Raw genomic sequence first — 72,089 nt, 5'->3', positions numbered from 1 at the left:
ACTTGAAGTGGGAGAACCTAGATATTCGAGAGGGCGGACGCGTCATCACACAGCCACCTGCGCGGCATCCGCTCCACTCCGCTCCCTCCGGGCCGTCGGGTGAAACCCTCCCCTCGCTGCCTTGAGGCCGACGTCGTCAACCAGTGACGACGCCGCCGCTGATGGGAACTCCCAGTGTATGAAGACGTGAAGACCGAGGCCGTCACGGCCGCCCCATCGACCTGCCTACAGTCGTAGGCAGCGATGATGCCATTGAAGAGGGCCAAAAGCCCTCACCAATCTATTCCGACTCCACTAAGGGAGTATGGGAAGACCAGACGACGGCAAGACAGTATTGCACAGGCGTTTCAAGTTTATTTTCATTTCTTTTTCTTTTGTAAGTTGTAGGTACATATTTCTGGTTATAATTCTATTAGAATATTTTTTTAGTTTAAATAGGCACTTAGATTTATCTATACTAATATTATAAAACTGAAGAGTTTGTTTGTTTTTTTAATGTGCTAATATCAAGATCTACTGGTTCGATTTGAAAGATTATTTTTGTATTGAATAGACCATTTATCGAGGAAGGCTTTAGGCTATATAACGTCTAGATGCAACTTTTAAACTATTAGGAGCGAAGAAATAATGGAAAATGTGAAAAAAATCGTGGAAGGAGCATCCTTGAGGGCTTCAATGATGCCCAAAATAACTATTCCACGCGGACGAAGTCGCAGGCACAGCTAGTTTAATAATATTTGTAATAAAATTTAACAATTCTTATACGAAATTAAATAATAGTCCGTGGACCGCCGTCGAAGGGCGTTAGGCTTGAAATATTTGGATTTGATTAAAAGGACCCTAATAAATTTTCTTGTGTTTTAATGGGAACTCGTATAACAGGTATATTAAAGTTACAATAAAATATTTATGAAAGGTGCTCGCAATACCGTTTTATTCATGGTAATGCTTATGCGAAAGTAACTGTACATTGAATACAGGATGTAACTTGAATCTTTCCTTCAAGAAAACAATGAAACAAGGTTTTAAAATATATCAAGGGTTAGATGATCAAACCAGTGTAAATTACTGCTCATTATAAATATAAAGGTATTTAATCTGAAATATAATTTCACGACCTGCTTTTAATCTCTTAAAATATCATGTACTTAATCAAAATAATAATAATATGAGAAAATATTTTTTCGATAATATTTGGCAGAGAGATGGCAGGAGTGGAAGTAACAAAGACTATATAAATTCCCACGGGAGCGACGCCCCAGCCAAAGGTCAAGTAAATGCCTATTTGCTAAATATATATTAAGTAATAACTCTTAATTTGCATAATAAGGCTATAGGAAATATTAATAAGGTTGCATTTGACAAGACATGGGCTTACGACAGGTGTCTGACCTCCCGTGTCCGATTAACATCTGCAGATTTAGTATTTGCATCTGTGATGTAAGCTTGCATAAATGGGAGAGCATCAAAAGATTAAGATGTCGGTTCATGGCGTTGCATCATGAAAATAGAAATAGTCTCGCAACTTCACTGTTTTATGTCTTTATATCATCGTTTATTTTATCATAGGTCATTTATGTAATTAAAATAAAAATGTAACTGGTACTTACTTAATTCAAGGCTCTCTTGTAATCCGTCCATCTTTACCATAATCACTACTACTAATTAGTTTTAAAAAAGTGTACCCTAAATATAATATTTCCATCTTTACTTGTTTTGCAGTTACTTGCGCTTGTATGTTTGGGACACAGTGGGGTCCGCATAACAACATTGCTTTTGTAACACAACTCTGTCTAGTCTTCAGCATAGGATGTTAAAATTCATTAACAAAGATTAGTTTTGCAACGTCAAGCTAAACTTTAACATACTAATAACCTTACTCTCTGTAAGTATAAGAACATGTTTACTTAGATAGATTAAATAGTATGCATTTAACGGAACGTGCCCAACAAGAAACACTTAAGATACAATTTGGATATCAACCAGGAGATCCTGCAGATAATGATCTTGTTTTAGTTCCGCGATGAACTCACTCGAATTCTACGTATCAAATAATGTGAATACAGAAATTTCGTTTCCATGCTGTTCATATAGCAAAGAAACACAACAGCTTTTCCAGCACAGATTTTAAAAACAATCTAGTAAAATTAAAAGATTCTGTGTATGGAGGTGTAGAGTTTGGGAAAGTTTAGTTATAAGGTGGAACGTGACGGTGAGTCCAACGTTATGCAGTCTTTTAAAATTATGTATTCACGAAAACCAAATTTTTACTCCGTCACTTAGCTTAAGTTTCTGTACCTACTGTATTGCGTTGTAAGAGTCCGACAAAAAAGCTGCATCGTGGATATAATAAATTAGAATTTTTGGCTGAGTAGGTTTCAATAATTGTTTCCTCTTCATTGTTTTGCTTTGATGTGGTTCTTCAACATGCTATTATTTTATCCTACTAATAAACTACATAGGTACCTACTTTTATTTTTTATTTATTTGAACGAAGTTTAAATTTCATTGCACAAGATACAAATGTATAGCACAATTGGCGGACTTAATGCTAGAAGCATTATCTACCAGTCAACCATTGGGTCTTACAGAGAACTTCATGTGGGGTTTAACTAAATAAATATATTTATACCTACACAAAATATAAAATAAAATAATTATAATATACATACATAAAAACTACAATAGATAAACATTATACATACATAAAAACTACAACAGATAAACAATATACATAAATAAATAGGTACAGCGATTACCGAAATGAGTGAAAAGGCGATATTAAATATCCTCGCGGCTCAAGAAAAACCCGTATACCCGCGATTTGAAACTAGAACGACTTGGGGATGTCCTGATGGACTCGGGAATTGAATTCCAGAGCCTAACAGCCATAACGGCGAAAGAATTGGAGGCAATACCTGTACGGTGAAAAGGGATAGCAAGAGTTAACTTATTTGAAGAACGTAGGATTTTTTCGTGAGTAGAACTTAATAGTTGGAAGTCTTTTTTAAGATAGTCTGGGGCAAGCTGATTATTGAGAATGGTATAGAGCTGACATACAATGTATAGATTTCTACGGTTACGGATGGGGAGCCATTTTAGCTGAGAACAGTATTCAGAAATATGATCGTACTTCCGAAGGCAGAATACAAACCTGATACAATTGTTTAGAAGACGTTCTAATTTGTTGAGATGCTCTTCAGTTAAATCCAGATAACACACATCAGCATAATCAATTATAGGCAGAAGAAGTGCTTGGGCAAGCATAATCTTCGTCTTTGTTGGAAGAAAATGTTTTAAGCGTTGCAGATAATGCAGAACACTGTAAACAATAATATATATATAGTATAATTTATTTTATAAAATCAAAAAGGTTTTTTGAGCAAGAGCAAATTTATATGATAAGAAACTTATAAAATATTCTTTCTATCCCATAAAAGTAAACCAATCACTCGATGCTAATTTGTGAGGAAAGTTTTTATGTACGAGTATCTCACGTGTAACATACACAGGACAAAAAAGTCAACCACACATCTCTAAATTATCAATCAACAAATCTAGTTAGTTTGTTAGCCCCATTCCTCTAGAAATCCATTGCCTATTGATAACAAGAGAATAAATTTACCATAATAAGCAACTTTCTGCGAATGTAGTAATACTTGTGGTTGCGCCTAGATGACGCCTGGTGCCGCATACGTTCAGTGACACACAAAGTGACACAGTAAACCTATGAAATTGCAACACTTCTAATGAGTTTTACTCGCAACACATGTTCGTTGTAAAACAATGCTTTAGTGTTCTGGGAATCTTAGGAATACAATTATTCTTTACCGACACAAACTTACACGTACTTATATTTAAATTAAAATTTACGAAACCGTACATATGTAAATATGTACATGACATAAACCAACTTCAATTTATAGGTACTCCTTAATATCAATTGTATTTGTTTTATTATTTGGAATAATTCTATTATTTTGTAAGTACATAATAAGCATTGATAAACAAAATGTTCATCTTTTTTTCATTATTTCAAAAAAATAAGTACCCCTTTTAGTATTTTGACTAATGTCTCTGTCTAACCGATAACTGATAAAGACATGAAATATGGGTGTGAAAAAAGTAAAAAATATATTTTGGAAAAGTAGGTAGAAGTACTCATGCTTTACGTACGTTTAGTACGTTTAGTCATATATTAAAAACTAAAAAAAGAACACAATAATAAAGTAAAAAATAGAAGCCACTATTTTGAAATAAGGTACCAAAATACAATACATCATCAGATTCGTACTTATTGCTTCAGGTCGATATGCTCCGCTCGGCAAACATGGTCTATTCTGAATTTAATAGGGTCACTACACACATTACATTTGGTGCAAACCATGGCTGCGCTTTTTAGGCACGCTACTTTTACTTAGATGAATAGATCATGATAAAGTCATCATCATCTCAGTGTTTATTCCAGTTTCGGCTACGATTTGCTTTTGGAGGTAATCTGGCTGATCACTTATAAATTATATCTTTTTGTATTATTTTGTAAGATAAAATTAAAATTCACAATATCGCCAAATAAAATACTAAAACTTAGTACTTTAATTATATGTCATCATTGCTTTAGAATTAACATTTAAACTATAAAAAGAAAGACATTGCCGCCCCGCGTAAAGTAGTTCTAAAAATAATATTAGTAAGACGAACGTATCTATTAGTAACGTCGACGTCCTGGTAAGGGGTCAGGTCAAAAGTACCCGAAACCGCCGAGCTTGCATGAAGAGAGTTATGAATGTGGATGAAGTGAAGGAAGTATGCAGAGATCGTGGCAAGTGGAAAGAGGTAGTCTCTGCCTACCCCTCCGGGAAAGAGGCGTGATTTTTATGTATGTATGTAAGATGAAAGTTTAATTTTGCACTCACACTGCAGGGAATGTATAGGCGCGCCAAAAACATTGTGACAGTGATTTGACATTTTAAGATTAACACATTTCATCTACCGATGTCATCGGGTCTTCCTCAATAATTTTTAAAACCTTGTAAGCACACTGTTAACTTCATAAATGTGAATAGTGAAATACCTACATACAAAATTATGTTCGGAATCAAGTTAGTATAGCTCCTAAAATCCCTATCACGGCAACCCTATGTCTGGGTCAAGTACCGTGAAGCGTTATTCAGTTCAGGGCCACAACAACGACGTCTATCGCAGACACATCGGCGGCGTCCCTATTCGAAAATCATTGTGATCGCATTGAACTAAGTACACCTAAATTTATTCTTTACTGCAAGATCTCATTACATGAATCGAAATAATATAAAACTATTTTAAATTGAATTTCTTTAAAAATTATTGCGGGACATTTAAAACATCACATACTAATTGTTTAGAGTCTATTTAATAATAATAATTGTCACATCTTTGTTCATCTATTCCCATTCCGATTTCTTTGATCGAAACAGTTTTAAAAGATAAGAAAAGAAACTTAATAATAACAAACCCCAGTAATCTTTAAAGATATACTTAATAGTTTTTGTTACTGTTGCTTCTTCTTCACGAATAAAAAATTTCAATATGAAAAAGAAATACATAACAGAGATCACTGCGTCTAATGAATAATAGCGTGCCGATTTACACAAACTTGAGCAAAGAACATTGAAATTTTAACCCTTGTTTTTGGAACTTGTCCATAAGTATGACTTAATTCAAATTTCCTTGGCTTGCATCGTGATCTATATGAACTATATTATTCTTAACAATGCCATGCCCAAGGTAGATTTGTATTTTGCGATTTTCAATTCACTTTAAATTTTTATTAATTGATTTTGCGCATCATCCATCATCAGTTATACTGTATTCTGACAGGTGGAGTCATTACCTCTGCTCGTTCAAGTGCACAAAGGCAAGTGTAATAATAAATTACCGGAAGAATTAGTTCATCGTTCAGCTGGAGGAAGCAATGTTTGAAGATACCGAAATCGGAGCAATTATTGTTAATGTACGCGGTGCTAATTATACAAGGTAAATTTCTTTATACCACTTTTGTTATCCGATTAATGTGAAATGACATAGAAAAGAAAATAATCATTGGTATATAGGTAGTGTTAGTGATTTTCTCTAAATAAAAACACATGGTTTTTGGCTAACCAAATCTCTACATTGAAATATGCCGCCATGTCACTAAAATTTAGTGATAAAGTCAAAAATGTATAAATCTGAAAGCGTGATGTGAAAATATTTGTCTTAATGAACTGGAAATACTTGTTTGGCATCCAAACACGTAACAGAGGATCAATATGGAAAAAACCTTGATAAATGAATCAATGTTGTGATGAAATGTGTCGTAAACTGGAGTGACATCGACCGAGAGTTATATAATACCTATAGCTTAATAAGGTTTTCTTATAACTGTGAGAAATATACGGTCACATAGGTACTAGACGGATAAAGCAAACTCTTAAGAATTATTTTGTGCCTTTGTGTGAATTAGCTATAGTATACATGCATAGTTTTAGCTTAGTTAAACTAAAACAACTGATATAGCGACAGGAATTTAGAAGGGAAGCTTAGATGGATTGATCATGACGAGAGGATGAATGAAAGCAGGCTGACTAAGCAAATATAAAAAGGGAGTGTGAATGGGACTGTTGGAGTGGGATGTCCTAGACGAACGTACTTTGTTCAAATCGCAGACGTTCTAGCAAAAGGTCAGGTCAAGGACCGACGAGCTTGCATGAAGAGAGTTATGAATGTGGATGAAGTAATCAGGGTTATGGGTAGGTAGAAAAATGTAGTCTCTGTCTACTCCTCCGGGAAAAAGGCGTGATTTATGTGTATAACGATTACTTCTACTGTTCGAAATAGTCACGCACCTTATTATTACTTTAACTTATTGGACATTTAAAAAAGAACAGAAGCAGAAATATAAAGTTATTGTAAATCAAAGAACATTATTGTGTTAATCATATATTTTTTAAATAAATATTAATTTTATTTGGAGTGTAGTCGCTTATTAGGAACAAAAAAAAATTTATATCACATAAAGCAATTCAGTTGTAATTTATGTAATAAACTACAACAATATGTCAGCTAGCAGTTCTCAGAATGTGCTGATTTCTGCGAGTAGCCGCACCCACTCATCCTAATCTTTGAAATTATTGATTTAAATTGTTTGCCTAAATTATTTGATATTATTAAAATATTACTATTTAAAGATAATAAATTACTTCGTTTTTTACTTTCTATGACAAATAATAAGGCAAAGGCAAGGGTGATTTCATGTGTAAGTAACATTCAGAGCCATCGATCACTTCAAAGGAAAATCTAATTTTATCTCATTATTTAACTTATAACCAACCCAAATCGTAAAGGCATTTATTTTTAAATAATTTTTTTTTTCAATCCCACATCCATTAATTCTGAAAAAGAGTTTTTAACACATCAAAATACTTTTGTTTTGCATTTTAGTGGCGAGTCTATACGACGAGCGGGTGCGAGATTAAAGTAGCGAGTGATGAGATGATGCTTTCATGTGACCGCATCTTGTTTTTGTGGCTTCCTGCTATTCTTCCGATGTCGTAACGACAACACTCATAATGCACTATGCTATTGTGGTTGCCGTTCCTCCTGATACCTAGTTTCCACGATCTTGTTACGTTTTTTGTACTACTTTTTATTGCGATTTTTAGAACTGATGTGATAATAGCAAAGAAGCCACTGGCTTTTTCATTATTACTCGATAATAATTTGGCTTTTAAGTTCCTGGCTTTTATAAATTATCTATCTGGATAATATTGTCTAGTGCGTTCCGGACTCTTAAGCAACACATTTATGGTTAAAGTTACCCTGGATAGGTTGAAAGGAATAATAAGGAATTACAAGGAAGATTTAGGCATGAATAAAATCAATTCACCCGAATCATTATTGCCAATCCCACTACATCGAAAGTTAGATTACGTGACGCTTCATATCAAATATGAACATTTGTGTTTATATTACAGAGGCGGTAATACAGCGGATCATTGCATAGTAAGAATTAGCATACAATACAATAGGCGGCATCGCTCAAAGTGTCATCTGTCGATCGATAGGGAAGAAGTTACAAAAATCAATAAACGTAAAGGTGACGAAATAACTCATGAAATAGTAAACTTTATTGAGATATGAAAAAAACCAAATTATCATGCATGAAATAAAATGAATATAATAATGCAAGTAGAATCATTTATCTGGAAACCTGGCACGTCTACTAGTCAGTAGGTAAAGTTTTATAGGAAGCGACTTCCTTCTGACATCAATTTTTCGCAAGTGCACCAGTAAGCAAAGAAGAACTACTTCATAAAAATACGATGCAATTCCCTGCATCTTCTTCAATCATCTTCAAACTTTTGTCGTAAAATGAAATCTTTCTGACATTTATTTTATGCGTTTTATTTTTTCATAATATGTAAACGCATAATTTGATACATAGAATGCATACAATTCCACAACAGGTGTGTGGAGGTTATCTTTTATTCCCCGATTGCCTTCTTGTTCTTGTGAACACACAAAGCGCATTGTTAGAACAATAAATGAATGGCCAGATAATCAAATTAAACATTTTTTGTGCCCATAGCACAGGTCACAATAGACTTGTTCGGTATTTGGATACAAGTTACACCACCGTACTCCGTTGCATGTACACACGTTTAAGGTAAGATTCCGAATACATACACTACACTTGTTAAGTGAAAAATAGTAAATGTAAGTAAATTTTATTTCCATGATATTCTGGCAGCGATAAGTAAATATAATATATATGCTAATTATAATTTCCTGTAGCTGTAGCCGGTGATATAGCAACCGGTCTCTATTTAAATCTCAGTTCTACCATATTAGGCTATTTAGCTGAACGTGGTAATCAATTATTTATTTTCGGGCCTATTGGGCTTGTTTACACCGAAAGGAATAAAACGTATTGTAAGGATTGTATTGCTTTAAGTAGTTTAGTTTTTCTTTTAATAAATGTGTCTAAATCCAATAACCATATCAATCAGTTGCACCCTTCTCTAAATGGCGGCCCTTTCAAATGGACAAAGAAGTTTATTTTACTCGTATACAAGTAAAAATTTTTTTTTTATAGTTTAATTTGGAACTATACCTTAATTTTCATAAACCCATGATATCAAATAGATATAATGACGTTAATTGCATTCATTCTTACAATAATGTATTTGAAGCCTCATAAATCACTACATTGATGTTAGATAAGAATTTGTTGCTATTATTGTAGTTTTAATAAGTTCTTTTAATAAGCACTATGTATAAAATTCCGTTTTATTGGTCAAGGTAAATAATAAATAACTTTGAGAATAATATGTAATTATCGACATTTGCACCTGTTTATTTCACCACAAGAACCTTACAATATTTCATTTCAGCTACTGTGAACTCTGAAGACAGACACAAACATATCACAATTTGGTTTCGAAATCTAGTAGTTAATAATAAACAGTATTTATGATTGCACAGTTTATTATATGAAAAAAATAAAATAAAAAACAATTAGGAACCTATGCTAAATAACTGGGCATTTTGCGTATAAATTCAAATTTCATGACACTTACTGGTTTTAAAACACCAACAATTTTAATTGATTCTTATACAATGCATGAAATCTCATTCGCAATGAGTACCTAAGCAATCACACAAACTGTCTATCAATTATTGTAATTATTATTGGCGTACAATAGTAAAATTTGTTAATAGCGATGTTGAATAAATGCCAATAATTATTACTGCACATATCGAACTAACAATGGAGGAGAATGGTTGAGTGCAACGCTTGAGGCCTTGCAACGGCAGCTTTGGATTAGTTTACATACAATTAATTAAATAGACTACACAAAAATAGTGTCGTCTGGTTATCGGCATATGAGAGTAGGACTACTCGATTATTTAAGGATGTGATCTCGTAAGGCGAATAACGGAAAAAATATTGTTAATCTGTATAAATATTAATAATAACATTTAAGTTTTAACAGTCACAACCATCTGGATTCAATCCACGCCGGATTAGGTGCTTCTGCTTACAGAATTACTGGTCTTAGTCAGATCCGGGTTACTATTCTCGGGCCCTCGTAGGGCGCAATTTGATCAAATAAAATATAATCATGTGCGCCAATGGTAGTCTGTTAGATAAATATTTAAGCCTATACATACTGTATTTTGTTCAATAAAATACGAATTTTTAAAAAAAGTAATGCGATTCATATTTCATTTTGTGCATAAGATCTTAGATTTATATCTCTTCGAATGTATATGTATATGTCTACAGATATAGAGACTGCAGTTATGTTATCTATTTTGATGTAGGTCTATTAGTTTATTCTTATGCGGTGAATGTTATGAATCATTAAAAAACTTTGATTTATGATTCGCTTAATTAGCAACCTGATATTAAGTGTGGGAACATCTGATTTTTGCCTGTAATTTTATTTTGGCCAAAATAAGTATAACACTTGTGTTCAGAATTAGTTAATCAAGATATCACTTGACCTAGAAAATGGATAAAGAATTTGCCATCATTCATCTGACAACCGGCAATGGACCAAGGATATTAAACTCCATTTAATTATTTTACAAAAGACGAATTTCAGTTGCTTTCAACAACCTACATCGCAATGGCACAACGGAAGAGAAAAGTTTTAAAACAGGTCAAAGTCCATACAATACTGCAAAATATTTGAAACAGGCACATAACATCTTAAGCGGAAAAGCCAAGAAACATAAATCCATAATTTGTTTTGCAACTGAATGAGTTATTTCGCAAGGCTCGTTCTGCAGGAGTGGAATCTTTAGTAGAAACTACTATTTTTGCTTAGGTACAGGCAAAACAAGTTTATATGTGGATTGATTTCCGTTTCGTTTTTACGGTAAATACTTTTGAATAAACTTTGAACATTTTTATATTGCGACATTTATATTGACTTAATTGTCAATGTTTTTGGAACAAACGATTTCTTGAGTCTGCTACTTACCAAAATAGGCAGATTGGATTGATTTTTTTATCGATGATTCGATTCAGTTCATGAAGATTGACTGACATTTTATTACTAATCAAGAGACAGCCAAAACCATGTAATGAATGAAGTTTGCTAAAATTGATACGTATCTGACAAGATTATCTAAGAAAATATGTACCTTAGTAAATACTAAGGTACATATTTTCTTAGATAATCTATGATAAGGGATGATTTTCGAAATTCTCAATTCGAATCTACAAGATGGCTAGTCTAAGTGTAAATTACGTTATCAAAGTTCGTTTAAATGTAAATTTTTTATTGTACAAAATAGCATGACTATAAAGTCAAAAGTAACAGTTATGTGACGATCATAGCTTTCTTTAAACACTACATCACCGCAATGTTAAAAAGAATAACTTCGAATAATATAGGTAGGCCCTATTATTATTACGTTAACGGATAATAATAATTGTATAGTAATCAGTATGAATGAAACAATGGTGTTGGTTTCCTCTAACTACAGTGTTGCATTGCAATCGGAATGTGGGCATCCGACGAACCGGCTTCAAAGGTCACCGCGATTATAAAATAAAGTAAGAGCAGAAACTATTTGAATCTCATACATACATACATACATAAAATCACGCCTCTTTCCCGGAGGGGTAGGCAGAGACTACCTCTTTCCACTTGCCACGATCTCTGCATACTTCTTTCGCTTCGTCCACATTCATAACTCTCTTCATACAAGCTCGGCGGTTTCGGGTACTTTTGACCTGACCCTTTACCAGGACGTCCTTAATTTGATCAAGATACGTTCGTCTAGGTCTTCCCACTCCGACCTTTCCCTCCACACTCTCCTTGTATATCTGCTTAGTCAACCTGCTTTCATTCATCCTCTCCACATGACCGAACCATCTTAACATACCCTTTTCTATTCCTGTAACTACATCTTCTTTCACATCACAACATTCCCTTATCACGCTGTTCCTTATCCTGTCACTCAATTTCACACCCATCATACTCCTTAACGCTCTCATTTCCACTGCATTTATTCTGCTTTCATGCTTCTTTTGCCATACCCAACTTTCACTCCCATACATTAATGTCGGGACCAACACGCCCCTGTGCACAGCCAGTCGAGCCTTTTTGGATAGTTTCTGACTGCTCATAAAGGCATGCAAAGCTCCATTCACCATGTTCCCCGCGTTCACTCTCCTTTCAATATCACTATCATACTTGCCATCTGATGTAAACTTTGATCCTAGATATACAAACTCTTTCACTTGCTCCACTTTTTCTCCTCCAATCAAAATATTACATGCTGTCATTTCTTTCTCCATTTCAAAAACCAGTGTTTTAGTTTTACTTACGTTCACTTTCAATCCTTTCTCTTTTAAAGCTTCATGCATACAGTTTACCATCTCCTGTAACTCCTCCGCTGATGACGCCAGTATAACCTGATCGTCGGCATAGAGCAGACATTTGACGAGTAACTCATTCATCCTTAATCCACTTTTAGACTCTTTCAAATCTGTCAAACAGCTATCCATAAATAGGTTGAACAGCCACGGTGACGCAACACATCCTTGCCTAACGCCTTTCTCAATCTTAAACCACTCAGTGTGCGCTCCGTTTATCCTGACACAAGCACTCGAATCCTCATATAAGGATTTCAGTGCTCGTATTAAGAGACTGCTCACCCCATGCATAGAAAGTGCTGACCACAATTCATTCCTCTCAACTCTGTCATAGGCCTTTTCCAGATCTACGAATGTGCAATAGACTTTTTGACTCTTGGCCAAAAACTTTTCGGCTATGCACCGCAAGGAAAAGACCTGATCAGTACATCCCATTCCCTTTCGAAATCCCGCTTGAGCATCCCATATTTTGTCATCAGTTTCATTCCTGACTGACTGATTTGAATCTCAATTCTATTAATAAGCCGAGCTTTTAGATACTGTCGGCTCTGTGTTCCCCGTAAGTATATGTTGAAATAGAAAGAAAAATAATATTCTTCTAATTTTTTAATAAAAAGCGAGTGTTATTCCTTTTCCAAATAACATACACACACATCTTTATCAGTTACGGCTGGATGGCTTAAGAAATATTTCTGGCTGATAAAAGAAAATCTTTGAGCTTATACCTAAGCCTCTCCTTTGACTGATTTTAACAATTTGCACAAGTGGAGAAATTCTATTTCGTTAATTTATCAGCAATTGATTGTAACTCAGTGCATAGTCGCATGTGCAGTAGGTATATATAGGATGATGGAAATCTTATCCTTAGTATACGTATTCGTTCTTTCATTATTTTGTTCCTCAAAGGTCGGTGCGATGATGCTTCAAAAAAAATACACAATAAGAACATTACAATTAGGCAGAAGGTAAACCGAAAACTATATAACATAACTGCTCTCGCGTGAACTATTTAAACGTTTAATAGCATTTAAATGGATCACGTTGCGTTTACAACAATTTTTATTTACTTTGACCTCGTGTTGTATTCATATTGCCCAATTAGGAAATATCGGTAGTCAAATTTTAATGCAGATGAGAACGATGAATGTGATAGAATAAATTGCGTCACTAGAGAATCACACACAACAAGTTCACTAGAGAATCTCTACTAAACATTCTAATCTTTAATCATGAAATGAATCTTTATATCACAAAGGCTCTCGTTCATTCAACTACGTCTCTGATTGGGTATTTCACTGACAAGAATTTGCTTTTCCAAAGTCACAGTCATGCTCAACGATGCAGAGAATGTGTATTGTGAAACGAGAGCCGAATAAGTTGAGTTAGTAGTTATCTAGTGTATCTGAAGTCATTTGTTAGTAGTTTTGGCCATAAAGATGACCCCGGGCCCTAGTCAGCGCACGGGTGACGTAAACCCAACCTCGCTGCATAAATGGAGGATTCCTAATACGTGTTGCGCATTTGATTCTCTGTTTAAGTGAAGTCATTGCTTTAAAGATTTTGTTTACTTACCTCTTTTGACGATATTTGGTTCAATTAAAAAGAATTATAGATTTTGGGAATGAATAAACTGAAAAATTCTATCAATTTTGATGATAAAAGGCACAAAGACTTTCAATAAGTTTTTTTTTTGGAAGAGCTAAGCCCCACGCAAAAAACGAACAAATCAAACTGAGGTATGCGATGCATCTGGACTCTTGCGCATTAAATGACTGTTCGTGTGCGTACATTCTATTCACGTTTCAAAACACCCACACTTAATAAAGCGAATCCAAATCAAAAGCGCTAACTAAGCGCTATTTAATTAATATTTTTTATTTCAATCAAATTCAATTAGAGCATTTTATTAACTTTAACCATATTAACTTAATAAACTTTAAAAATTATAATTAAAAAACTGACAAAAAACTAAACTTCTTTCCCTGCATAGTATTGACTTGCGCAAGTGTACCCGGAAGGCAAAACTGGCTGACATTGCCATATAAAAATTATTAATATTCAAAATATTATACCTAAAACCAAATTTTTAAATATCAATGCGCATTTCCTGTATCGAACCAAATTTTTTATTGTGAGTTTGAAATATAAGCTTTGTGAAATATATTTTCTTTTGCAACAAAAGTATATCAGAAAGTATATTTATTTAAAAGAAAAAAAAACTGCGGTCGAACATGTAGGTATTCCGCTCAAGTCTCTCTAATCTCTATAATCTCTCTCGTAAATTTTAACAAGTCGCACCTTTCCCATTTAACAAAGAAGTGTCTGTTTGGTTAATTTTTATATAAACGGATTTATGCAATAAATACTTATTTGCGAACACGTAAGTTAATATTTATCTATAAATATGTCCATATAAATATTATAAACATGTTAATGTTACAGAGTTTACAATGAGATTTTTCGTGAAAACAAATGGCTTTGCCACAGCTTATCCCATTATTACTTACACTTTAGCTACATTATTACAAAAATACATAGGATATAATCACGTTTTTATTTCTAATGGCGTAGGCAGAGCCAACTATCCTGAAAAGACTGGAACACCACGTTCAGCTGTTTGACTATCCCTGTTCCCAATTAAAACAAAATTGGGGCACAGATGTTTACCTTTACAAACGTAACACAAATCTTTATTATATTAGTATGGATTGGGAAATGTATGTCACTTATCACCAATGTAATTAAATGTGAGAATAGTCAAGTGCGAGTCGCACGTAATCGTTTCCACCGGTTATTTAACAGATAAGCATCATTAGTTCCTAGCATTGTACCGCGGGTCACACGTCTTACACTCTCCGTTATCTTCGGCTCAAGCCAATTAAGATGATTGAGATAATAGGTATACATGCATAAGTACTGAAAGAGTGTAAGCCTATGTGTAAACAATATAATCACGTATATATCCCTTACGGGGGAGGCATGGCCAATAGTATTGAAAAGATTGAAAGGCCGCGTTCAGCTGTATGGCTTAATGATGAACTTACCTTTTTACCTACTTTTACCTACTTCTTACATCATTTAAACCACGGACTACCTTACGGGGTATCCTTAAGTAGCCGTCAACACCAATAATACTGATACGTGTTTAGATACTGTTATATTTTTTTTAGTACCCTTTTTCATCATTCTATTAAAAATTTTATTATACCAAGTATTATTACATTGTGACAACAGTTTTGTTATGTATTTGCAGCACACTCAATGTTAGATAATACAGTAATCTGTGTTTACGTTATTGGTTTTGCATTTACACATACTTGTTATAGATGTAAACTGTACATGATAAATATAATGTAAAACTGTTTGTAAATAAATAAAGAGAAAAAAAAAAAAAACTTAGGATTCAAATAGTAGCAGGTTGCTAGCCCTATGCAATTTTAAGAATTCATTGGTAATCTGTATTACATTGAGTCTTGTATATATCTCTATCTCTGCTATTTAAATACAGTTTCCAAAAGAGGACACGTAGTTTGTGTGCTTATTCCTAAAATTGGAATTTTGAAACTCTTCCGTAACCGTACTTCACTTTTTGCTTTTTATGCGTAAAGAATGTAGTCAGGATATTATTTAATTTCACTTTGGAATTAAATACCAAAAAAACTGATATCAAACTCACATGCGGCAATAATAAAGTAATTTTCAATTTCTTAAACAAAAGACTTCAACGCGCTTTTTACATTTTAAAGGACGTAATTATCAATATGATTCAAAATTAAGCTTAAGGGACAGCAACACAATATAATTTAAACAAATAATAAAAATTTGTAAACAATAACATAAAATGTAAAATTAAAAAATCATGGTGATAAAAACAAACAATATACTTTACATTCATTCTAGTAAATGTCAGTGTTTAAATTAGTTAAAAAATATCATTTTTTATCTGAAGGTTAAATGAGTTTGTAAATAAGAAGATCACCTCGCCGACAAATATAGTCCGAATTAGCTTTACCAACATCGATACTTAAATACTTAATCATCTGCTCGCAATACAGTTCAAGTTTGGATAATGATCGCACCATAGTTATTTGAACCTCATTAAGTTGAGTATATCATACTAATGAGAGTAATTTGCTCTGACATAAGACGATGTACCGACGGTCCCGGCCTGTTGGTCCATATTTGTAATAGCAAGTCGGGCCATCGCAACAGTTTGCGACATCGAAAATTGCATCCTTAGAAGCCTTAAACAGGTACGTTATAACAACGTCCTGTTTTATAGACTGATGGTAAAATTAGATCAGTGATTCAATATTTTTGCGGGCCATGCGCTCACCAGGACATTAGAATCCTATTCCCCTCCATCTCTTTCTCAAGGAGGACTTAAAAGGCAACTTAACGAATAAGCTGTCAACGAAGGAAAAAAACATAATTTGTGCAAGCTGCTTCTGTTTCCACATAGTTTGCAAGTCTATACAGAAAACGGCTTATAAACTAAGGTTTTTGATTATTATAGATAAGGATTCTATCATTAACTCAAACAGATAAACGTGGCCTATCAGTATTTTGAAGACTGTTGGCTCTGTCTACCCCGCACGGGATATAGATGTGACTACATATATATATATATATGTTTGTGCCATATTTCAAGTTTTTAGACCCCAGGCTTTTTAACTAATTAATTAATTTGAAGTTAATTTCTAAAATCTTTATTTTATAAATTAATTAACTTCGTGACTACAACTTCAAATTGAAAGCGTTAGATTTAAGGCTTTATGACTCAATAGATAATCATACTATACGTGCGTAATATTTATACACTAAAACGAGTTGGGAATCGATGAGCAATTGGCTGTATCGATAATTCTAGTGTCGTAATTTTACAAGAGTTCATGAGGTTTGATTCTAGGCGACGTTACATGCTCGTCGTGAGAGTAGTTTGTTATATTGGGCAACGTATTTGATACATGTAGATTGTGATAGTTAAATTTTTTGGAGAATATATAATTTTATATAGGTATATAAGTTATATGTTCTAATACAATATATTGCACTTGCATAATAGTAATACCGCTGTCAGATGAGGGTGTTCATTTCATAATGACTGTGTTTTATTAATCCTACATATTTCATGATAAATTTTGTAACTTTAAGTTAATTGTCAAATCTTTGGAGTGGTTACTTGAAACATATGTTTTTGCTTATTTTTTTTTGTATTGTCACCCTTACTTAGTTAATTAAAAATTACAATATTTCGAACAAAATCGTACCTACATATATGCTAAACATCTGTGCTCAAGATACCCACCGCTTTTCAAGATCAGAGCTTATTCGGGCCGACAATAAAATTATGGCCTTAATTTTATTATTATTTTTTAAAAATAAATATTATAGATATGCTAACCGGAAGTGTATTTGCTGTTTATTATTTTAATTTTATTTGCATTTAATAAATATTTTGTATGACCTTAGCTTTAAAATCTGGTAGGCCATCATGAATTAGTAATAACGTAGACTATGTTTCACATGAGAAAAAGAACTACCATTTGTTCAGAGTTTAGTCATGAAATCATAACAGACAGACTTTCGTACTTGTGCAAATAAGAAGCTAATTTAAAGTAACTATAGTTATTTGTTCTCATTTACCAAACATTAGATACCTTTATTTTCTTTATTTGGAGTGGCCTAAATATTTTGAAACGAAGACTTCGAAACGATTTAAAACGCCAAATACTTCAAATGCAATTTTCTTCATAAGGATAGATACCCTAATAAATAAACATTATTTTGGTCATTCAGCCATCAATTACCATTGCAAGTTCCAAACAATAACAGAATATATTGCACTTCTGACTATCTCACGGGCTCACTTTCATGATTAATTATCTGGTGAGCTTTATCAAAAGAAATGTGATAAATGAATTGTGACAATACCCATAGAGTGCTCGAAAGTTGACCTTTGGACAGAGGTGAACTTAACAAATTGTGTGTTACGTTTATAATTATGTAACGCCTCGGATAGGTCATTTACTAGACTGTGCCAAATTGATTGCAATGACAGCCCAATCAATGTTATAAAGTGATAACTATTTATCATCCAGTTTTCCACTGGTTCACCAATTTATTGGGATCGTAATGATTAGTCCTCTTTTTTTTCTAGCTTCCATTCTAGTTTAGAAGCGACAAAAATACCTCCATAGAGAGATTTCAGAGAATATTAGCTAGCATACAGTCCCATTGCTTCCCATACAGCTAAACGAAAGTCGTGTGATTATTAAGCCCTGTCTAGCCAGTAAGTTATGTAGTCGTGTTATGTGTGGGTTTAATCCTTATTTTTTATGTGCGCTGGCTATTTGACAATTACAGTTGAACAATCTAAACTGCTCATATAAAATCATTTTAAAGTGTTATCGTCATAAAATAAATTTTAATGTTGCCATTTATTATTATGTGTTATTTTATTGCAATTTGTTCTAGTTTTAAAATACTCTAATTACGAAATTAACAACTATTTTAAAATCGTTTTATAACTGGTGCAAAAGTATGCAAGACCTGCCGGGAACATTTGCTTCAGAGTTGAGCAATGAGTGCACGCTGCAGGCACAAGATAGAAATAGTTCAGAGAAGGCACCTGTAGGTATTTTATTACTGACATCATTTGTAAAATGTAGCCAAATATAGTTTGTTCTTTGTTCCAGCTAATTTCTGTTCTGCTTCCGACGTTATCATCATGAGTTCAATATCTCAATAAATAGGACCGAATGTTAGGCCAATAAAATTAAAGTAAAAATTATGGACAGATTGAAATTTTGCATGTAGGTTCCTTAAGTGAAAAATTCCCACGGGAAAGAAAATTAACGGGATTTACGCGTGGGTGTTTTCTAGTTTCGCATAAAATATATTACGATATTGTCTATGTCAATAAAATTAAACTTATCCACATCTGGCTCGTCTACAGAAAGATGAAGACTAAGGCCAGGATGATTAATGCTAATGGTATTATTAAACATTAGCGTAACAGAACAAGTGGAAGTTGAAACATATACCGCTTAACATGACTTTTAACTTTTTCGGGACTGTTTGCTCTTTCTACCCCGAATTAAGATGTGATTATATGTATGTATGTATAAGAGCGTCACATCTGTACATACATTGTGTCGTACCGCGAGCACGGATCACGGCATGGCGCACGATGGCGTGGTGTCGCTCGTATCGTGCTCATCGTGGCTGGAGCGACGTGTTGGGAAATAGGACCCAGGAGTCACACCGTGACAGATATGTACCTATTAAGGAAAGGGTGCCTATTATATATGTACACTACTTTATTAATTTAGACAAACATGCTGTTGATAAAACAGTATGTAATTAGGATAGTATGTGAATAAAGTTTATTTCTAATTTTAAGCCTAACCTAACCTTTATATACGTTCTAAACAATTTTCATGTCAGGTACTGCCATAGTAATCATGAAAATTATCAATTTGAAGATCTTTTGTAAAAGTAAGTTAAAATTGAGGAGTACATTGTTAGGATTATGACAAAACTTATGGTAATGAATGTAGGTACACTTTGCTTATCTACACTGACGGCATTTGAGGAGTGTCCAGAAACTACCGCACTATGCGACACAAACATTCAATTAATAGTGAAATCGTGGCATTATGTCTCAAAATTACTCATCTCCGGCTGTAATATATTTGAATAGTGGGTAAAACTATTATATCTTATCGATTGTCTTCTCTACGTATCAACCCGCGTAATAATTTATAGTTTGATTGAAATCCTAATTACGCAGCAATTAGGAATTTAGTGTGGGTCGCACAATGACTAGAATCATCCTACGATATCAGTTTACTGAAGCATTGTGTAGTATTTTAATAACTATTCACAATAAGTACCTATTGTTTCTAAATATTAACCGCAAGATTTTGTTGCCCTCTAATTATTATTATGAAAGAAAACACATTTTGATAATATCTATAGGTTGTTTTATTATAATTAAACTATTGATATAGGATCTGATATCTAAATCTTAAGTAATGTATACTCTCTAATCGTGTAAAATCTATAATTCTAAACCTATTCATAAAAAACATTTATATTTCTCTTTTTATGTGTAGTCACTAGATTTGTTCTTAACTGTTTTTATTCGATTTTCATAAAGATACATTTGGGAATTATAATTATACTGACCTGACATACATTGATGTGGGCATCGGAATCAAAATAAGACCAAATATGGCGCCATCATCGAAATACTTTGGCGCCCTTTCTGTTTACATTAATTTTCGTAATGCATTACGTGATATATTGGTAAGAGGTGTGTGTGCCTACACTTTTAGTCTCAAACAATATTGTGATACTACTTAAGTAAAATTAAAATGACTCGTGTAGATGCTTTAATTATTGCTAAGAATTTATAGATCCCATAAAGAGCGACATCAACAATCCTAAAAAATAGGATTGCTTGGAAGCTTGTATTTCATAAAAAACAAGCCAAGGTATAATTTTTGAAAGAAAGCAGATTTTTACTACAGTTAAATAATATTTATTTTTTTAATTTCTCTGTAGAAAGATTACATTTATACATATAATCACGTCTATATCGTTATTGCAAAGTAGACAGAGCCAACAGTCTTAAAAAGACTGATAGGTCAGTAGAATGATTGTAACATTAATTTTATTATAGTTAACTACCTAATACGTACTTATGCAAAAAAATATAAATTAATTTTAATATTTCTATCAATATACACTTTGTGTAACTTGATAATTATGATTTAGACGGAAATATGAAGATATGTTTCATAACAATCTGTAAATTAAAAGAGTTTTTAATTATTCATTGACGTCTTCCGAAATAGTGTAATAGTGAATCATGAATATTTTCTCCATAGTGCGAAGTGCGAAGAAGCCAATAATTATTAAAATTCATTAGTTATTTCTTTAGGCTGTCGCGGCAGCGTAATAAAACAAAACAATGTAAATTTAAAAGAATATCGAGAGATTATTGACTATTTATGGTACAGAAAACAGAAACTATAACATTGTTATTGTTCTTATAATATATACGGTGCTTTTAGGTTAGAACGTTCCTAGCAAACAAATTTTTGATACAAGAAACTGAGCCTCAGCTTATAATTTAGTACATACAAACATACACACAGGTAACAGTCTCGAAAATCTCATCATCTCTCAGAATTCATATGCAGTACGTTTTCTGTACTCTCGTCATTTTTTCCGCTGTCAGGGAAGTTACGACACCGCCACGTCCACACTCGCGAAGCCTTCATGATGTAATGCAATGAAGCTATGACTAATGAGAGAAGACAATGACCGTCTGCACTGACAGCACTTTACTAATAAATCACGTGGCTTATATGAAGAAAGTTGAGTCTATAAATTCTTAGTTTATTTACATTCTATCTAAAGATATTAAAGAAGACATTGACTCTCTGATTGACCGACAATCAATGCATAGCCTTGAGATTTGAAATTTGCCATGTATAATAGGTTCCTTATTTGGTTTAAGGGTGCTGTAAGTGAGGATTTCACAGCCGCGTGTTCCTGCGGGTTAAGTCCCACTACAAATATAAAAATTTTGTTTTACTGTTATTATTCATACATTTTCATTATTGAAACGTTATGTGTACGTAAACTTATCTGTGACCTATTAACGATGATGAAATAAAAAGCTTTAATTTTCAGTTCCCAAATGTTTATATTGTAGCAATATTTCGGTTAGAAATTGGTCTTATAATAAAGGTAATGGCATGATTAATATCATTATTTTAATCAAAGGATAATTGAAATTTGTTTGAATATGAATCAATACGCTGAAGAAGATTGCCAGTAATTACTCTACCGTAAAATATAAACAATGAACATAATTATTAATCTCATTATATTAAAACAAGGTCACGGGCATTAAACACTAAGTTTACAATCGCTTCCGAATTTAAAATTGTATTTATAAACAGTGATGCGCAGGCACTCAGGGGCGGGCGGCCGCGAGCTTTCACCCCCTCCCAGAAGCCGGGCGGGCGGCGCACGCGCATCCACACTCAGTCCCTTCGCGGCGCAGCTCGCGACAACATGCCTCCTCTGTGGATCGTTCTTACATTACTCCCCATCCTCGGTAAGTGTGTGTAAGGCTTGTGATGCAACTAAGGAAGTGATCGGAAAATAGTACGCGAAAATTACCCACGTGTTATGCAGGTAAAAGACAGGTCGTGAAATTCTGAAACAGAAGTGTCAAATATTGGTGTAATGTTTTTACTAAATTGCTGTTTGACTTTAATTTTTAGACTATTGATTTGGAAATACGAAAATTCCTAAGCAAAATTTGGTGCTAGCAATTAAAGTCTTAAAGAAGCTGTGCTGAAATCATTTAATCGAAGATATACCTATTGTTTAGTAAATAACAACAGCAACTTTTTTCGCCTGAGTGTTTTTTTTTAATTTGTTGTACAGAAAATTTTTAAGGAAATTATTATGTTTGTGTGCATTCATTCGTGCGTTGTGAAAGTGCATTTATGTGAAGACAGGTGCGTCCGGGCGCGTGGGAATATGCCGATATTAGGAAATAGACAATTATTTTGTTTATTTCTTGTAGTTGTTTTGAAATAATAGTTTAAAATTATTAATTAAATATAAGTTAAAATGTCGTCAACCTGTAATTTTCCCGAGAAACGTTTGTCCCGGTGTTATTGTTTTTTTTGTAAAGAGGCTTATTTAAAATAAAAATAAAAAATACTGATACAAAAAACCAAAACCCACTATTGCATATATTCAAACTTTTTAAAATACTTCTGTAGTATTTATGTCTGCCTCGTTAAGGATCAATACGTGATATATAATATAAAAAAAACAAATAATTTAAGCATTACTTAATTAGTACACATTTCAAAATTGTACATAGGTAATACATAAAATTGAATACCACATTAACCTTACTTGCATCTTGATGAGGCTAAAGGTTAGACTGTTCCACAGTCTTACGTAATAGTATCTAATGTAAAATATCGCTGACGAACATTATATTGGTTTTATTAGGCATTGTCAATAATTATCATTAACCTACTGTATTAGTACTGACAATGCTCTAAGTCATAGTACATTTCTGTACTTGCGATAACATTCTCGCCTGGATTAAAAGCTTATGTCCTATATAGATAGCGTTCTAGTTATAATTGACCCATTATGTAAATATGTTATATAATATTTTCCACACACAGTCAAGAAAAATCCACGCTCAAGTTGCAAACACCATTTCCACATACCAAAGTATGTGTCAACCTCGCAAAAAGTTATTAAACTTTAGTAACCAATACATTAATGTGCTTGTCAAATAGGATAGGTTGTTGCGCACGACTGGCACACATTCGGGATGCACATGCCTAGAGACTAGAGTGCAGCGTGTTGCGCAACCTATGCACTTTCCATTCGCCGGTGCGCGGGCGCAGATAGACAAGCGCTGCGATCGCGCGCATCACACGATAATCGATTCCCCGATTTGCATAAGTGACTTTCCCACGGTCCCTTCTCCGGATAAACTGGGCCGGCGTGACGGTCGGCAGAGAACGGATGGCTCTCAAGGTTCCATCAATGCGGGTATCATACAAGTCCTATTTACGCACAAAGGTGTTTTGAGGTCATTCTTAAACATTGTTTAATAAAATGAAAAGGTTCATTTAATATATGAGAGATATCAGGTGTGCCTTTGACCACGATCCTGGATAAGTTAAAAGTCAAATTTTCGATATTCTATTTATGTATTTAGAAAAGCAAAGATGAATAAGTATCATCTATTAATCATAGCCTCAGAAGAGAAAATTTCCTCAATTTGACATACAGTAGAAACAACTAAACATTTCCGAATAAAAATAGATTTCTTGCAATACTTAAACAAAAGATAAGCCGTGAGAACACCACTATCAATAAAAAAGAAAGTGCAAAGCACGCAAGTTGTTTGGTGTTAACAACTGATGCTCAATAGATGCGCAAAGATTGATGGACTGTATCATTTTGTCTGACTCATCACAATAGTATTATGTAACCTTAGAGTAGATTAATGTCCTATAGATATATTGCACGTGAACAATAAACAAATATCCGTTGTTGCAAATATTTACATCACATAAAATGATCATATGACGAACGATAATGAAAGACGTAAAATTTGAGATAACAAGCAACTTACATCATGCATTTGTTTTGTGGTACATCAAACTATTAGTTGCGGTATGAGCTGCATATACAAACAAGGCTAATTGTTATTTTATGTCTGTGTAATTTGTAACATTTACATTTTATGTTAAGAACATATTCATTTGCGTATAATAAAATTTGTTATGGACAAACCGCAAATGATAAGATTTATTTTCATAATCTTCCGCCCAGTCGCATTTCAACCTTCCGTAATTTAGATTGTTTTGATTAAACGTTAACATGAAACAAGTTTTTAAAAAGGTTAGTTCTCTTACGATTTTCTGAAAATCCTTTGATACCGTAATAACAGCTGTAATGATTGTTCGTTCTTTTCCTTTAAAATAAACAAAAATTCATATTGCGTTTACAAATTGCACACGCAGTATATGACATATTGTTTTTTTTAATCAGCTTAATGAATTACGTCCTGGGAATTCGCATTCGCCAAATCAATTCTCACGCGTTCCGACATTCATTAACACGTCAAACTTGTAAAAGTAAGGTTTTAATCTTATGGTAGTTTCTTTTTATCGTGAAGGTTGTTAATAATTTTGTAGTAAAAAATGTTATGTGGACAATTCGGTTAAGATCTAAAATACACGTATAGCATTTACATAAGAGTACCTATGACCTTTCGTGGAGGATGCTGCGGCACCTTGCGGCACGGTTCGTTGCGAAACGAGATGTTATCACACCCTAGCCGCTCCCCCCAACCTCGCTCCCCGTACCGCTCATGGGAACCTAGTTTAGGCTCTACCCACTGCCTCTAACAACGCTATTTAATAGATTTTCTCAACTTTGTCATTTTGTTACTATATACATATAGCCTATTGAAAAAAATGAGCATGTTCTTACGCGCGGATACGAATTAATGTGGAAGTGACTTATCAGTCAGTATTTATCCCCAAAATCTCGTTAACAATAACTATAAGACTAAAATAATAATCTATACCTATTTAAAAGCAACAGGTTAAACAAGTAAAGGGATTGGGCACAATACTAATATTCTGTATATTAACTTAAATTATGTTGTTAGGAGAGCATCCTTGACGATGATGAATTACGCTTAGGAAAGGTCAGGTTTGTAGTTATCATTATTACACGGAAATTAGAGGATGTGAATCTAAATGAAATATAATTATATCTTACAACAAAAGGTTGCCAATTTACAGATTAGAAAAAATTCTTCATTTTTATTACTGGTATTTTTTCTTAAATTTTTGTCAATATGTCAATACTTAAAAACATTTGAGGGGTAGCCTAGAACATCTGCAATTGTTTTATTTTAACAGTAAACATCAGTAAAATGAAGACCATGACATATTTTAAGATTGAAATGTAACAATATTATCCTTTATACTTTAAGATTGACATTAAATTATTTACAATTTAGTTCCAAGTGAGCACATATATTAAGTCTAAGTTTAAATATTTAGAAGAATATTATCATAAAATAAATCCAATAAATTGAATTATTATTTGAATAAATTGTGGTTAAAAAAAGCTTTAAAAAAATACCCTTTAATTCACATTGTTTAAATTAAATTTTGTTATTACCTCTGATAAATCGTTGAAATGATTTTCCTGAATATCTTAGATTTTTTTCAACTACTAATTATTACTTCTTTTCATAATATTTGGAGCTTTGAAAGTTAAACCTATTCAAATTTTAATGTGCGCCTACAATAATCTTTCTTTCTTTTTAATTGTATATAAGATTATAACTGTAAGTATATGATATCTATATTTAACCTGAATACAGCTCATAATAAGTACAGATTGGCAAGAAATAGGTTTTCCTCACATTAGAAGGAAATATGTGGTTATGTCGCCTCGAACTAAACCGCAACGCTACGAAAAATTACTTAATTGCAGGCAAATCGTCTTGCACGAGTGTTGCCGCTGTGGTTTCTAAAGTGATATAAATAAGGCCGTTCATTCTAACCCATTTTAAGCGTAATGGAAAAATAAGGCTATTTATCCGTTTTAGGCTCCCAAATTTAAAGACCAAGTAATGCAATATACCTTTTAATCTAGCCTCATCAGTACCACAAACTTATAGTAAGTTTACCTACAGCTAATACGTAATTTGAAAGATATGAGAAGGTGAAGTTTATAAGAAGATTACACTTTCTATGTTTCTGTATAAATAACCATTCTACAATATTATATGTAACATTTCGCGCATAAGAAATGCGGCATGTGAAAATATGGCATTTTATTATTTTACTGATTATTAATTATACAACAACCTTGCTGCAATTTGTTACATGCAACGTCTATACACAACATTTGTAAGCTTATTAAATATTATGCCTATACAATACCTATTTAATTTACCACAGAACTATTAAAATACGTTTTAACAAAAAGTATATTATTATTGTATTGCCGTGTGGTCCCCGGCACCAATACAAACAAGAATAGGACCACTCCATCTCTTTCCCATGGATGTCGTAAAAGGCGACTAAGGGATAGGCTTACAAACTTGGGATTCTTCATTTAGGCGATGGGCTAGCAACCTGTCACTACTTAAATCTCAATTCTATTATTAAGCCAAATAGATGAACGTGGCCATTCAGTCTTTTCAGGATTGTTGGCTCTGTCTACCCCGCAAGGGATATAAACGTGACCATATGTATATATACAATAATACGTATTAAAGTTTTTAATAATTTATTTAACTTATGAATAATCATTATTATATACAGATAGCTTTATAGCTGCATAGTTCTTACCAAAATCATAAAAATACCTTTAAAATATGTAATTTACATTCATTCATCATTTGTAAGAACAGATGTCCTCGCTAGATTAGACCATTTACAATGTCATTTGACCAATTATAAAATAAGTTACAAACTTGATGTCTTAAGAATATTATGTAGGATTTATCTAAAACTTTACAATACTATCTACTACTTTTAATTAAATTATAATACAAGTGAAGGTAGTATCGTTAGAAAAGTACTTATTTGGCGATAATATTGATCTTAGATAAAGAAGGATTTTCATAGAAACCAATTTCACAAAATTATCACTTCCCAATCAGAAAAAATATCTAATATCCAAAAGTTATTAATGATTTATTTAACTTATGAATAATCTTTATTATATACAGGGGGAGCGGAAAGGTTCAACTGTCGGACTCGGATACTAGGCGCATACTACGCGGACGCAAAGTCAGGATGCAAGGCGTTCCACGTGTGCGTCCGGGTAGCGGGCGGCGGCATCAGAGACTTCAGGTTCTTCTGTCCTCCAGGAACTCTCTTCCACCAGGAAGCACAGACATGCACCGACTGGGGGGACGACGACCCCCTGGCCTGTCCAGCCGAAATCTACGACGGTCAGTTCGATCTCTACAAGATCGGATCCGGTGAGCCAGCTTTGCAACTAACAACACTCAATTGTAGAAGTTACTTTAAGTGGACTATATAATTGAGTGTCGCATTATAGTATGAGCTCCAAAAGCATTCGAGGTGGTAAAACTTCCAAAACAAACTGAGCAATAGTCAGTTTCTGAAACATTTTGCGTGCTGTTAGACTGTTAATATTTAAATTTCGCAACTTTTAGCAAAAACAAACAATAAATGCTTCAATTAAAACATTGTTAAAATCATATAAATGATCAAATAACTGATAACTGCATTGCAAAATAATTGAAGCTTAGCTGTATGTAGCAGGTACGCTTGCATCGACCCGCGCCGCTTGTGAATAAAATAATCGCATTGGAAACGCCTGTTTTTTTTTTAAAAGAGCTCTTTAATTATATAAAAAAAATCACTGAGCCTTATCAACGCAATGTTGTATCAATTTTTTTTATGAGTTTATAAGGACTGTCCTACAATTGATTAGAAATTAGTAGTTTTCTTTACGTTTTCCTTATTGGCCGAAACTATGGTTTCAGTAGCTTTGTATGTAAATTGTTGGTTTAAGGTTTTTATAATACACAAAGTATCATTTGCAAAAAAAGCTGTTGCAAGTTGGTATACAATCAATTAAATAAGGAGCTACTTTTATATTACAGTTGTTTTCATTGAGGATGTTGATAAAAAAGCATTTGATATAAAAAAGCGTTGATTTAAGGCCATATGGCTTGTATAAATTTACCTCAAATATTTGGTTTAAATTCCCAGGGTTTGACACAAAGAAGCTGTCTGCCCCAAGCAACCGGGACGAAGAAACTGAATTCGGTCTCCAACGCGCAGAGACCGGGGACCGCCGCCTCTCCCAGTCACAGAGCCAATCCAACGGAGCATCCGACCTACGAGCTGCACACTCTTCAGACTTCTTCAGCGGCCAACGCGAAAGAGGACGAGATGAATCTGTGCCATCTCCACAGTCAACATCGCGCCAGTCTTTTAGACGACCAACCAGTTCAAGACAGTACTCGTATAGTTCAACGCAATCCACAACCCAATACACAACACCATCTCCCTCGTCGTCACCGCAACCTTCGAGCCCCTCTCAGTATGAAGGTACTAAACGCAAACTTGTCAGAAAGCGACCTATTTATGTGTCTACTCCGGCTCCGCCTTCAACATTTGTCAACAGTCAAAATACTCAATCCACCCAGTCTTTTAGTGAACCGCAACAACAAAAGCAACAACAGCAATCATTTGAAAAATATTTTCAAGCAAAACAAAGAGTGCAATCGGCACCTCAACAGCAACCAAATCAACCTCAAACCTCACAACAGCAACAGCCACTAGAACAGCAGCAACAGTATCAACGACCTCCGCAACAAAAACAATATCAACCTAAGCAACAGCCCCAACCACAGCAACAGCAACAACACCAACAATATCAACAACAACAACAGCAACAACAGCAATACCAACCACAGCAGAAACAACAGCATTACCGACCACAGCCACCTCCTCAACCACAACAATATGAATCTCAATCGCAGCAAACACCTCCTCAACAATCACAACAGTATCAATCTCACCAACAACAAAAACCTCAGCAACAGTCTCAGCAATATCAACCTCAACAACAGCAACGCAACAACAATAATTACGAAAACATCCATAATCGCTCACCCCAAAATAGGGCACCACAAACTACACCAGAACCCTCAGTTCCCGTACAATTTAAAGAATATAGAGATGAATATGTGGAAGTACCACGTGTGACCCCAAAACAACGATATTTCCCAACTAATCCTTCGCCAGCTCCATTTTCTCAAACTACTCCTGCACTTCCCTTCAGCAAAAAAGATGGGCTCGTTGAACTATATAACTATGACTCACAATCAACACCTGGAATTAATGATAATAGGCCTTTCAAAGTAAGAAACAGTTTTAGTGTAACGGACGTGCCGAGAGATCCTGATTTTGTTCGAACGAGGAATAATTTCAACACTAATAATGGCAGAACTAGTCCGACTACATTAGATTATAGCGCTACTGCTACCGGGTCTACTACAAATACTCCAGCTTTTAGAAACTATAACAGCGTCTCTTATGAAACTGAAAAGAATAACTTTGTGTCTATTGGAAAGCAGAATTATTTCAACAGTCCGTCTACCACACCAACTACAACTACGTATTACACTACCACCCGATCAGAACCACCAGCGAATTTAAACACAGTTGCATATAATACTAACATTGGATTTAATGTGCCTTCTAACTTTGGAGAAAATGATGAGGATGATGGCCAATACCGTCTATCAGAAAATGAAGACGACGGACAGTACAAACCCGAATTGTATGACCGTGAACTATTATCTGGGGCACATTCTTTAAATATAGCTGCTAGTGGCAACAGATTGCCCGAAGATCAGAAGCCCCGTGGCAAGGCTCAAATTTCAAACAAATTGTCACAGACAGCAGCGCCAAGACCATTCAGGCCCGCGCCTACCCCTACTTTGCCACCAACAACGCGAAACACTGAATATACTGAGCAGAGTTACTCAACTACAAATAGACCACAAACAGCGAATACACAGCGAACCTTCGACTACTACCAGACCTATACGACAACATCGAGACCAGTAGAGCCACCGCCACCTCTTCATTTGTCGCACAACAACGCGCCTGCTAAGAATGTTCAAGCGCGACCCAGCACTTCAGCCACGAAGACTCCAGAGCCGCGGCCGCCCCTGCTACCTACTGTTAAACCTAAGCATGTAGCACCATCACCGTCTCCCTCATTTTCTAGACCCGCCAGTGAAAAAGAGGACAACAGCTACGACTATGCTTATTATGACACAGATCCCGGTTTCTCGGAATATGATCGTATAGAAGAGTTTGGTAAAACGCATGCAAAAGCATAATTAATATCATTGTTAATTTAATTCACTGCCATTAAATTAGTCGCCTCTTTGGATAGATATATTACTCAAGTATCTTCAACTTTATATCTTAGTATGTATATGTTTATTTCTTAGGTTGATCTAATCATTAAAATATCGCAGTAGTAATTTATCCAATTTTCAGATTTCGTAATGTGTCCATTCTCGCACAACTGGTACAACTATATTAAATTATCTGTTCTTATATAAGATGCTATAAATCTTTTGTAAATATTTTTCGATAATCTATATGCCATCTTATTCTAGACTGAAAGAAACAAATGCCAGTGCAACTTTTATCTAAAGAGGCTTATCCGTAGTTACCCTAAATTATTTGTGATATTATTGTGCGTTAATAAATTTTGGTATAAGTTATTTCGATGTGTTAATTAGGGAAAGTTTCCTTTGACCATTGTAATAATTTCAGGAAGCCGGTCAAACGAAACTTAAAAAGGTTGAGAGTGAGATTGAGTTGCATGTACCTAAATCACGATCCCTTACAAACATTCCAATACTCTGAAAGGATAATTTATAGAATTATTATTCTGTGTACAATAGTTCGTAAGTTGTAAGTGTAGATTGTAAAATATTGCATTGTAAATAAAGATTTTATAAAAACAATAGCTTGTGTAATTTGTGTCACTTCCCAAAGCATGTGGGAATTCTGAGAACAATTCGAACAAAATAGGTAAGTTGTAATGTGTACGCTTTCTTGCTTGTTAGGCGGACATCAGTTAAGAACTGTGGTATGCCTGAAAAATAGGTGTGCAGGTTCGTTCTGGGTAGCTCAAGAAAAATAGACTTAATGTGTTCCTTATCGGAAACAAATTACCTTTCATAAGCCATTATACTACTCGTATATAGGCATAGGTATGTGTCTTTGTCTCATTGCGAAATGGACGGCGGAGACTTAGTGCATAAGGGATACCCATTTGGTATAAATAATATACACTCATCCACCTACTTAAATATTAAGTATACCCTTATTTGATTAATACTGATAAGAAGTTAGATTTTGATTAAACTTAAGTAAAATAACCAAAAAAAAATTGAAGTATCGAATGATCCTTAGAAAAAAAAGAAGGTAGGTATAATATTGATAAAAGGTTGCTTAATATGATTGCAGCATCGAACAAGCATTTTCTTGTATTTTTATATTTTAGTGTTTAAAAGTGAGTTTCCATGACTTCGCTACTCGACGATAGATGGTATCTGACAAAACTTTAAGTCGTTGCTGAATAAATTATTAGCTTTTCTTATGAAATGAAACCTTATGGTCAAATAAAACCATTCGACAAAATGCCTAGGTTAAATTAACGACCTTATTACAGTAAGCGATCTAGCAAGTCTTGCATTATTCTATAAGTACAAAGTGATGTGAATATTAAAACAATAATTATATTATGTTTGCTACTTGACGCTAGATGTCACTTGTTAATTTCCCCATATTTCTATATTTATTCATTACATTTTTATTTTCTCACCAAGTATATCTAAAACGAAAAAATAAAACATCGTGACAAAATCAAGTTACAAAGCTTTATTAAAAGAAAAAACACAATTTTGCTAGTTTGTATAGGCTCGATGGAATGACTTTGATTCCGTGAGGATGGCCCCCAGTATGGGACGCTATGTGTGTCGATACTTTGCCGCAGTCCCATTTTCCACAGACTTGTTAGAATGTATGTGGCGCAGCAATATCGGGGGAACACATAAAGCAGCGCAAATACAGTGGTCTCGATAAAATCTACTTGGTTGTGCTGTTTGCAGTGGAGTGCCGTAGGGGCCGGGTGCTTTCGAAGTCTTCAAAGATTTGTCAGCTAGGCTAAAAGAGTCTACTCGTGACCAAAATGCTGGCCTGTAAAGTACAGGCCCAAAAAGTAAGTGTTCCAATTCAAAGAGGCAATGCGGCCAACATTTTGGGCACGCTATCAGATTTCGAAGATCGTTTGACCTATCCGTAGACATATGTTTACGAATATGTCTAACGATCGATATTAATATTTATTATGCTAGTTTTATTTAATTAGATTTGTATTTATGTAACATATGTAATTTAACATCATTTTACTCCCAAACCATTAACCGAGTTGTAATATCTACTACTTAAACCCTATATACCTACAGAATTGATCAAATTGTCAAATGATCATAGGCGCACCTCTTGCATTTCGGAGGTAAGAACTGGTCTAAACCGGTCGAAATATAACATTGTGTACTATAAAAATAATAACCCTTATAATGTAAAATTAGAAGCAGACTTAGGTATGGGTAGTATTAAGTAGAGTTATAGTTCTTCAAATACTATGTAAAAAAATTGTTTGAAAATGTCTCTGATTATGTTAGAGTGTACTGGCAAAAAACTCCCTCTGGGTGTGGAGTAACACCTAGAGGAAAACAAAAAAAAGCTAGGAGGATGATCGTGATCTTGATTCTAAACTGAATGAACTGCTCATTTAGTCTAGAATCAAGAAATAAATTCTCCTACTTTGAAGGTCCTGACCTAAAGATTGCGCCCTACTGGCGGTAAGGCAATTAGAGAGGGATGCAAGGTTTCTGCTTAATTCGCGAAACGCTTTAAATAAGGATAACATAAATATCTACAAATTGGTTTTCGTCATGTTTTATTTTAAGAAACACTGATTTGATGAGAGGAACTGTGCAAATTGATTTGATAGATAACCTATCATCGTCACATTTGTTAAAAATAAGAAAATATGTCCAATAACAGCACAATCGGTCCATTTTAAAAGTTAGGGTTGCAGGAATCATCGACACAACACGTCATTTCCTTCTCAGCTGACAGTTCATTCTCACTAGAAATTGTACAGTTTCATAAACAGTTCTTCAAAAAAGATCTGAATATGTAACTGGAGTTGATCATGAATTTGAAGCGCAGACAGTTTCGTTGCTGTAGGCATCCGCTAAGATAGGATAAGGATAGGATTTCCCGAAAATCCCGCAGGAACGGGAATAAGCGGGATATTTTACGCAGGTAGAGCCGCAGGCGTACTGTCGAACATCATATGTCTGTTGTTTTAAAAAGAAAACACAAGGCAAGATTTGTCATTATTTTAATTTTTGAAAGTGTCACAAATAATTATGTTTATATACCAAAGGTTATCCTATATTACTATATTTACAATTTAAATATGCATTTTTCATAAATATCAAAACGTCACAGAATGGATATCACGTGTAGTGTTAATAAAAATGTTTCTCATAAATAGTCGTAAACCATTATTGGTACATTACAAAATGCATTATTAGAATAAAACTTTAGAAAAAACATAGATAATTCATTCAACTGGGTATCTTTTTTTTATGAAAACATACGATATTTATTTATTAATTTTATAAAAACATTATTTTAGTGGAGTTCTAATAATATTTTCATCAAATTGGAAACTAGAAGGTTGTTAAGGAAAATAAACCGTAATATTTATTAGTACAGTGTGTGACATATTGTCAGAAAGGAAATGAAATCACAAATGTTTTAGTTAAAGTAAAGGAAGCCAATACATATTTAGGTCCTTGTGAAACAAAATTTTAGAAAAATAATGCATTTAATAAATAGATGTTCGTTATATTTGTTAATTCTGGCCTAATCATGCATATATACTACCGTTAACTCTTTCTTAAAACCGCAAAACTTATCGCATGTTTTCATACACTCAAACTTTGTTTCGGAAATATCGTTTCATACACATATTATATTGCTTTTGAAATCTAGCATTTGTCATTTGTTTTAGTTAACAAACCCCTAAAATTATAATTTCTTGCATAAAAAACTATATATATATTTTAATCTGAATGACAATTCTACAGCCAAATTATATAAAAAATTACAAAACATTTCATTTATTCCATTACGTCATTAAGATTCTAATTTTTTATACAGTTATAAAACTTTGATTATCAAAATGAAATTGGCACCTTTTTTATTATACAACAGGCTTTTGCGCAGAACTGATAATAAAATTATCCATATGTAAACCCATGGATCCAGCCGTCTGAGGCACATCTTCATTTTATACAATTTCAATAAATTAAAACCTACCTAAATACCTAGTTTAGTACTAAAACTTACCTAATTGAGCGTTTTCTCGTCAAATACAGATAATGTTCTGACAGCAGGCAAATGAAAACAGCCGACTATCATGTACTTTTCTTTTTGTTTTGTTAATCTTCATTGCTATATTGCCCCGATCACAAACCTATTTGTACGTCTATTGCTTAGTTGTAAAGGTAGATGAAGGTCTGGATGTGATGCCCTTGTGAAATCTGGTTAGGACAAATATCAAAATATCTGTTGTTATGCCTCCCAAAATCTCAGTTACAATGCCTTACGTCCTTCCAAAAATCTATGCACAAAGGGCTTCCTTTTTACCAGCACCTCCAATCTGCGCTGAACCACCTTTTCATCTTTGGTGTTCACAGAAACTGTGATTTTCTTATAGATATTATTGTCATTGCCTGTACATTATAGACTAAACACTGTAACTAAAGTAAGGTTCACTGCGAGGCCACCGCGCCGGCCACCCTTTGCCGCACGTCCCCGAGAGCCGACCCGTTGCTGAAGCCGTTCAGGAGAGGCAGCTTCATCTCCTTGGTATCTTGCTTGGTGTCGTCGGCTTCAACCTTTACTTTCGATTTAGCGTTCTGGAAAACGACAGATTATTCATATTAATATCTTGCAAATATGTGTGTTATTTCCACTCTTTTTACATGACAGATACTATCTACGATCTTACAAATTGATCGATTTACTTTCGAAATAAAAATAATTAATTTCCCAGTCCTATGTTGCAGATCTGTTTTTGAAGTATAAAAGAGTTAAACTTGGTAGACGAATATAAAGCAATCATTGGGTACATTTTAATGTGAATGAAACAAAATTATATTATTATAACACAAAATACAGATTGTATCGTTTTTATACTTACTTTTGCCTTCTTCAAGTACGCCTGTTTATAGAAGTCAGAGAACAGGTAATAGAAGAGCACGGCGTGCATGCCGATCCACCAGACGAAAGCCTTGGGGTAGTCGCAGTCGATGAACAACAGCTGGAACGCGTGGAAGAACACCAACACGAATTGGACCTGTCGACAGAAACAAAATGAATTTCACGGCTGAATGACCACCACATATTTTTATATCAGTAGAAAATATCAATCAAGATAACTTATTATCTATCTTCTATATTAATACCAGTATTATATAGAGGTAAAGTTTGTAATTTTAATGTTTTGCGGAGATCATGCAATGGTTTAATATAGTTCATTTAAAAAAAACCTACTTATAGCGGCTTTATCCCTGAAAATTATTGTATCCAGATTTTGTTAAGATTTTTTTTTTAAATAACGTTATGAAGTAATGTACATAGTTTTGTTTGCAATTAGTACGACAAACTTAAGTAGGTTGTGGTAAAACAAATCTTAATAAAACGGAAATTATCGGCTTGTGGCCCTTGACGTCAATGCCTTATTTATTTCCATATAGATATTCTTCATACATATTCATAAACCATATAGCAACGTATTTTACTAGGTGTTATTTTTATCATATACTGCAAAAGCTCGTCCGGTCTGAATCAAAAAATTGTATAAGACAAGTTGTCGCCTAATTTTATAATTGTCATTCTATATTTGTAACAAAAAAATTAATAACCCATTTAATTTACTTATCTATTACTAGCTCTTGGGTTCACTTTCGCATACATACTGTCGCATTATTCTGTTTAAGAAGCTTCATTACTGTCATATACGTTACATTCAAATCCGATCAGAATTTGCCTCATAGAGATAAAGACGTGAAAATTTGTCACGTTTGTATCTCTAAGAGGGAAGACAGAGTCAACAGCCTTGAAAAGACTGAAAAGCCGCATTCAACAGAAGTATTTACTTACTTGATTTTAATATATTTTTCCAGTGACTTATAAACGACTTACCATTTGCAGAGCTGTGAGATATTTCTTCCACCATAGGTACTTCTGGATTTCAGGGCCCAGAGCAGCCAACAAGTAGTAGGAGTACATCACGATGTGGACAAAGGTGTTCAGCATACCGAAGAAGGTTGAATGGCCACCTGGAAATAAATATTTTTTTAAGTAAAAACATTTGTAAGAAAAATACTACTGTTGGTCGAATTTAGTACTTTTCTTTTTAACTGAGGAAAATAAAGTGTTTATCAGAGTATAAGGCTTTTACTGCTGGATAACATTTTTATTCAATTTATAGGACTATTTGTTTGGGTTTGGTTTTGGACAGAGGTTTGGAACTCAGATGAATTATATAGTATGCGTTATTTATTTCTTTAATCTAAGGCTATAATAATGTGCTATATTACAATTCCTTTGGTTTGGAATTTGGATAAGATCGTGTAATTTGGATTTAATTAGATTTCGGATTGGATTGATTGTTTTTCATTGGATTTTCACATATTTAATCATTAAGTTTTTACTTCCTTCTTGAAGTAGACATATTTTTTATAATGAAAGAAGAACGTAAGAGAGAAAAGAAAAGCAAAAAACATAAAGCTAAAAAGCATGAGCGAAAAGAGAAGAAGAGCCGATACAAAAGCTCTAGTTCCACCCATTCAGACAGTGATGAATGGATAGAAAAAAGTACTGTCCACTCATCAAATGAAACTAAACGAGAGGACTGGATGGCTATGACTGGAATGTTAAAAACCTACACAAAAGATGACATCAAACCCAAGACAGAGCAGAAGAAAAATAATATTGATTCTTACAACCCGGCAACTAGCAGTAGGGAACTGAACCCATACTGGAAAGATGGAGGCTCAGGCTTACCTCAGCACCCAGACCAATTCAGAAAATCCAGACAATTTCTTAAACCTGATGATGAAGAAGATTATTACACAAGATCATCATCTTCAAAAGATCAAAAACAATATTACAGCTCTAAAGATATTGACAAAAAAAGTGACAGCAAAAGAAGCTATGATGAATGATGCCAGATCAAGTAACTGGAGAAAACAATCTGAGGTTGAAAAATCAAGAGAAAGTGAAAAATCTAAATCATCAAATACGGTTGATGAAGGAGTTACATACAATACCAGTCATAGTCCACATATTGCAATAAAAGAAAATAAGAAAGAAAAAGAATAGGACAACTCCATCTCTTTCCCATGGATGTCGTAAAAGGCGACTAAGGGATAGGCTTGTATACTTGGGATTAACTTTTAGGCCATATATGCCAATCTAAGGTCTGCCGCGCCGATGGATGCATGGCTAGGGGCGAGCCTAGTCTCGAGCGTGCCACTTCCGCCATGGGGTTGGGCGACCCCCAGGTAATGGCTAGCCTTACCCTGGCATGCGGGGCTCTGCTGGGGCGGACAAAATTGTTCCCTTGCGTCTCGTGGGAATCGCATGGATGCAAATTTTTTTTTGAAAGAGCACCTAAATGGCGGCGATGGTGTCCGCACCCCATCACGTCTCGTTCCCGGCGGGAGCGGTATGCGGTCTGCTGAAAGCCGCTTTGCGACGATGAATGTAAGAGGAGGAATGAAGGATAAAATTGAGGAAGTATGTCAGATGATGGGTGAAAGACGGTTGGATGTGTTGTGCGTGAATGAAACGAAGCGGAAAGGATGCGACGCGACGCAGCACGGCCATTACACGGCGTATTGGTCTGGAATTTACAGTACCAGCCGAGGCTGTCAAGGGGTCGGTCTAATCCTTTCTGCACGAATGGCTGAGTGTGTGAATGAGTATGAGTGTGTCAGCCCTCGTCTTCTATGGATTAGGCTGAAAGTTGGAATCACTCGGATCTTCGTTTTAGGTGTTTATGCACCGTGGGATGTGGGTTCGAGGGGTACAACATCAGCAAAAAGCGAAAACGAGGAGTTCTGGAATAGTGTAAGAGAAGTATTGAAAGTTACCAAGCCAAATGAGAAGATTATTATGTTAGGTGATTTTAATGGATGGGTGGGTGTAAAGCGTGATGGATATGAAAAGGTGCTTGGTGCGTTTGGTGACGAAAAGGTGAATGATAATGGAAGACGTGTATTAGAAATTTGTCTAGAGTGGGATCTTTTTGTGTCGAACTCAATGTTTCAACATAAAGAGATCCACACCTATACAAGAGTGGAAGGTATTTTAAAAAGTATGATAGACTTTGTGATTGTAGATGAAAGATTGAAGAACAAAGTGCTGGATACCCGTGCATATCGCGGTGCTGGCATTGACTCGGACCATTTACTGGTGATATCCCGGATAAGGGGTATCTTCAATCGCTGGCGGCACAGGGTAAGGGAGCAAACCAGCGCTTTGGAAAGAGTGAAAGTAGAAAATTTGCAAGATATGGATATAGGTAAGAAGTATATTAATAGACTGAAGGATGAAATTGAAGATTTAGATGAGAGGAGCAATATTGAAGATGGATGGAAGGAATTTAAAGAAAGAATTGTGAAAGTAGCTGTTGAAGTGTGTGGTGTAAGTAGAAGAAGGAAAGGGAAAAATCACAAAAATGCGTGGATGAGTAAAGATGTGCAAGAACTTGTGCGATTAAAGAAGAAAGCATGGCTGGATTTGTTAGCAGCAAAAGCTAACTTAAGAATGCAAGAGGTTATAGATGAGGATGTGAATGAAGCACGTAAGGAATATAAAAAAATGAAAGATTTGGTTAAGAAAGCTGTGATTAGAAAGAAAGAAGAGTATAAAGAGGATTTTGATAAAAGGCTATCAGAAGACTTTCAGTCAAATCTGAAAGTATTCTGGAAATCCGTAAGGTCAGCCCGAGGAAAAACTATAACCAGAGAGCTGACTAGGATCAGATGCCAGGATGGTAGCGTTGTGAAAGGAGAAGAATGTGTGCTAAAGATATGGAAGGACTATTTTGAGAGTTTATTTGAAAAAAAGGAAGAAAATAAGAAAGAGTTCTGCTATAGCGAAGAAAAAGAGAATGAGATGGAAGGCGAAATTGAAATGTTTGAAATTGTGGAAGCACTTAAGAGTATGAAAGCGGGTAAGGCTGCCGGGTATGATAGAGTGTCGGTCGAGATGCTTAAAGCAGGAAAAGGCGTCGTAGCTAGACAGTTGTACTGCCTTTTCAATTTGTGTTGGAGAAGCGGCCGAGTACCAAAAGATTGGTGTAAGGCTGTTATTGTGCCACTTTACAAAGGAAAAGGGTCACAACTGGACTGCAAAAATTATCGTGGTATAAGCCTGCTTAGCGTCGTCGGCAAATTGTATGCTAAGGTATTGATTAATAGAGTCAGGAATGAAACTGATGACAAAATATGGGATGCTCAAGCGGGATTTCGAAAGGGAATGGGATGTACTGATCAGGTCTTTTCTTTGCGGTGCATAGCCGAAAAGTTTTTAGCCAAGAGTCAAAAAGTCTATTGCACTTTCGTGGATTTGGAAAAGGCCTATGACAGAGTTGAGAGGAATGAATTGTGGTCAGCACTTTCTATGCATGGGGTGAGCAGTCTCTTGATACGAGCACTGAAATCCTTATATGAGGATTCGAGTGCTTGTGTCAGGATAAACGGAGCGCACACTGAGTGGTTTAAGATTGAGAAAGGTGTTAGGCAGGGATGTGTTGCGTCACCGTGGCTGTTCAACCTATTTATGGATAGTTGTTTGACAGATTTGAAAGAGTCTGAAAGTGGATTAAGGATGAATGAATTACTCGTCAAATGTCTGCTCTATGCCGACGATCAGGTTATACTGGCGTCATCAGCGGAGGAGTTACAGGAGATGGTAAACTGTATGCATGAAGCTTTAAAAGAGAAAGGAATGAAAGTGAACGTAAGTAAAACTAAAACACTGGTTTTTGAAATGGAGAAAGAAATGACAGCATGTAATATTTTGATTGGAGGAGAAAAAGTTGAGCAAGTGAAAGAGTTTGTATATCTAGGATCAAAGTTTACATCAGATGGCAAGTGTGATAGTGATATTGAAAGGAGAGTGAACGCGGGGAACATGGTGAATGGAGCTTTGCATGCCTTTATGAGCAGTCAGAAACTATCCAAAAAGGCTCGACTGGCTGTGCACAGGGGCGTGTTGGTCCCGACATTAATGTATGGGAGTGAAAGTTGGGTATGGCAAAAGAAGCACGAAAGCAGAATAAATGCGGTGGAAATGAGAGCGTTAAGGAGTATGTTTGGTGTGAAATTGAGTGACCGGATAAGGAACAGCGTGATAAGGGAATGTTGTGATGTGAAAGAAGATGTAGTTACAGGAATAGAAAAGGGTATGTTGAGATGGTTCGGTCATGTGGAGAGGATGAATGAAAACAGGTTGACTAAGCAGATATACAAGGAGAGTGTGGAGGGAAAGGTCGGGGTGGGAAGACCTAGACGAACATATCTTGATCAAATTAAGGACGTCCTGGTGAAGGGTCAGGTCAAAAGTGCCCGAAACCGCCGAGCTTGCATGAAGAGAGTTATGAATGTGGATGAAGCAAAGGAAGTATGCAGGGATCGTGGCAAGTGGAAAGAGGTAGTCTCTGCCTACCCCTCCGGGAAAGAGGCGTGAGTTTATGTATGTATGTATGTTATAGGACTAAGTAAGACTGGTAAATAATTTCACAGATCGTTTTTAAGAATACTGAGTAAAAATGAGATTACGCAAGTTTCCTGGAAGTATACCTATAATTCCTAACTAAGTATATCTGATAATTTCATGACGATGATTCCTTAGCAACTGTTTCATATTATTATCTGCATATTAACATAGTTTGTGCGTTTCCTAAATGATATTCAATCATTTCCTGATTATAAAATACATACTAAATGTGCTGCTAGTTAGGAACGAAAAGATGTTAACGATTGATGACGACACACTATCATGATTTCCCTCTTTACTTCTATTTTGTTTGGTGCCATATCACTATTTACATGCAGAAAGGGGATAGCAACTCTGAAATATATAGTAGCGACATAAGGTGGTATGATTTTACTGTGCATCTCGTCTGAGGATAAAAAAAAAAAAAAAAAAAAAAAAAAAAATTGGTTTTATTGACTCATTTCAGCAAATATTATGTACATACATCGTTCATATAAAAGGTGTTAATACATTTTCTAATCTGGTCCAACGCTCAGCCATCCACCATCAAACTAAGAATAAACCTGTATCTTGATTGGTAGAAGGCATCACGGAAGATCCGGTAGGATGTAATGATGTTTGTTTATTTAAGTTGAAGTAAAATGTACACTGATTTAATAATTCCCAAACTAGACGAATCTGTATTCTGGGAATTATTTTGAGTTTACACAATAGTTAACTAAGGATAGATTTTTATTAATATGTATAAATCAAGATAAACTTAAAACTATTGCAATAACGCTCTAGACCGCCTTGTGGTAACAATTTATGTACAACGATGTGAACATCGTATATATTAATAAGAAAAGATACGTGGACTAAGTATATTAAATAAATTTCATTAATAATTGATATTATTTAGGCAATAGATTTTCCGTGTCAGAGTAATTTAATGTCAAAAGCCACTCTTTAATTTTGAATTTGACAACACGTTTTGTGCAAGGGTATATTTTTAATATTTTATTGGCCTTATTATACATAATACAGCTAATTACTTCAAAATGCCGTGCAGCAAAAACAGTCCTATGTGGTGGTGTAGAACATACTAGGTCCCATCTACGCTTTCGGGTATGTAGTGTCGGATCATACACCAACTGTGAGTGCTTACGAAGCAGCAACATGGAGATAAATAGTTGCCTGACTGTCATGATTGATATCTCTGAAAATAGTTGTTGAGTAGGGAACCGAAAAGGCTTTTTGATCATAACCTTAAGGACCGCTCTTTGCGCTCGCTCAAGCGGTAGCAGCGTTGTTTTTACAGCTCCACCCCATACTGCGATACAGTACGTTAGAATGGATTGGCATAGCGCAAAGTATACGACCTTAAGGGTACTTAAATCGGCAACAGAGTTTAAATTTCGGAAAACATAAATGAGTTTCCTTACTTTGTTTTTCAAAAAAGCAATATGTTGGTCCCACTTAAGATATTGATCTACATATATTCCAAGATATTTAGCGGTTGTGGTCCTTGATATGACTGTGCATGTGCACAGGGAGTTATTATTGAATGTTCGGCATTTATGAGCTTTAAGTGAGAATTCATTATCTAAAGGTAGGGTAGAAGCATTTATAGCAAAGGTTATATAGTTGCTTTTGGCTAAGTTTAGAGTTAATAAATTTGAATCATGCCAAGACATAACTGTGGACAGAGCTAATTCTGCATTTGAAAAGGCTTCACTCCAATCCCGACCGTTTATAACAAGTGCTGTGTCATCTGCATACGTGTATATTTGACAATTAGGTATGCTTAGTTTACAAAGGTCGTTAATATATACTAAAAAGAGGGTGGGACCGAGAATTGAGCCCTGCGGTACGCCGAAAACTAGTTCCTGTTGATCACTTACAATATCGTCTATTTTGACACATTGTGTACGATTTAGAAGGTAATCACGAAATATGGAGAGAGGGAGGCCACGTATTCCAATGCATTCCAGTTTTGTTAAGAGAAGTGGGATGGAAACGGTGTCGAATGCTTTCGAGAGATCGAGAAACACGCTGAGACATCTTTGCTGGTTATCTAAATATTTTATGACATTATTCAGTAAGCCATGCAAAGCGTCTTCTGTACTAAGGCCTCGTCTAAAACCAAACTGGTTATGCGCAATGATGTTTTTGGATTCCAGGTAGTTGACCAGTCGTTTATTTAGAACTTTCGACCCCATGCACCCCATTGAAGCGTCAAATGTTGATGAATGCGCAATAAGTCTCGTCATCGGTTGTCTGCTGTCACATGACTCATCAAGTCGACATGACAGATATTGGACGGTTAAGTTGAGACGTAACACATTAAATTTGAATGTGGCTGCTAACATACTTAAAAGGCGGCAGATGACCCTAAGTTAATGGACTCCAATATTCTCATATAAGTACTTATACAAAATAGAGATATGTATCTACAATAGCATAATTTAGCACCCGACACTGAGGAAGCTAAAGTTTGTGCTAAAGTTTGCCACAAAGGAAGTTCGTACTTGAAACAAATTTATATTTTATGCAACGAATTCAAAACGAAAAAGACATCCTGTCTGTTATCTCGCAATTTACGTGGAAATATGAACTACTGCAGCAAATATTTATACGAGTACGTACTTGACGTCACATCTTAGTTCATACGTTCCGTTGATTATACGATTATGTCCGTGTTTAAGGCCGACCGGGTTTGTTTTATGGTAAATACTCGGGTCTAACTTGAATATACATATACACAGTCATATGTACAACGAGTTTGTTGAACCGTTAGCCTTTTGACCATAAACACATAGATACACGTCATAACAAAAAATAATCTGACAACTTCTTCCTAAAGTTTAAACAAAGAACACCTAATTCCATGATACTCGAATGTATTTTCAGCAACGAGTCACAGTGTTGCACTGAACTTTTGATGTTAGTATTTCGAAAAGCGCCCATTTCGAAATACTAACATCAAAAGTTCAGTACAGTACTAACTATTACTACCGAGCTAATTCTTATTAACTTGTACACTATTTAAAAGTGTCGTGTGGTTCCCGGCACCAATACAAAAAAGAATAGGACCACTCCATCTCTTTCCCATGGATGTCGTAAAAGGCGACTTAGGGATAGGCTTATAAAATTGCGATCCTTATTTTAGGCGATGGGCTATCTCAATTCCATCATTAAGCCGAGCAGCTGAACGTGGCCATTAAGTCTTTTCGGGACTATTGGCTCTGTCTACCCCGTAAGGGATATAGACGTGACAATATGTATGTAATGTACTATTTACAAATACTTTATTTACCTATAAATATTTCAATATATATTCATACTTAATATGTATTAATAAAATGAAGGTAATATCCGCACTGAAGGGATAAAATTGGCAGGTCTGCGTCTTGGTGTTTACCGATATTAATTAACCTCCATTATACCTACATACATACACATAGTCGTATATATCCCTTGCGGGGTAGACAAAACCAACAGTCTGGAAAATACTGAAAGGCCACGTTGAGCTGTATGGCTTTATGATGGAATTGAGTTCCAAATAGTGACAGGTTGCTAGCCTACAAGAGGAACTAACTAGGTGCCTTACTACGCATCAAATAAATCAAGATTTTACAGTTGCTTCCGATTACACTTCGTAATTAAAAAAAGACATACATTTTTCATTTAGAAATGATAAATTTTAAGTTAAGATTTTTCTCATCGTACCTCATATTTGTATTCTATTCCGTTGCAGATTTCAAAATTGTATTTATTTAATATCTCTTATTGAGAAGCAGTTTCGCCATTATTGCGTTTATGTCGAATCCGGGCTTATAATAGTAAATGACGAAATGTCAACTGATCGACCGCATCGCGTATTGGGCCAACATGCTGGTATGTTTTTGTTTATCTTTTACATAAAGTACTTGCCTACGCAGTAAGTAGAAATATTATCGTAGTTTTATATACCTTGTTATTAGCCTTAACTTCTTAGTAAAAACAAGCAAATGGAGTCTCAAGATTGAGATCAGTGAAGCAAGTTGGAGGAGGCTTATACCCAAGAGGGGTCTATTCCAGACTCAACAACAGGTGTAGGTACATTAATCCATAAATTTACAAATTTTTAAAAATCTTAACAACATTTTACCTATCCTATCTTAGTAAACACACTTGTTTTACTTTTGTCGTACACCAACCACTTAATGTAAAAATATAGATAATATCAAGATTGACTATTTGTGAGGTCTAAAATAGCCAATGATATAAATGTATGTTGTAGGTGATGTGACTTAAGATTGCTTAGATTTTAGATACTACAGACATAAAGTGGTTCTTAGATTATGACCTTCTGAAATATACCTATTCGGCCAAAACATCCTGAATGCTTAATTATTCTATGTTATCGCAAACATTAATCACGGTTATTTTTATCTTACATACCGGTATATTTATTAAATATAGAACAACCTTCATCTGACAACACAATTAAGATAGGTTTGTAATATTTCCTTTCTACCACACTACACAAATAATATGCGCTGTCTGGTTCCCCATGAACCAGACAGCGCATATTATTTGAATTGACATCACATTGACTATTATAACATAATAAGGGAAACCTCAAAAATTGGTATCTATAATTTTGTAAAAAAACATTACATGAATTGTGAATCTTTGAATGTAATTAAATATACTTTGAAAGTATAGTATAATATTGATGACATCTACCTAACTATAACCTCCTACCTAAAAATTTCTCTCTCATTTTATTATGCATAAATGGTTTTAAAAATTGATTCGAAAACAATGAACAATAAAATTTAAGTTTATAGTCATATCTAACCTAATTTTTATTAAAGTCAATGAATAAGATAAAGAACAACAATCAAAGTTCAAAGTATTTCAAAGACGAGCTGAAACATGCTTTGCTTTCTATGTTAGTTAACTTACCCCAACATTAGTGACTAAGCCCAAGAAATCCTTGGACAAAACCAGTAGATTACTATTACTAGATATTTTTCTTTCGCTTAGTACAAAGTTTAACCACCTCCGCAATATATATTCAGGAAGAAAAAATATTTTCCGCATTCAGATACACCTATTAGATTTGATTGGAGCCTTGAACATAGATATTTGTGTGTAAATTGAAATAGTCCAATTCTCACTGTTAAGTCAAATTATCTAGTGTTTATTGCGTATGCTTTTAGTTGTTATTTATAAATATGAATTAATTATTCTTAAATACTTGTTGTACCCCTCCGGGAAAGAGGCGTGATTTTATGTATGTATGTACTTGTTGTGATAAATCTTATAAGCATTCACTGACATCTTGTCAATTTACCCTAATAGGTTATCCTATTTTGGATACTACCAAACTCAGAACCCGAAAATAAACTGAAAGAATTTCGAAGTGATAACTAAATAAATATAACGAGGTGATTAAAGTTTTGTTGAAAAAGAAGCTAACCAATAGAATTGTAGGGTAATTGTAAGGGTTCTACTTTCCAACATTAGTCTTACCACTTTGTCATGTCTTTTATATTAATTTTGTTTTCCATAATAAGCACATTTATTTAGTACCTCGACAGATGAATAATGAAAAAAACATTATATATGCCAGCTGCTTCCTAACTACTTTTTTAATGTGATGAGCTAGCACCCTGTCACTATTTGAAACTCAATTTGTTCATCATCCAGCTGAACGGAGTCTTTAAATAATTTCGAAACTGCCTTTCCGTGAGTAATAAAAAAGTGATGAAGAATATATGTAGTGCATGTGATACTAACCTGGTGTGAACTTAACTCCGAACCAGACAGACATGGGCATGATTCCGTGGTGGATCACGTGGAGCTTGGACACATGGTCAAACTTCTTCCGCATCACGAAGAAGATCTGCAACCAGGAAAAAATATATAAAAGTTATGTTTGAAAAGTTTCAGACATAATATAGCCAACGCCAACGTTGGTCCAAAAAAGTCCAGGTCATTGAAAATTTACGACAATTCTTCCTAAATATAGAACTAGAGATTTAGATTTCACTAACTGAAATTTCGCTTCAGGTATAAATTTTTTATTATATTTTTAAAACATTCATTTTATACGTTACTATTTCCTGTCAATGCAGAATTAATTTTACATGAGCTTTTAAATAAACATTACTTAAATTCCACGTTGCTTTACCAGGAAATTACTATACCTCTGCATAGCCTATTGAACTTACCTACTACGTAGATTTTAATTAGTTTCATTACAGGGAAACCAAAAGTTGTGAGAAAATACATTATGCTAACAATCTATCATATTTATCATACGCTACAATCAAACTTCCGATTGACGAATCTATTTTAAGAATTTAACAAGGCAATATGTAAATTATTTTAATTAAATATCGATACATATGTTATAGGTACTCAGATGGGTTACATTTTATGTCGTTTAAACACGGAAACAAACAGACGTAAAAGTCCATTGCTAAACTAGATTCACATAGCTATATGTAAATAGCAGGCATGACCATGCAGAATACGGAAATAAGAAGTTCTAAGGTCACCTTGACACTGGTATTATAATATGCGAAATCTTCATTTAAAACAATAGCAACAACGGACTTTTTTAAAAAGAGCCGTTAAATATGGATCACCCTGTAAAAAAACTCTATTCTGTTTTCTTCTTTATTAGCAATGAAATACTTCTAAATATAAACTGCAGCGGCAATAAAAAAATCAAAACCTTCAGATACCCGCTCGTTGTGTATGTTGATGAATCTTGTATTATATACTTTTTAGTTCAAATATGAAACATAAGTATTCAATTAAGTCTGTTACAATTTTTGTTTGAGACTACGTCCGCGTATAAAATTTTACTATATTACGTAATTATGAATTTTATGAATGATGAATATACATATTCATCACTGGAAATGTCAAATTAAATGAGAGAAATTCTGTCAAGCTTCCGGCTTTTCCGACATATTACTATTTTAAGTACGTCTGCAAACTATCTATAATAACTATAAATATAAGATGATCTTCTTCTTCTTTATCCTGGCATAAGTCCTGGTCACATCCTCACCTCTAGGGAGAAGAGGGTGCTTCCTTTAAACATGATCCTGGATTAGGTAAGTAAGGTTTTTACACGAACAACTCCCCACTGACCGCCGCAATCTAACCTACATTGAATAATGGTAAAAGCTGCCAGTTCTTTTAGTTGCCTTTTACCACATCTTTGGGCAAGAGATGGAGTGATCTTATTCAAAAGACCTAATTTTAAAGTTACTCACCGTGTCGAAAAACTCCGTAAACTTTGAAAAGTAGTACCACCAACATCCATTTACTGTCTGTGAACAAACACGATTTAATTAAGTTGCGTTATAATAACCAATTTAAAAAAAATCATTTAAAACACGCAACGCTATTTTCTGCAACACATTCAATAAAACAATTCATTTCTGGAGAAAAAACAGCAAGTGTCTTAAAAAGAAAAAATGTGTCGTCAAAAAGTGATACCCTGTATCCAATTTTGAAAATAAATCTATTTTATTCTATATTAAACTTGTGTTAAAATGGTATGTTTATAGCCCTATTTGATAATTAGACCTAATTAAACAGGTATATGTCAGACTATAAAATGTCAATGGTATATGTTGATTAATTCAAAATAATCCTTACTATTGAACAATTTTTTATAGTATTTAAAACATGGTCGGCCTGATTTTATAAATATATTCATTGATAGTAGTAATTTCTGATCGATATTATAATGCACATAATTTAACTTTGCTAATTTATTTTACACACAAATACGCCTACTGTCGATGTCATGGGAATTGATATATATATAGTGCCTATATTCAGACAATGGAAGGAGTGTCTAAGGTACAAGAACAAAGTGGAATACCTAATATATTATTAAATTTTAATAAATAATTAGAATGCTGATTTAAAATTTGGTGTTTTCTACCAACAAAAACTTGACGCAATCGAATTGTATGTATAAAGTCAGACGCATATATATATTTACAACAAGCAATTTCGTTTAATACATAAAAAAGTATAAAATTGCATCATTAATAACAAAGAACTGACAACAAGTATTAAACTAGAATATTTATTGTCTTTTTCTTATTTGTGAACATTAAATAATCTTTAACTTTGACCAATAAGTTCTTTACTTAGCACAGTTTTAATTAAAATACGTAGGTAGATACTGTCTATAGGTTTTTATAATACGAGTATCTCTAGTATACCTATATCACGTGTAATGTGTATGTTGGCTATATTTTGTAAAATATGAGTATAAATATTGTAGTCAACTGTCATTATCACCCTCTTTTGACATTTGGTTGCGCCCACCATACACCCCATGACTGAAATTATTACAATGAGCAACTACTTAATATTAAAATTAATGTATTTAATAAAATAAAAAAAAAACTTTTATACATTCAATACATACTTACATGAAATCACAGCTCTTTTCTCATGAAATACATCTTTCTACTTTACACAATCCTTGCAAAGAACTATTTCTTTCGTTCTATCCACATTCAAAACTCTCTTCATGCAAGCTAGTCGGTTTGAGTACTCTTAGCCTGATCTTTTGCCAGAATGCGGGCTCTTGCCCGATTGAAGAAGGAAGATTCGGTAGGCAATCCTTAAAAAGGATTTCCCCTTCGAAGACAAAAAAAAGGGTGTCCCCTATTGGATCAAGGAACGTTCGTCTTCCCCTTTCACAGTTCCAAATCTATACTAATATTATAAAGTTAAAGAGTTTGTTTGTTTGTTTATTTTTTTGAACGCGCTAATCTCAGGAACAACTGGTTCGAATTGAAAAATTATTTTTGTGTTGAATAGACCATTTATCGAGGAAGGCTTTAAGCTATATAACATCACGTGCAACTATTAGGAGCGAAGATATAATGGAAAATGTGAAAAATGGGGAAAATTATTCATCGTTGAGGGAATCAATAATTCCCAAAATAACTATTCCACGCGGACGAAGTCGCGGGCACAGCTAGTTGCTGATAAAATTTGAACGCAATACCTCTTCCTATCGAATGAGATACTCTAAATAAAAATTAAACTAACACTAAGGTATAAAGAAAAAGGGGACAAGTGCGAGTTGAACTCGCATGAAGAGGGTTCCGTACGATGTTACCTATCATAAGTTGGTACGCACAATATTGAGTGATTTACCATGTTATTTTAATATCATGGACTTCTTATAGGTTTTCCTATAATCTATAAAAATACATTTAAAATCTTCTCAACAAGAACTTTCATTTGATATGCCACACGATGCAGTAATCAGACACACGAGTGATCCTATAAGGGTTCCGTTTTTGTATTCAGACGTACGGAACCCTAAAAATTAAATGCTCTTACCCGCATAGCTTGTGGTGTGTTGGAATAGTCGACTGGCTGACACCGGAAGCTGTACGTGGAGAACCATCCGCTCGCCAGACTCTGGTGAATAAATAACAAAAGATGAATTTTTACGAAAGATATAGCGTTAATTTCAATATATTTTGAAAGGGTATATTAACCCACTGCCATGTTAGCCAAAATTTATTATAAAAATTCACTTGAGGAAGCAAATTCCTTCAATAAACATGATCTTAATCCTTATAAATTGTTTATGCACTACCAAAAATACAGGATAATGTCGACAAATAAAAAATAGGAACGAAAATCACCTGCAATCTAAACAACAATATATACCTACATATTTTTATTTTATAATAAATTCTTTTATAAGAATATTGTAACTTGATTTAAGCATCTTGAAAAAATCATACATAATATTTGATATTCTCGCCTAAGAAATCCTTAAACGATCCATCTTTTGATTCAACAAAGATTCAGCTTTTGAGATAAGATTATTACAAGACTAGGAAACTAAAATAAACGGACAGTAATTAATTACCTCGCGAAACAGCCAAATACTGAACAAAACTTGGAATAGATTATACCATATAAGTACTTGTTTTAATTCAAATGGCTTCCTGTTTTCCATAAGTTTTGGTCCCAGTACCTGAAAAAGAAACATTAATGTACTAAATTATTGTCTATAAGAAATGTAACTTTGTGTTACTTTGTAGGCTTTTTACAGATTAACGCGCATTACGCTAAGGAATAACTTCGTGTCAAATGCGTAACAGAACAGCGAACATCCATTAGTATAAGTATAGGCATTTTCCAATGGAAAATATAATATCTGCATTTAAATCATAAGTAGAGTTATTATTTAAATCAGACGTCGTTAGCGGCGGAACGTGGATCGAAATCATCAAGTGTGTTTTACTTACTTTAACTGTGAAGACATATGTGAGGCAAATCACTAGGGTCGGGATCGGAGAAGACATGAGGAACCATCCTTTGACCCTCTGGTCACTTTTGTTGTCCATTAAATCATGGTACTGCTCCACTAGCCTATTGAGCGTCTCCATTTTTACTGTAACAATACGAAATAATGTCACAATCACAATGGACAATACAACTACACAGTTTCTGAGTAAAGGTGTGATTTGTTTGATGACGGTTGATTTGAATGTTTGGCCGGCGAGTCGCGGGCGTACAATGAGACGTTGTGGATGAAGTAATGTGACGACGTACAATCGGTTTCAAGTGCAGAGTGTGGCGAATGTCAGGGTGGACCGGCTTTGAAGTTCGGCTGGTTCGCTATTATGCTAAGATGAACTTGCTCGTCCCATCAACTGTCTATTGCTACATACACATTAACATAACAAAAGATATTTTTGATATTCAATGCTCTCGTAATAGCAATTATTGAATATATGTTACTTGACTCGTACATTTGTAATATCTTTATGAGCAAATTGACCGACTACGATAAAGGCAAACTATGCATGAATGTTGCTTTAAAAGTTATAAAAAAGTAGAATCTTAAAATAAAGAAATGAATGATAATAACGGACATAGACAAAGACATGCTATCTGTGAGTAATTAATAGCACATTTTACTCATTACCACACAATAAATAAAAAACTAACGATGTTTTTGATTTTACTACACTCTTTTTTAACGTCATAGAAAAATACCTTCAGTGATGGGGCATGCCCAGGACACTGAACACCAGATCCTTTATGATTATAATTCGTCTCTATGGCATATGTCTCATTAGGGCTCTCCGTCAAAACCAAATAGAGAAATTAAATTTTTAAACAGCCCCATGGCATTGCAAGACAATCGATGCCAAATGTTCCAATTTTATTAGGAATAATTTCGTCGGAGGGCGCCCAACACACAACACACGCCAAAATTAAGATGTACCTGGTAACGCATAAGCAGAAAAAAACCTTATTTTTAAATTTTTTACTTAAACTATTTAAGTTGTTTGACTTGATAGTCAATCAGGGGATTGTCTAGGTCAGTTTTTTGGGCTAGCAGCTTGTTAAGATCTCTGAATTTAATTACAAATATGTATTTATTTTAGCTTTTAAGCCATATTTACCCGTAAATTGGTTTTTATTTTATTTCAATAAACTTTCAAATACTTATTTATGGTGAAGGGTCGTTGGGTATTTATTTATTATTTTTAATATGCACTTAACAAGATTTTCCCCCTACCTACTTTATAGAACGGAAAATATGAGATGGATGGAGTTTTCACTTCTATGCAATAGATATCTTCTCGACACCAATTAACGTAAAACAAAAAAATATTAACCATTATTTTATTTTATATAAATCTTTGATGGGCGTTAGATGACCTAAACTCATATAAGTAATAATGAATCAGTCTTTTGTGTACTATGTGTTTGTAATAATATATTTATACACTTAAACATCATGACCATGTGAAGACGGAAATGAATACTAATATTTTATAATAAGGTTAAGTCGCAAGTTCTCAAACCTATAAACTTATAAAAGATATTAAAGGCTGGACATTCAATAACAGAATACTCAAATAGTAATTTTATAAGAATTGTTAAGTTAAATGTAGATAATAAAAATAAAATAATGCGTAATTTATAACATTAAATGCATACTCGTAACAAGCATACAGTCATTACATCATTACGAGCATCAATAGGAATCTTACGCCTTGTCGCTAGTGGCTTCGAACAGAATTAAATCGGATCACCCCATCTTCTGTGGTTATTGCAGAAGGCAACCAGGTTACCACTTTCTTAATTTCCCGATTGTGGATTAGTGGATTATTGTGGCGGACAACCGACCGTAAACTATTTTAATCACTGACATTGTCTTTAATGGATCCCTACAGTTAAAGTCTACGAAATTAATAATATATTTTAAGAAGCCGTACATCAATCCAGACTTCTAAACAGTTCGACTATCGAACTGCTACCGGTAAGACTAAACGGAATAAAGGTTTAAAACTTCTACCAGAGAATGACCTTATCCTCTCTGTAGGTACTCTATACTTCTAGGACTTATTTATTCCAGCAACTTTTTTTGACATCTGGTGATTGACATATTTTTTTTTCTAATTTTCATTACATTTTCTTAAACGATATTGATATATCTAAGCATGGATTATTTTCGTATGCCTTATGGCGCAGAATAGTGAACTTTACAATACAATTATTTTCATTTACCACCTATTTGTATACACCAACGTCTGATTAAATAAATTGACTAAAGAAAAAATTGACCACGTCTGACCTTGTCTTCTCACTGGCCAAATATTAATACGTCAAATTAAACCTCTGTTTAGTATTACGGCTAACCTTTACTTTTAATAATAGGAATTTTGTTTACTGATTGGCGATGTGCATACTTGGATAAATAATAGATTTTCGTACGTCTGAAAAACCATTCACATACTTCAATTCCAAGGCTAATTGCGTGTACGCGGGCATACTTCATAATGCCCTTTAACGGCGTATCGTGTATACAATTGCTCTCAGTTTTGTGATAAACATTAAAATATATTTTCAATTATTTTTGTTATAAGTAGATGATTATCTCGCAACACCTAAATCATGTGGTTGTAAACTTTGTCCGGATTTCAGTGTTCTCTTTGTAATTTTTTCTATTTCTGTTAAAATAAAAATTTTATTAGTTCAGTAATAAATTATGGTTTTTGAGCATTTTATATTTCAAAAAAACATGTGACCTGCTCTCGAGTCCAAGATTCCATACATCGAGATCATCTGTCAAAATCAACTTAATTAAGTCGTCAACTATCTACTTAATTAACTTCAATTATAAATTTTCGAATTCTTATATCCACAATTTCGTGGTTAACTATGGCAAGATTGATAAAAAAAATAACAGATCAATTGAGTGTTCCACAGATTTCCACTTATTTAGCACTTTTTTACATATTTTATTAACAAAATCAAATCACAACATAATACCTTTCATTATATTAGGTATTCTCTTGTACAAAGCGGCCCGTAAAATTGCTGTGAATCATATTTATTATCGCCAAATAATATCCTTATATGCACACAAGGTTATTTCCTGTCGTATAATTAACCATATTAGAAATATGCCAATGTCATGAGCAGACAGATTATACGATTCATAATGAAGATTACACTGAATATAAATTATAGGATAACAGTGTAAACTTAAAGTGGTTTAATGAAAATGGTTTAAAAAACTAAAATGTTGTGTAAATGAATGCTACGATTTATATTGAAAGAACTAAGTAACAAACGTTAAGCATATCAATTAAGACTAAAATAAACTTCCTTGAATGAAACAGAAATGATGAAATGAAATTCCATGAAACAGCTGGTAAGATCTGATTAACGTATTCTGCACCAGTTTGGGATACTCGTTCTTAAGTTGTTCTGGAAATATACTGAGGGTCCTCTGGCGAAAGCAATGACTTCCAACAAGATCAATGAACTCAACAAAAATATTACTTATTTAATGCTTCAGAGGAACGTAAGGATGATAAGCGGAAAAAGAATTACAACGATCAAAGTGGAAAAACCATACAGTTTACGGACGTATCTCTGTGGGAAACTCGTTCACAGATATTCGTCGTAAATTTAATCATAAACATTTTAAAGCATTAATTAAGTCGATGTCGGATCTATTAATAGGAACAATCCACGTAAGTAACTATTTTCGTGCGGTCATTTTTTTTGCCATTTTTTATGTTGCTCGCTTATACGCATGGAAAAACACGTTGTTGTGATAAAACAAACGGGTCTGGGAAAAAAGTATAGGAAGTACAATTACCTTTTTTTCTTTTGCCGAGTTATTATGAGATCTGTGAAGATGTTTATTTGAAGAGCACCTTAAAAGCGTAACACAAAATCTTGAAAAAATTTTGATTCATTCATACCCGAAATGTTACCAGCGACATATAATTTCAAGAAATCGAGCGTGGTACAGACTGTTATTACACTATTAAAAATTACTGCACAGATTTATGTTAGATAAGCATATCTATTTAGAGCGTAAAATACGATTACATAAAATGTCGTCCTAATGGAATAAGACACCAAGATGACGTGCCGAGTCGTCAAACATTACCGACCAGCTATTCGATGGGTTGGATCATCAACTACGTATATTTTTTTATACTGCAATGTAACGTATACGATGTACGAATACGAGTACATTACATTTAGTCTTAAATGTTTTCTCCTACAAACGCTAATAAAAATTTACAATCAGAAATTCATAACAAAATCAAAGTAAACGAAAAAGGTACCTGAAAAGTGAAATGAGACAAAGTGAAACTTTCTTCTCTTTCTCTCTTTTTACCCTGTTTCGTTACAAAAATTAGTCCCGATTTAAAAGTCCGGAATATAAACGGAATTTATTTTGGTTAAGTATGAAGTAGTAATGATATCTGATGATTTAATTTGTAGTTTATAACAACATGTCGAATTCTTTTTAAATACACACACCAAATACTCGCACTTATATTACGTTCGTGAATATTCATGATCTACAATCAAAGCTAGATAAATTTTGTGACTGTTTTGGGCATTTTAGTATTTACGATGTGTTCAACTATTTATTTTAAACCGGTCTACTGTGAAGATGACCAAGGTGACATATTTATGAGCTTAAACACCTAATTAAACTGCTTGCCTCTTTCAAACACCAACAAAATATAACGTCAAGTTTCAAAAAGAAGACAAGTGAATATAATTTTTTAACTATACTTTTTATAATTGTAGGGCGTTTACAATATTGTGGACAAAAGTTTGTAAGTACTCATTATTGTGAGTATGATGTCATAAAAAGCACCATGTGGAGCCACAGAACATAACCTAGGTATCTTAGTGGACAATTGGGAATAAAACTTAAAAGGATCTTTTGTTTTGATAAGTCTGTCCCAAGTTTAACCCGTGTAAATAAATAAACTCTTCCGCTTTATATTGATTACTGAATACAGTGGATATTGAAAAATTTCCTATACAAACAATATTATGCACGAAAAAAATATCAATGATTTACTGGACCCAATAAAAATATATACTCGTAATCAAAGATCACGGCCACGCCTTTAACAGGTTCCGTAAATAGAGAAAAAGGAGTACTTTTAAAAGATTTCATGCCAATCATATAAACTATTAGGTACTTGTCTGATCACAGCTTCGCTCGCTTCGTGTGAATTAGATCTTTTTCCTCTTGGCGTAAGTCCCGCTTACATCCTCACCTCTCTGGAGGGCTGTGTTGCATCAAGGCTTTTATATTCGAGCATTTGACCACTGACGCACTATTCTTATGAGTATCAAATATGCATCGTTTGAGGGACACAGTTACGGTAAGTCGTTGAGACATCACACGTATGGATGGCAATAACTCACAGTGCATCAAGTTATTGCGCGCCAGGGCAGACCCTAGCGGCATACACATGACATCGTTGACGGCAACCGCTGACCGTGAGGAAATATGTGCCGTGAGTCCAGTAAAGATGTTCAAGTGTTAAACCTCTTAATAAAACCACTCAGTCCTCGTTCTCCCTCGTCCTCGAAAACTCGTTTCATCATCACGTACCTACTTTATGAATGAAATGATCATAAATATGGTTTCATATTTATTTGTTTCTCTGCCAGCTGTTCAATAAAGAATAACAGAATTTTTAAGTTTTTTTTACACTTTTGCCGAAATATTAGTACAACACAAAAAACACTTCTTTGTCTCATTTATAAGCAGTAGACAGAGCGAAGAGTCACAAGATAAAAAGTCCTACTGAGCAAGATGGTTCAACGATTTGAATCGAGACTCAGAGATAGTGATAGTTGTGATAGATTTTATTAGCCTATTGTCAAAAGAAGAATCTGAAGTTTACAAGCCTCTAAAAGAAGCAGCTGGCACATAAGTACAATATTTTTGAACCGTAAATGTCATTATTGTTCTAAAATAATACACACCTATAACTATTCCACAAAATCGTAATATACCTAAACGAAGGACGTGTTGTGCTAATTGTGAATGCGGTTTATTTACACCTCCTTTTATTTAGTGCTAACCTACTTACATCATTTACCGCAACATAGGTAATATTTAATTTTACCGAACATTAAATACCTTCATTTATCACGCCTGTTTCAGGTAAAGGCCTAAAGTCAGGGACTTTTATCGTCTTCCATTTACGTAGTAATCCATATAAAATCCTCCACTATCTCTATTTTCTAACTCTTTTGCCATATTCCTATCGGTTATGAGTACAACTAAATCTAAATTGGCACAAACTTTGATGGAAAAATTGTACTTCCGTATGACGCATTATGGCACACGTTAACTAGTTTTGTTTTCATAAAATATTTTCACGATCATCAGGTACTCATCAAACAAAGAGAAATAAAAGAGTTTCCACCACTTCTGACAAACAAGTAGTGACGTACCTATAATTGCAGGGACTTGCCATTGCGAAACAATGAAGCAGACTTCGACATTCGTAATCATTTCACGACAATGAAAATATTCTCGATGCCTAGGCATTACTTACGTATCTTGACATAATTACTTGCAATTGCATATTTTTCATAACCAGCTATGATGACGCATGTCTATTGCAAATTGGTCCACAGCCGTGAATTACAATCATTTGTTGTAAATATAAAGTAATTAAATTTGTTATGAGTAACAAGTACAATGATGCATATTGCAAGAAAACTCCGTTCCGACTTCTGCATAGTGTGACCATGTAATTATAAAACTTCCGCTCAAAACGGAAATTACAATGCAATGTTTATAAAAGTACGTACTACATTTAAGTATATTGCAAAATTAGATTTATTTATAAAGTAATATGCATATTTTATTAAAGTAACCATACATGAATATTTATCAGCGAAATAGATGGATATCGAAAAACACGTTCATTAACCTATAATAAAAAAAAAAGTTTCTGGTAGAAAAAGACTTTACGTAATACCATAGAAAAATAAAAGTGGACTGATATCTTAGGTTAATATAAAAAAAATTAAAAAGTCTTTCAAACCGTATATAATATAATAACGCTATTAAATCATTTGTGTAATATCTGATATAAGTATGTAAGTACATATCTAAATAATTTGCTCCGCTAATGCCATTAAAAAAATCGTAAAATATTAACAAATTTTTGTGTACTTTCTTACTAAGGCGTAAAATTCTATGTAAATTAATGCATTATTTTTAAACTTTATTCAAAGTAACGTAAATGGTGAAATTCACTGCTTATCTTTAAATTTCAATCATAATTAATTCCTAATAAACAATTTAATTTTGTGTAAAGCTATAAACTGTAACTAAACCATTAAGTATTTCATATTTAGGTAATACTATGGCATTCAAGTAAAAAGAGACGGGCACTTTCAAACAACTATGTCGTTTGGTTGATAATATGATTGTTAATTTATTATTTACCATGTGTGGAAACGCCCAGCAAGGTTGTGCTAATTAGTTACAAATTAACATTACCTTTCAACCTTTAATATTTGTTTGAATTTAGAAATCGCAAGTGTTGAATTTAGATTGGAGTTGCTATGCTTTAAACCTTTAGTTGTATAGTATCATTTATTTATTTATTAATGATACAGGTGGTCAGTCAGACAACAGTTAATAAAGAATTATACTCTTGATATATACTCTTGACAACAGTTAATACAAACAATACAATATGACGTAAAATTTATTTTTACTAAACTCTTACAGGTCATTTTTTTAAAGGGCCCGAAAAGATTACCCATAAGATATAAACATATAAGATAAAAACTACGTTTTGGAAGGCTCTTCGTTCTGCTTCTAAGTAACCGTAAAATGTGCTCGTAGTCGCATGAATACAAAGTGTCTTTAATTGTTTAGCGGCTTATTTTATTTGGACATGAATGACAACCATGTTTGAATACAGGAACTTGCTGTTCTCGGGATTACGCAGCATTCGTTTTTTTCTATTTGATATTAAAATAATTCAACTCATACCTATAAACCTTACGGAATGCAATAAATTAACACATTATTTAATTGCCTAATTAACTAAGTATAGCATTGTTCGTATTCGCATAAATCACGTTAGGTTTATGTTTTCTCGGAATATTATGATATTTGCTAAGAGTAAATAGCTCATCAAATTCAATTAAAGCACCTCCATTTAAAGTCGATATAAACGGCATTAACATATTTATTTGTTAACAATATTTATTATTTATCAATGACATTAAATTCAGTGGATAAGTGAAACAGCTGCATTTTGTATGTTTATTTGCTGGAAACTAAAAATGTTTACTTGGTTACTGCGTATATAACGAATCATATTTAAACCGGATATATTAAACTTACTTATACTTTTAATATTGACGCAAGTATAACAGATAAGGCGATTAAAGTAAGCGCAGACTCTCACAAACGTCATCTTCCTTGTAAAGTGTAGTGCTAATCCAATCCTAACGCAAAACAAACTTTATTCTTTGCGTTGTCGTTTGCTAGTTTAGTATTATCATTTCCCTGTCAAACAAATATTATGTACAAATATTTATTGAAGCTTTGTTTAACTTTACTTTTATTTTAACATTGTACAAAGTTACTATCCGTGTATCTATCTATTCGTGAACTTTTCGTCATAATCACTTTGGCCATAACCATAACAGAGCAGAGCATGTTCTTTAAAATGAATGTTGGCAGTAAGTAGGTACTATGTTCCATAAAGGTCAAGATTGTGCCTTTTTAATAAAATTTGTAAAATAAAGTTGAAGTAACTAATAAATAAACCATCAAATTCGTGAGCTTTGAGATTCCTTGGCTGTTACCAGGGGTCATATCTTAAACTCGTTCTTCAGTTCCACGGAGTTATGAATAGTAGGTACTTTGTTTCCACAATGAAGCGAATTTTAGAATAAGTCATTGATAGTTCTGACCCAAAACTTAAATCTGAAGTTCTGACTGTGCACTGATAGATCCTTTTTAAAATAATATTTTTTTCTTTTTAGAGTTTTATTATATATTAACAAACGCGAAGTCAATAGGAAGATTTAGTAAGTCTACATAACACTTCAATATTTAACATGAAACGAATAATTATTTTTTTATAAAAATCGGCATATGTACTCAGGGAATCTAATTTCTAATAATTTGACAAACAAATTTTTAGGGTACTTATTTCCTTATGATTTTTTAAATAATTACACCGTGAATTAATTATGTAATTAAATAGAGTGCCCATTCAAACAATAGCGACAGTTACATTGAACACGAGACGGTCCCATTCGTTACGTCGAGACGGTGACGTTTACGTACATTCTTACCTTTTCAGACACATCCGCGTTGTCATGCAGTATGTGAAATCAGATTTATTGCAAAGATTTTACTCAAATCTTGATAAAATTTTAACATGCATCACCTGGACAGTTCTTGCAATAAATAGCATTATTTGTGAAAAATATATCACCCTGCGAATTATAAAAAAACTTATAAAAATATCTTTTGTAACATAGTAAATGTTACTTTTTGGATATGTAACATTGTGTTCTCAGGTTTTCACTTTTAATGTAGTAAGAGGTATTTTTGATAAATAACTTGTTTGTGTTTGCTTTTTTCTTTAACTCTAAGAACTTTTATTTGTTATAAGTTCATTTCAAAACTTTCAAATAAATTAAAAGCTTTTTATGTATGTAAAAGGTACATGAACACTTCGCTCACTTTAGATATGAATTGTAGGTAGGTGTTAAAAACTGGTGAAAAATGCATATTTGTAATAAAACACGTGACAATTGTGCTGTCGTACCGGTTTGCTTGGCATGGCACAGAGCAACGAACCAACAAATGCCAAGTGGCAATTTTACCTTGTAAGGTGTCAATTTTCAACAATAATTCAATTAAATATCTTACGTAATAAAGCCAAGTAGTTTAAGAAATTTGGACACCTAGTTATGAAAACGTCCCTCAAATTAGTTTCAAATTATCAAAATTAGAATATTATAAATTATAAACTTAGTTTTAAGTAATTTATTTGACGTCAATGTTGTAAAACCAAAAGTTTTGACAATTATTAAGCAATATGAAGTATCCTATAATACTGAATAAAAATTTTGAATTTGAATTTTTATCAATTTGAAAAATACATAATCTTTTTGTCGCGAATATTCATAATTTCATGCAATGTGCTTGTTAATCTTATCCTATATTAAAGTTGTACGAATTTACGAGGATTCTCTAATTGATTAAAATACCTAACTCAATTACAGAATTAAAATGTACCCCTGTTCCATGACAATGTTTTTGCAACCGGTTGAAGCATCAACGGTCGTGATGAAGCGACATCTGGTCTTAGGGAAATTCCCGTAACGCGATATTTTAGATAATATCAAAGAATATTTGAACAAGTTTATTATGACGGTAAACTATTTAAGATGCATAAGTGAGTATCCTTTATACGGAAGGTCAAAAAAAATATTTGACCAACGACTTACTTAAAAACAAATAGGTATATAAAGATGTGTTAGGTAACCGCAAAAGATCTATAATACTTCAAACCATATTGTTTACTTTGGACTCGACTTTTCGATATAAGTATTGATAAATATATATTAAAATGTTTGTGTGATACTACTTGATCTCGATTCTAGAATGATCAAAAATTTCCGTAGACTTTGTACCTGAGTTGCTTGTGAATAAGAATCATCAACAAAATCAATCAGGAATCAGCTTTGGTATCCACTGTTAGCCATAATGAAAACCTGCTTTTGTTTGAAGGAATATTTGACCAACCGTCCAATGTTTTTTCAATTATTTTAATCAACAATTTGAGAAAACAACGAATGTTTAGGTACTGTTGAAATCTCGATCGTAACCACGATAAATCTTTCAGGTTTATTTTCTAGTTCTTCTTAGTTCTCGTTTGACATTCAAAGCACAATAAATATGATGGAACTGGAAATATGCTTTCAATAAAAATAATATATAAATTATAAATTACAGGACACAAATGTTTAGAGATTTAACCAATTCCAATTCATTCTAATTTCAGGATATCCCGATTATTAGTAATTTATAAAATTTATAAATATTTTTTTGAAATGTTTTTTATGAAGATGGTCTGTAGTATATCGGTAAATTTTATTTTTTAATCTTTAGATTGTTACTAGATAATTATCTTAGAATAAATTTTGTTAAGTTATGCAGATGTCTCATCGATTCCGGTCGGAATATTCACATCTCGAGAAGTTATCTCGAAGTCGGAGGTCGCTATGCCAGTTTTGCTCTCCAAAGCCTGTTATTGTATCGACCTGTTCGTGAATCTTAGAATAAATTTGCGGCCCCGAAAAACTGTCTGTTGATTTTGCCATTTATAACTTGCTTTTTTGGCCCGAGAAGGACGGCGAATAATCTTTCGTTGGTATGAATCGGATTTTAATTTGATGTGCGTCATAATAAGCTCACATGACGTTGGTAGTATAATTATATTAAACTTTAGAAAAAGCTGGTTCCTTATTTTTTCTGATATGAAGGTTAAAGTTCAACAGCAATCTGCTATTATTTGATAGAGATCTTATTATGTAAATTTCATCGTGTAATTTTATTTTTGTCTTAGTGCAAGTGTATATGAAAGTAAGTGAATATGAAATTCATAAAGAATTCCTATGCCCTGGTCTTTATACAGCAAAAAAACAAAATATCGCATGTTTTTCCTGTTTCTGTTGCAAGCCATTTATGTTAGTTACATCTATGTAATATGAGTTTTCCAAATTATATAATAATGTGATTATTGTAGAAGCAAATATATCATGTCTATGTCTAAATGTTTTGGCTAATATTTAAATAACATTGTAAAATCAAACTCTTGATCTTCTTGAATACTTAAAGAATACAGAATTATCTCATTGGAAAATATCAAGAAAATTTGGTTGAAAATGATAAAAGATAAACTCTCGTAACAATATTATACATACCTATCGACTGGTATTATGTATAAATCAGCACTCGTATATCGGTAACACGTATTTGAAATCGAAAAATCCTATTCAGCGGAATCTTAAATACAATTATTAGTATAAATAGCGTCCTCGGCGAAGGCCAGACATAATAACTTGTGACTTAGCAAGGATAATGACACCAGACTGGCCACTGCGACTCACTCACGCAACTATCAAAACGTACTACAATCCATTGTAAATGATTTATTGACGATGACAATGCATTTCGTTAATAAACAGTAGCAGTATAAATATATGGAAAAATACTCATAATAAAACTTCCTGCAGGTTTCAATCAGTAGAAAAGCAATAAAAGCCAGTCGCAGGAGCTGTTAGCAGCAGTAAGAATCAGAAGACTAAGAATTTATTTGTTCCTTGTAGTTATACTATAAAGACGATGACTGAATAAGCGTCTTTACCTCTTTTTCCAGGCAGCAACACTATCGATAAAGATCCATGAAAAAATCGATTTTTCTTTTCTTTTCTTCGTTGTTAAAAAAAACGTATACTCGTAATGACAACTATTTCATAGAATCACAAAATGTGATATTGGTAGTAATGATAATAATGGTGGTAATGATAGAATATTAAAAATTTTCTCCTGATCAAATATTGCATCAATATTAAGTGCATTGATGAACAAAAATATATGCGGTCATTAAAATTTCATGGTCAATTATAAAGTTCATTACACAAGTATTCAATCGCGCTGTCTGTCAGCATATCATAGTAAAAAAAATATATTTAAAAATTTATCATTCATTTTCATTGACGTACTATAAAGTTCATTTTGAACTTAGTTTTGCACGCAGCTTTGTCCACCGAATGTATACCACAGTAGATCCTGTGAATACTATATAACTTTGTAAGTAATGAAATTTACTATACCTACAAACGATGTTCTTTTATTTTAAATTTGTAGCATAAATATAGATTAAGTCGCTTCTTCCAACGAAAACGAATGAATGCCGTTGAATTCAAGATATAGTACCTACGCGAATGACTATTCAAAATAACTTGAGAACTACGTCCCGGACTTTTCTCCTAGTTCGCTCGGTGCAAGCCACCAGTTGCAACACTGCTAATAACTACGTTGCAATACTTGCAACACTCGTTCCGACTCGACGCGAGCGCATTCCGGCTTGTGTTGAGACTAAGTTCAATGTCACAGGACTCTAATGACCTATAGATAACAATTGGTCATTTCCCACCACTAGAGATTGGCACCTCAGTGTGAATCACCACTCGATTTTGGTCTTGTCATATTCGAGAAGTTCAAAAACTAGAATGAATGATGGTAAGAAGAATGCTTGGTAATGGTGAAAAGTGGAGATTTTCAAATAACGGTCTGCAATTCATTTTTATTTATTATGAAGTTATAAGAAATATTTCTTACACACAAGTGTCTACAAGAACTTATTGTATCGTATTCCCGATTGTTTTAGCTGATATTTGCTTCAAAGCTCGGGTGTCATGACTTGTAAACGATACTTTAATTGTCAAAATCATTGGCATTTTGTTGGACCAGTAACGAGCTTCTTCTCAGAAGCTAAGTATCACCAGGTGATGCAAAACTAAACAACTGACAATACAACCTCCGCCTACTTCAATGAACAGAACGTCCATGAGACCGTGACCGTAGGTAGAAAATGCAAATCCCATTGTGTAGAAAACAAGAGTTGTGTCTATTGCAACGTCTCGTCTCGTCATCGGAGGAAACTCGACACGAATAACGCGGAGAGCCTACAACGTTGACATTCAAAGCTACAATAAACATTGCAACATACAACTTTACAGAAGGTAACGCATGCCAAATTATGGGAAAAAAATCTGCCACAAGATTTTGACCCTCAGTAAATTTGATATTTTTATTTTGGATTACGTACGTTATGAAGGCATGCAATAATCCAAATTAGTTGATAATTAAATTATTTCATACCGAAAGTAACTTTCAACATTAACATACGTTTTAAAATGTATGTAGTTTAATGAAAAAGATTATTAAATTTATATCGATACATCAAATGCTGAGAAATTTCTCAACATGACAAACATGCCTATTTAGGCAATATTTCTACAGTCTGTAGTAATCAAAGTATAGGTTTTTATAGTAACGACCTTCTGAGAATTTTTCCTTGTGATTCTAAGATTTCCGACACTAGAATTATGCATATTATTATGATTAACATCTGTAATGATTAATCTCCCATTCAATATTTTTCCAACACACAACATTGTATATTCTCTTTGTGGTACTTGTGATAACATCCTCTTCGTATGTATGTATATCGAAAGAACTAAAGAACTATTTTAATAAAAATGTAATAAAAGTATAATTTGTACCTCCTTAGTATTCTAAAAATGGTAACAAAAATAATATTTTAAAATGCAACATTTAAAATTAAACAACAGTGTAACAAAATGTATAATGGTTTTAGCGAAATAAGCTAAGGTGATATTAATTTCTCCGTGACACTCAACAATTATCTTTAAGTACTTAGGTTCACGACAAGTTCAGTGAATAACACAATGTATGTTAAAATAAACACGTTCAAGTCCAGGTTCAAGTGCAATCTTAAGTTAAATGAACACTAGTACAACATTGAACTATTAAGTTTACACAAACAATTGTACATGCAAACTAACCACTCTAGTATGCATTTTAATTAAAAATGAATAATGCTTCTTTTTATATAACAGAATAAGTCTCGTTTTCAAGTTTTACTAAATATATATTATTTTTTTAATTTTTGTATAATCTAATGCGTTACTGCATTAATAAATTTCACATTTACTTTCATGATATCCATATCCTTCAAGGGTCATTATTAAACACCTCTAACCCTATTTGCAAAAATTTTGCGCTCTTAGTGCCTTCTTTGATACCATTTACAGTGAAACTAAGCTTTTATTCATGCTTGCATGATTCGTATATAAACGACCATATTGACGTTTGATAAGTCATATAAGTATACACATAGCATAAGTAAAATAAACATGCTTTAAAATTATTACCTATAATTGATAGGTACCTATCTACAAATAAGCAACAAATGTCCTTTAAACTTTCATTTAATTATTTACTAAAAGTTAAAGACAAGATAGTCAGCGCCCATAGCTCGATCAACCAACCATAGATTTTTTGGCAATGACCCTGTTTGCATTATAATGTATTGCTCAAATTATATTAGGCTTTCAAAATTAAACGTGAAGTATCGTTTAAAAATTGAGGTATTGTTTATAGTATTTTTTAATTAAATTTTATATATATAATCATGGTAATTGTTATAATAAAATAAATAACAATAACCATGATTATTATGATGATTATATTAGACTTTTAAAAATATAACATTTATTTAAAGTAACATTTATTTTTACCTAACAATTTATTTTGATAGAATCAATAGGCCTATTTGTTTACACAAGCTAATCTAATCTTCTTATTTAAAAGAATATACATAATATGAATTTAAATCCGTAGGTTTTTTATATTTTTATTATAATTTATGAAATGAAACTGTTTGTAATTCGCCAATAAATAGAAAAGATGTATGTAATCTTGGTAAATAAAACTGATTGATTTTTTTAAAGATTAATAGAATCGTTCATAAAACAATGTAGTCAATGTGACGTGAGGTCATTTGTGATTGTGAGGCCATTGCTTTTGCTTTTGGTCATTGTGGTTAACAAAATATCTAATAATCTTACACCAAGTAATGTATTTCAAAATATCTGCTTGGTTATGGCATGGCATTTACTTAGTTATGCAGTATTTTCTTATATTCTTATGAACACATAAAAGCTCATTGTAATGACTTATTTTGTCATTAAGAATTTATTTTACCACTTACAAACAAGTTTTTCATGGTTTTGTCAAAATTAATTAATTTTCAAATACATGTTGTATTTGAAAATTGTTATTTCAGACGGTTTCTTTTAGAAAATTGTATACCTGTAAAAACATAGCCAAAAAAAAATTTATTTAACAAAATACTTTGCAACTAACTGTACACTATTATAGGATATTCCTTGTGAGAACGCTAAATTATGATCACAAAGCTAGACTAGGTATTCTTCTAATGATGCTTACATTGACAACTAAATACCACAAGATCCGTGACATTGGCATGTAAGTGTTAAATATTTTTATTTCTTTTATAAACATGAAAATAAAAATATATCATTTTCAAGCAATAATTTATACAGCGATTTAAAGGATAATGACATTGCTCATTTACAACGTTATATAAGTAATTTTTATTTTAACTGTTTATTTTTATCTTTTGATGGCATGCTTTACATATTAATGAAAATTAAATTCGAATAACCTTCCCGTAACTTTTATTCAAAAACCTGTAAGGACAGGGAAAATGTTTATAATTTTAAAAAACTAATTCAATACTTTTAATTATAACACTCTGTTCGTATGACAAAACTAGACAAGACAAGTTTTTAGCTATTCAAAATGAATATAGTATATACATACGTTTTATAATATGATATTTTACTTATAATACAAATGCTTGTCTGTTCCAGATAGCCCTATACTGTATCTTATTCTGTATTACAACAAAATCACGATTCACGTAAGAATGTCTGTATATGAGTCCATGTAAGCATAATATAGCTATAAATCCTGTCTGCATCCAGTCATTGAACAAAAGATGCGCAAACCGGATTCCAATCTGATCTTTCTGGAAAAGCTAATGTATTACGAAGTGCTAACGGTTACTTTTTGTAATTATTATAAGTATTCAATAATTGAGTAAATATGAGCAACTGCCAGAGGTAATCTCAGTTTTTGTTAAAAAAAAATTTGGGATTAGGTATCTTTTAAATTACTATCTTGACAAATAAAAACTCTTCTAATGGCTCATAACAGGTTATATTATAGTCTTTTAATATAGAATTTATTACATAAAGATGAAACGTATGTGTTACCAATTATTTAGCAATCTACATAATAATCCAGTCTAATCCTACACAATTTAAAAAAAAATTCCCTTTAGCTATGACCCAAATACTTCTAGCTTTTACTTCTACTTTTACTTTTACTTGTGCCGTGTGGTTCCCGGCAGTGCCGTGTGGTTCCCGGCACTATTACAAAAAAGAATAGGACCACTCCATCTCTTTCCCATGGATGTCGTAAAAGGCGACTAAGGGATAGGCTTATTAACTTAGGATTCCTCTTTTAGGCGATGGGCTAGCAACCTGTCACTATTTGAATCTCGGTTCTATCATTAAGCCAAATAGCTGAACGTGGCCATTCAGTCTTTTCAAGACTGTTGGCTCTGTCTACCCCGCAAGGGATATAGACGTGATCATATGTATGTATGTATGTTTACTTCTACTTACTTCTAATAAAAGTTATGAAAATAGATATGTAGGGCAACCAAATGATAGGCAATAGCCATACTATTTCTAACGAATGTGTCGATCTCGTCTCTGCCTACCACTCCGGAAAGTGGCGTGTTTATATTATACAAGTGAATTATTTTTTATAATCTGTGAAAGTATCTATAACACATCATAAACTGAAATTCAAGAAGTATTAGGATCTATACTAATATTATAGAGCTGAAGAGTTTGTTTGTTTGTTTGAACGCGCTAATCAGGAACTACTGGTTCGAATAGAAAAAATATTTTTGCGTTGAATAAACCATGAAGGCTTTAGGCTATATAACATCACGCTGCAAGTTTAAGAAGCGAACAAGTAACGAAAAATGTGAAAAAAGCGGGGAAAGTTCTTCATCCTCGAGGGCTTCAATGATGCCCAAAATAGCTATTCCTCGCGGACGAAGTCAAGGGCACAGCTAGTAGTAAAATAATGGCCTAATTCTCTAAAGAATGAAATTTATCACATATCGAACAATCAGGAAGGCATTGAACTTGATTTCATTTGCAAGGTGCGATCACTCGAGTTCAATTATATGATGATACATAAGATGTGCCTTGTACCAATACATATATACCAACTACTAACTGTTCTTGAACAATGAAGCCGTTACCCTATCTTTAAAGGCAGCCTCATAAAATTGATACATCTGACAGCTATTAATAAATTGAATGGAATCAATGACGTTCTAGATTATAATCAAATCAAAGGGAAAACAGGGTTATACTGCAAATCTGCATCTAAACAGCCCTGAATCACCGTCATTTTCACTATGAGATTGACATAAGAAAGGTACTTTCACACAAATCTTGCCTTCATGAGAATTCGACATGGGATGATTATGGTGCATACATGAATAAAAACAAATATACTCGAAGGCTTCGAAGATACTTCAGTTTTAAATCTTTGGCAAACTGGTGGGTAGTTCGTAATTATTCCTTAATAAATCGTTATAAAATTTCAATTAGATCTCAAACATGAAATTTTAATTATGTTCTGGTCAACGAGTTGATATTTATCTGTATTATTGAAATAACATAACAGTTAATTATAATAACAAATATTAATTGTGAAATGTAGATTGTGCTCGGTCACTGGTCTCCGAAGGTTGAGTATCCTTCTAACATTATTTTGATCAGTAAGCATGATATCAAGTTACTGCATAGCAAATTTATTATAGTGACTTTAAATTAATTGCTTAATGAAAAATGTTAACGTGTGATGAAAATGTACATTTAAATTTTGTTTTACTTGATATAAAACTTGATGATTTTTTTTCTTCAATCAGTTAATACCGTTATTGTACACAACTATATACGTTAACTGATTGAACGTATAATGAGCAAAGCCGATATTATTATTTTCACTAATTCGTTGCCTGCATAGGCATACGATAAATTCACTGTAAAAGGGAAAAAAATAAGATCATCCCACGGGAGCTTTTTACTACATCTCTGAGCTGAGAACTAAAAATAAATATAATTGCAACATGACTTACCGGCTTAACAACGTCCCCGACACGAGAAGTCACTTAGGCACTGGACTAATACAATATTGGAGACGGCGCCCGCAAGACCTGAGACCTAGAGGCGCGTGGGCAATGCGCGGATTTGTCGCTAATAATGTGCGCGCGCGCCACTTACAGCCGTATATATCGCAAGGTTCAAACGTCACACAGCCTGCGCGATAAGGGCTATTGTACCCTACAACACATCTTAGAAAACGTGTTGTATCGCTCATCGCATTATCTATAGATTGGACAACATGATATACCTCTGCTGCCGTAATTTGAATATATGTATATTAGGTGAGTTATTCCCCTAGCATGCCCATGTATGCCTTAATTCTCGTGGACACAACAAGTTTGACAAACACATATCATTTAACTTTGACTTTTTTGCAATAAAAACCAAAACAAAGTTGTGATTATTACCAAGTAAAACGATTTCTAGAGGTAGATTAGATACGTTACATATTAAATGTTTTATTTTCCCACCACATATAAAACCAACAATCAAATGAAGTAAGTATACACATTCAGAATATTTCAAGAGAATTTGTAAATTTTTTTCTACAATTTTTAGTTTTACTACATAATTTATTTATTTTGATAATATTTTTCACACATGTGTTTCATTCAACCTCTTATTTATTTTAAATAATAATTAATGCAGGGAACATGGCAAGTGAGTGACGTATTTTAATGTATGTATAATATTTATAAACAATATCTACAACTAAAGTAGTATACCTACTAGCCTATTAGGTAGTAGTATACCTATTAGTAGTATAATCAGACTGATTGAAGTTTTTGAAATTGATCAGACTAAAATACATACATACATACATATAATCACGTCTATATCCCTTGCGGGGTAGACAGAGCCAACAGTCTTGAAAAGACTGATAGGCCACGGTCCCAATAGTCAATTATACAACGATGATAATTTTTAAAGGAGCCTAAATTCGAAATGTTTATAAGGGTTTATAAGGGTTCTAAGTTTTGTTTCGTTATTAAATTTTATTTTTAGCTGCATTTCCTAATTCATAAACTTGCATTTTCTACGTACATTCAAAGAATGTTTTTTGTGTGATAGGAATCACGCATAGAAAAAACAAAATTTAAATAATAATCTTTTAAGTCTGTCATTTAGAAGAGTTCTTTTTATTATTAAACAATTTTAGATAGAACTTAAGTTATGTTTTAGTTCGGTAAAACAATTTGTGTATTGTGAAATAATAATAAGTAAATATTTTTTTTCTTTAGAATTTATTATTTACATACAGAAACTTCATAACATACATACAAAAATCACAACTTTTTCACTTGCCACGATCTCTGCCTACTTCTTCCGTCACAACTCCGACAGATTCTGCAGGA

The 72,089-nt window shown here is 33.5% G+C and overlaps 2 protein-coding genes across 3 annotated transcripts; one reads left to right on the top strand and one right to left on the bottom strand.

Annotated features, from left to right (window-relative positions):
• Positions 1-22,459: 22,459 nt before the first annotated feature.
• On the top strand, positions 22,460-31,547 carry LOC106132621 (probable basic-leucine zipper transcription factor Q). 2 transcript variants are annotated; one of them, XM_013332079.2, is made up of 3 exons: positions 22,460-22,553; positions 27,747-28,001; positions 28,762-31,547. In XM_013332079.2, the coding sequence occupies exons 1-3, from the start codon at positions 22,511-22,513 to the stop codon at positions 30,906-30,908; spliced, it is 2,445 nt and encodes an 814-aa protein (XP_013187533.2). In that variant the 5' UTR covers positions 22,460-22,510; the 3' UTR covers positions 30,909-31,547. The 2 variants fall into 2 exon arrangements, with proteins under 2 accessions (XP_013187533.2, XP_060801074.1); XM_060945091.1 differs by having other exon boundaries at positions 22,464-22,553; positions 27,747-27,971.
• Positions 31,548-33,984: 2,437 nt separating this feature from the next.
• LOC106132184 (elongation of very long chain fatty acids protein AAEL008004) lies at positions 33,985-70,825 on the bottom strand. The gene is made up of 9 exons (XM_013331542.2): positions 70,707-70,825; positions 51,756-51,901; positions 51,374-51,481; positions 50,833-50,913; positions 48,729-48,785; positions 47,236-47,341; positions 36,877-37,013; positions 35,873-36,028; positions 33,985-35,588 (listed from the first exon to the last, which is right to left on the bottom strand). The coding sequence occupies exons 2-9, from the start codon at positions 51,894-51,896 to the stop codon at positions 35,442-35,444; spliced, it is 933 nt and encodes a 310-aa protein (XP_013186996.2). The 5' UTR covers positions 51,897-51,901; positions 70,707-70,825; the 3' UTR covers positions 33,985-35,441.
• Between the last annotated feature and the right edge of the window lie 1,264 nt (positions 70,826-72,089).

Source organism: Amyelois transitella, chromosome 7, assembly GCF_032362555.1.
Source record: "Amyelois transitella isolate CPQ chromosome 7, ilAmyTran1.1, whole genome shotgun sequence".
Taxonomy (NCBI): domain Eukaryota; kingdom Metazoa; phylum Arthropoda; class Insecta; order Lepidoptera; family Pyralidae; genus Amyelois; species Amyelois transitella.
The sequence above is the reverse complement of the archived record's forward strand: the minus strand, read 5'-3'. Positions and strand labels throughout refer to the sequence as shown.

Excerpts from the sequence above, each read along its gene's own strand:
- LOC106132621 (XM_013332079.2), top strand. The coding sequence starts at position 22,511 with ATGCCTCCTCTGTGGATCGTTCTTACATTACTCCCCATCCTCG. Across the intron at positions 22,554-27,746 it reads TACATTACTCCCCATCCTCG|GGGGAGCGGAAAGGTTCAAC; the intron begins GTAAGTGTGTGT and ends TATTATATACAG. Across the intron at positions 28,002-28,761 it reads TCTCTACAAGATCGGATCCG|GGTTTGACACAAAGAAGCTG; the intron begins GTGAGCCAGCTT and ends TTAAATTCCCAG.
- LOC106132184 (XM_013331542.2), bottom strand. The coding sequence starts at position 51,896 with ATGGAGACGCTCAATAGGCTAGTGGAGCAGTACCATGATTTAATGGAC. Across the intron at positions 48,786-50,832 it reads ACACACCACAAGCTATGCGG|ACAGTAAATGGATGTTGGTG; the intron begins GTAAGAGCATTT and ends GTTTGTTCACAG. Across the intron at positions 35,589-35,872 it reads CGTACTTGAAGAAGGCAAAA|AACGCTAAATCGAAAGTAAA; the intron begins GTAAGTATAAAA and ends GTCGTTTTCCAG.